Consider the following 72,089-nt stretch of genomic DNA (forward strand, 5'->3'; position numbering starts at 1 on the left):
ACAAAAAGACATTGGCATGGCATTCTTAGGAACGGAATATTCAACCCGTTCATGGCGGATCTGAAAGAGGACATGTTAACGTTGGACGCAAATGTATTTGCGTCTTCATAGCTGGCACAGGAGGGAAGTTACATGTACTTCAAGCTGGTACATGGAGACGGTGGGGTACACGTTAGGGAACATTTCTTGACCATAAAATTTATATTTCCTCATTCCCTCCTTGTTCCCTACGGACCCTTCATGATATATCGATACTCATGAATCGACCCGGTGAAATCTGTTCACGTAAAATCATTTGCTCTTCTTTCTTCTTTTCGCGTTTTGAATGGGAACTTGGATGTGGAATGCATGATGTGGCGCACAAGCCGCAAATCGCTGGCCCACATTGTAGACATAGGCAGCAACTGAATACTATGAGAAGGGCAATGCCTAGGAAGGATAGGATCTTCCATCCTCAAGCGGTCAACGTTGTCCAGAACCAACCGGACCAAGTGCCTGGATTCTGGTGTATCAAACTTGCAATTTTATGAAGACGTGTTATAGCTTTATATACTGTTGGCGCGTTTTCTGGAATGAAAACACAGCAACTTGACCCGATGACCTTACAAGCTCCACCCCTATCTGCTAGGATGACGTCAATGACAAGACGATTTTGAAGGACAACAACCCGCATGGCAGATTGCTCCTCTGTTAAGTTGCCTAGAGCGGAGGTAGTTTCATTCACTACTGCTTCGAGTGTTCTAGTTAACCTTCGTATCAGTTTACTATTTTGGACGGGACCAGTGGAAAAAAAAATCCTTTATTGAAATCTGTGTATTGCTCCCATGCCGTTTCAGTATAGTCGACAATCGGGAGATCCCTTCGAAGTCTATGGTTTACTAGATTGGTATTTCTGTGATAATCAGGAGGGGCTAGGAAAACAGGTGGTAAAAGGAATGCAATGTAACAAGTACCATCCAAATCTGGAGGTAAGCGTATGTATGCGGTATGGCCACAAACAAAGTAGGAATGACGTGTAGCTCTGAAGGTAGACTTGCCTTGATCACTGAATTCGACCACAGTAGTGCATTTACTATGACCTAAATGTACTGAACCATTCTTTCGGACACATAATTCACCTGTGACTGGTAATACTGACATAGCAGGTAGAACTGGTGCAGCTTCTGATTCAACGGTTAGAATCATGAGGTTAATTGTATAATTACCTAATCCATATACTTCATTTTCTAGATCAGTTCCTGTCCTAGTGGGAAGTCCCTTCTTGTCAGGGTAACAGGCTTTAAGCAGAACTAAGTTCAGGTTTCCCCAAACCCAATTTCCTTCATATACAGCAATATCAGAATCTAGGGAATTGATCAATCTAAACCATGCGCCACAGGAGCCATTGTGAGTGAATGGGTACGGAAAGAGGGGCAGAACTCCCTTGTATTTCTGGTAGGGAGGGAGTCGGCCACATATCCAACAATTTGTAGCGTTATTAGTCTGATGGGAGTGATGTAACATACTAATGAATGTGTTGTTGCGCAGCGCAAGTCTGTATGACAGTTCATGTGGAGGTAATTCACTGAAAGAATGTTCGGCAGTGACGTTATAAGCAGGTTGTGCACGCTTGAAAATGGGGTAGTAGATAGGCAATAAGATACTAGCAGCAATAATCAAAATACTTAGAAACAACATAATCAATAATGTCACTATACAGTGACTATGAAGTAATTTACAATATGCGCGTTTCTTGAGTTGTCTCTGTCTATCTCTCTCTCTATCTCGATCTAGGGGGTACATGTCAGAAACTAATTTAACCGATTCACCTAGGGGAGGACTTAAACAATTAAACTGTCTGACTTGCTAGATCGTAACTTTAGTCTGTATTCCTCGGAGGCGGTTTTCTCCACCAAAGGGAGTTTTGAATCAGTCTGTGTAGGAGGGCAGGGCTTAGAGTCCAAGTCCGAAGGGAGTCCGTGAAACTTCTTTACGTGGCTCGAATGTAGCCACCCCTTCCTGCCCTCAACCTTAATCGCGGTCCTCGTCGTCAGAAGGACCAATTTCGGGGTTTGCCAGCGGGGCTCCAGTGGACTTCTCCGGTCGAAGTTGCGAATGAAGACAAAATCCCCAGGGACCACTTCGTGAGGCTTCACCTCGGTGTTGTCGGGAAAGGCTGCAGCTACCTGTGAACGACAAGATTGTAGTGCAGACATCAAGGAGGCAAGGTAATCTGTCAGCATAATACAGTCAACATCTGTGATTTTGCGAGGTATAGGCGTCCCCCACATATTCGGTGGCCTACCAAAGACCACTTCATACGGGGATAGCCCGGTTCGAGAATGCGCCACCATCCTCATATAGAAAAGGGCAACTGGCAAAGCAACTATCCAGTCAACGACTTTATCTCTACAGATCTTTGAAAGTCGGATTTTTAGAGTCTGATTATGGCGCTCCACGAGACCTGCTGCCTCGGGATGCCGGACACAGTGGAATTTCCACTGATAACCTAACAGGAGTGTAATATGTTTCACAAGCTCGGATGAGAATGGCTGACCGTTATCTGAGTACACGATACGGGGCAAACCATACCGTGGGAAGAATTCACGAACCAGCTGCTTGGCAGTGGTCGGAGCAGTGTAATCTGGGACTGGATATGCTTCTGTCCATCGGGAAAGTGCACATACGACTACGAGGACATATTTGAAACCTCGACAACGTTCCATCTGGATATAATCCATCTGGAGGACTTCAAAAGGGTGATAGGGAGGCTGAAATCCACCTTGCTCTACGGGAATGCTTTTACCTGGATTAAACTGACAACAAATCATGCAAGTACGCACTTTTTGTTTGGCTGCTGCTCGTAAGTTTTTATTGAACCATATGTGTTGAATACTGTCTAGCATAGCTTTTTCTCATAGGTGCGCTGGACTATGTATCGTGTTAATGATGACCTGAACCATAGAGTCGGGGAGAAACCATGTAGATTTTCCCTTCGTCATCCATCCCTGGTCTGTCTGGATCCCTCCTAATTCAGTCCACTTCTTTATTTCGTCTGGTGTGGCATGTGTCTGAATATCAATTACATCATGTGCGGGATCCCTGACTGTCATGCAGTGTGTCGGTGTCGGTACTACTGTCTTTGTCAGGTCAGTTACATGAGTTCGATTTTGAGCAGTTTGCTTAGCTGTTCGGTCTGCCAGATCATTACCCTGGGAGATCGTATCAGTGACTTTTGTATGTGCCTTACATTTCATGATAGAGATTGCGGTAGGCAGATGTATTGCATCTAACAGAGCTTGAATGAGGGGACCGTGTTGAATGTTGGCACCATGAGAAGTTAAGTAACCTCTCTCTCGCCAGAGGACTCCAAAGTCGTGAACGACTCCGAATGCATAACGTGAATCAGTGTATATGTTAACTTTCTTATTCTTGGCTTGAATACACGCTTGTGTCAGAGCGATGAGCTCTGCTGCTTGGGCTGACAGGGTGTCAATACAATTGGTTTCAATAACTTCAGTGTCTGTCGTGACTGCGTAGGCTGCCACTAATTCTCCTGTACTTGTTCTCATACATGAACCGTCCACATAAAGTGTCAGGTCTGGATCTGATAATGGAACATCTGTCAAGTCTTGTCTGGGTTTTGTTGTAATAGTAATGACTTCAATACAATCATGTGCCAATGGATCTACTCCATTTAATGGCAAAAGTGTGGCAGGATTTAATGTGCTACAGCGTCTGATTTCTATGTGTGGTTGAAACAATGTCAATTCATAACCTGTCAGTCTTGCTATGGTCAGGTGTTGGGTCTGTGTTCGATTTAAAAGGACTTCCACGGAATGTGGAACTTGTACTGTCAATTGATGTCCTAACACTATGGAATCACTCTGTCTTATTGCTAAAGCTGTCGCTGCAACTGATTTCAAGCACGCAGGAAGGGCCTGGGCTACTGGGTCTAATGTGCTAGAAAAGTAAGCACACGGTTTGTGTGAACCTGCTTGTTCCTGAGTGAGTACTGACAAGGCAGTACCTTCACGTTCTGTGACAAAAAGTGTAAAAGGTTTACTGTAACATGGTGTCGCTAAAACAGGTGCTTGACATAAGGCTTTCTTTAAGTCTTCAAAAGCTTGTGTATGTTCCTGAGTCCAAGGGAGGACAGTCGATGTCGCTGCCTCCTGAGTTGTCAACTGAATGAGTGGTTTTGCTAGAAATGCATATTGGGGAATCCATTGTCTACAGTACGAAGTGAGGCCTATGAAAGCCCGCACCTCTTTTTGCGTCTTGGGTGGTGACATGTTTACAATTAGCTGGATGCGGTCAGGAGTGAGCTGTCTCCCCACTTTGGACAGCAAGTGACCCAGGTACACAACTTGCTGAACACAGAATTGCAGCTTCGAAGGGGATACCTTGTGCCCCTTGTCAGCCAGAAAATTCAAAACTGTAAGTGATGCTTTTTCACATTCGGGCTCACTTCGGGCGGTGATCAGCAGATCATCGACATATTGAAGTAGGGCAGTGTTAACTGGCATGTGGATACTGTCGAGTTGTCTTTTCAGTGCTTGGCTATAGATACTGGGGCTTTCTGTGAATCCTTGAGGTGCGCGTGCAAATTTGAAACTTCGTCCATTTAAACTGAATCCGAACAAGTATTGGCTTTCCGGATCGATTGGGACGCTAAAGAAGGCGTTCTTGAGGTCAATTACAGTAAAGAATGTCGCTTCTGAATCAATGGCTGTCAGTAATGAAGAGATATCTGGGACCACGGGATACTGTGGTACAATGCATTTGTTCAATTCGCGCAGATCAATAACTAATCGATAAACAGGTGGTGCATTTGGATCAGTACGTTTAAGAACTGGAATGATAGGAGAATTACATACATTGGAGTCGGTTTCCACAACCACTCCTTGTGCAATGAGCTCGTCAATGATTCTCAGTAAAGCCACTACAGCATCTGGGGGTAACTTGTATTGTCGAATTCGTGGTAATACCACTCCTGCTTTGAGTGTGACTCGATATGGTGTAATGTGCATACAACCTACATCAGTGGGGCCTTGTGCCCACAAGTATGCAGGTACATTCTGTAACTGGTGGTCCATGTCTCTTAATACATAGTGGCCTTTAAAATCTCGCAAGAATAATCGTACTCCTTCCGGAGAACAGCATATAATAGCTCCTAGAGCTTTCAATGTCTTTATACCTAACAAGTTTTCTGGGCATGATTTTGTAAGCAATAGATCGGTAGTCCGTGTCAAAGGACCGACTGCAAGAGGAAGGGGTTGTGATACTTCATTAACAATAGGTTTTCCTGAAAATCCAAGGGAAACATTCTGGGAGCCTGAGAGGGGTGCCCCTGGAACCTCATTGTGGCTTATCGTAGTTCTGCTTGCCCCTGTATCAATGAGAAACTTTCTGTCTTTCCCTAATACTTGACTGTGTACATAAGGACCCTCTTGATCTACAGGAACCTCAATAAGAGGCAAGCCAAACTCCCTCTCTAGGCTGTTTCATGTGTAACGTTGGTAATCGGGGTAATCATTTTGTGCATACTGGTACATCTGTTGTGTTGTGTTTTGTGTTGCGGTAATAGGCTGTTGCTGGGGTACTGCTACGGTCTGTGTTGAAGCTGGCATAGGCGCAATATGTTGTATATTCTGGGGTACTTGTTGTTGGGCCTGATCTTGTCTAGGTGGACGTGGTCTCTCCTTAGTTTTACCCGTGGAGATATTGTGTTTCAGGACTGCACAATCGTTTATATAATGACCTGGCTGTTTACAATAGTTACATACTCCTTTAACAGGAGCCGTCGAATTACTGGGCTGGGTCGCACCCTTTTTATGACCGTCAGCAGGAACTGACTGGGCAACTAGCATTTTCATTTTTGTGTCTTTCATACGTCTTTGTTCATGTTCTTGTTCTTCTCTAATTCTATTCTGGTGGTACTGTAGCATTTGTAACATTTGTGAAGGAGTATTAGCTTGCCAGGTACTTTCGACTTTCAGTACCCTGTTCTTAACCTGGGGCAGGGAATTCTAGACTAATTTCGTTACAAAAAGATGTGGATATGACTCGCTACTTGCTTTCAGGCCACTATTAATACCAAAACATTTCTCAAATCTGGTATAAAAATCACTAGTGTCTTCATCAGGTTTCTGTTTACAGGCTGAGATTGCACCCCAATCTTCCTTTTTCGTACTTAATAAACGTGGCAATACTTGTACTAACAATCCTGGTAACGCTTTAACTTTGTCTCCAAGTCCTAGACCTGGAACTCGAGTATTCTCTTCGTTTTCTAATGCAGCCCAATCAATCTTTGCATCTCCCACCTCCCATTCTTTTTCTTTGAGTTTCTCGTAAATACCAGGAGGCAACAATACTTTCAATATTTTCATAAGGTCTGGATAGGTGTAATCGCCCATTAGTAACATGTCTTTTATTTCACGGTGAAAACCCGCGGGATCTTTGTCATGGCTAGGTACTAATTTTTTCATTTCCAACAATTCCATTTTAGTTATGGGCGCGTACACAAACACGCGTCTAAGCGTATTGTCAGCATTCTGAACCGGGTGCACTTCTCGCAACGGATTCTGTCTGTCTATGTAATACATTTTCCTTTCCATGGCATGTGTTGAATCGTTCTGTGGACACAAGAAAGCACTATATCTGTGTCGATGTTCTAGAATCACTTTAATTAGATCGGTACCTAGACCTCCCCATTTATTCATAAGCAGTTCTGCTAATATATCAGGCAGGGGACCTGGATCGGAATGTTGGCTTCTATACAATAGGAGTAGGTGTTGTTTCATGTATGTACCAGCTAAACGCTGTTCACTCGGTGTCATGTTCAAAAACGTGTGTACTAACGCATCATCACTATATTTCTCAGAATTGTCAGCCCATTGTACTGCTGACCTCGCCAATTCTTGTTCGTCCATAGAATCGAGTACATGGTACCCCATTTGTTCTCGAAGCCTGTTGTCAGTGGCTTGGAATAAGTGCTCAGGAGTTCTCGGGTTGCACATAGCTTCCCGAAAAACTCTTTTACTTTCTGGACGTACTGGACGCATCAAATTGTTAAACGGTCTTCCTTTACCTACATAAGCCATCATTTCTCTAACTGGCAACTGTGTTTGTTCTGCTGTCTCTTCTGGTTCGTTCTCCTCCTCTGAGGATTCAAGTTTGTCTGAATCTATTTCCGGTGGTAGCTGTCTTTTTTCATGCATCTTTGTTATTGCATTTCTGATTCTTCGGTACATATTATCTATACAGGCCTGTTTATCATGATTCCCATCTGCTATATTCTGACCCCACCTATGGAGTGCTTTTACGTCGTCCGGGTTCATATCCGGCCTATCTACTTCTCTTATTAGACAGTTTATAAGAAACCTTAGTATCTTGCCTTGAGTATCCACTTTCTGGTAGGCCAATGCCTCCTTAATACTTTCAGGCCCTACCCCTGTTTGGACAAAATGATATATTTTATCTAGATGATCTACCATTCCAGGTAGTGTCAATAAAAAGTTTGTGACTCATCGCAATCGTACTGATGCAAGCAACATTCTTTCGTCATTCTTTTTACCAGGTACTGGATCATATCTACAGTCTGCAAGACGATCTCCATATATTGCAAAATCGGCTGTTCGAGGTGTACGTTGTTGTGCTAGGTCTCTATAAGTCCACCGCTGTGTGGGTGGCGGGGTTTGGAAACCTGTCGCCCCTCCGGACGCGCCTCCTGAGGCGCCGGCTCCGAAGGGATTCGTTGGGTGTAAAACAGGGGGAATAGGTCCAGGAAGAGGTGGAAGGACGGCTGGAAGACCAGGAGGAACGGGAGGAGGAGTAGCTTGTCGCGGAGGTGGGGGCTGACCATCTTGGGGTCCAGCGCCGCCAGGAGGAGGTGTGCGTGGAGGTGCGGTATTAACATATTCGGGGGCTACCTCGTCTAGATATGAAGAAAGGAAAACGTCCTTTGCTGTTTTCTGATGCATTTTAGTCGGGAGCAATGGGGGTGGCAGATCTTTCGGCATTTCCGGGGTGGCCTTAGGCAAACCCTCGGCCAGGAGACCCTACATTCATAAGGGTGTTTCGTTGTCTATCTACTTGTTCTAATCTACTTGTTCTAATTTTACTCGGATACCTTCCTCAACTAATACGTTTTCTTGGGCCTTTTCAGACTCCTCTTTACTTTTCTCTTCCTTTCTGTGTGCTTTTTCTGTACGCCTATGCGATTCCTTACGCCATAGTTCAATGGCATCCTTCTGTGACTGTCTGGCTTTCTTTTTCCATAAGGCTTCTTCTACTCTCATGATGCAATCTGCATCCCATGTCCCAGCAGCGGGCCATCTCTGATTCTCTGCTAGATCTTTGGTGTAGTCCACCCATAAATCGAGATATAAAACGGCATCTAGGCCGTGCTTGTGGTACATAAAGTACCCTGGAGTGTCCCTAGGTGGAATGGGAACAGCTTCTTCTAGTATCCCTTTTCTAGTTTTTATTTGTCTTAATTTGGAGAATAACGGCATCTTAAAATCTGGCTACTTGGTTCTTACTCAGATATGAACACAATGAATACAATAATCACAATAATGAAGATCGAACAATCACTCATACCACGACATTTAGATAACACATTAAAACATTTTTTAAAAACGAACAACAATAATTAGAATAAAACTTGCTAACTGCGTGATACTAGATGTACTGCTAAACAGTACAGATACACTGCTAAACAGTGCAGACCAGGTCTGTGTACCCAAACCCGTCTTGACCGGCACAAACTAATGCGCACGTCTGGATGCGTCCCCAGCAATGGTACTCACCGGGAAGCACGGAAACAGAAGGCCTCGGAAACCCTGGACTGGACTGGATTCGGACTGGATTCGGACTCGACTCGTGGATACTTCGGAACTTCGGAACCTGGTGGGCCTCCGTATACCTCGGATCTTGCTCTCTCAGCTAGGCTCTGGTCGGGATCCTCCGCACTCCTCACCGCCTCGTCTGGGTGTTGATCGCAGCCTCAGTCACCTCCGTTGGCCTGAGGGAGATACAGGAAATCCTGCGGGTACGCGTAGTTGTCCGTCCGGCTGTGGCAGGGGGCTAGGCCTGCAACACACCTCCGGCGCGTGAGATGGGGGAGGGGTCCCTGTTCGGGTGCCAATTATGTGGTAAATTCTAATTACCCATGCTTAATTTATGCGGTAAAGTTCAATAAGAATAACTCAGAAAAATAAGAGGCAAAATCCGTGATATTTGAGGTTTCTCAAAAAGGGTTTTATTCCTTAAAAGGGAATTGGGTATTTGGCTCGAGCCAAGGTGGCATACCGTTCCGTCACCACATGGGTTCGGGAAGGGACTGACAGACAATACTTTATTAACAATCATTCATATATATAGTCAATGCATTACATTAAGGCATATGCAGAAGGCGTAACAGCTGAGAGGAGAGATAAGAATGCTCATACGTAACAGAAAAAGGCGTTGCAATAGGCGTGTACTAGAAACGTCATTTAACATGATGTCACAAGTAGGTGGATCCATAAGAGAATCCTGCAGTGTCAGCAGAAATACATGGTAGAGATGCGCGCGCAGCAGTCTGACGTGTGATTGACGTGCAACTGGAGGGTGAAGGGGACTTGACATTTAGCCCTACAAGTGGAGACATAAGTCTGGGATGTCAGATCAACCTAATCCCAAATTGTATCTAATATCTTATGTTTAAGGAACTGTATTATCTGGAAGGAAGAGGTCTCTTGGACAGAGGTTATTCTATACTGGCTGTGAGTGCGTGTATAAGCGTCTACGTGTCTGTATAAGATGCGAGGGGGGCATGGCCTACCATGGCAACGGGAGCTATGAATTACTTGCACGGAGACAGTAAGGCCGGGCCCTTTGCTCTGCAGCTGGGAGGATGTTTACTCGAACTACGAGACAGGAATGTATTTTCGAGGAGCGGAGCAGATAATTCGAAGGTTGAATGCAGTCTTGGCAGGCAACAGGCTGATCCAAGCGCCGTGAGCCGCGCAAGGAGTAAGGCAGAGGTCATAGGTACAGAAGCAGCCCAGGCTGAGGCGTTCAGAGTCAGAAGGCAAGAAAAGGCTCGATGGCAGAATTCAGGGCCTACTTCGCCAGAGCTGGAAAAACGTGTAAAGTACACCACAAAAAGACATTGGCATGGCATTCTTAGACACGGAATATTCAACCCGTTCATGGCGGATCTGAAAGAGGACATGTTAACGTTGGACGCAAATGTATTTGCGTCTTCATAGCTGGCACAGGAGGGAAGTTACATGTACTTCAAGCTGGTACATGGAGACGGTGGGGTACACGTTAGGGAACATTTCTTGACCATAAAATTTATATTTCCTCACACATCTTGAAATTGCAACATTGTCTGCACATAGAATTGTGTTATCATATTTTTTCATTCTGTTAATGGTAAGGTACTGTGTCTTAGTTCTAGTGAGGAGAATCTCCACCGAGTGAGGTACATACACTCTCAACGGAAATCCCATCACTATACCTTCACTTTGTTTTAATACTCATGCTTGTAGCAGCTGCTGCCTTTAAACATCCCGGCAATGCCTTTGCAATGGGATCCAGAACAGCAGAAAAGTATGCAATTGGCTTTCTCAGTTTTCCATGTCTCTGTATTAAAACTGACAAAGCACATCCTTCCCTCTCAATGCAATATAGCTCAAACTCTTTTTCATAATCTAGCATTCCTAAAGCTGGTGCTTCACATAGACTTGTGTTTAGCTGCTCAAAAGCTTCCAGTTCTGTCTTATTCAGAGTTATTGGGTCTTTTACATCTGCTTTTGTCAATCTCTGCAACGGTTTAGCTATTACTGACAATCCACTAATCCATTGTCGACAATATCCGACCATTCCAAGAAACATTCTCACCTGTCTCTGTGTTTTTGGAGGTTTCATTCCTAGTATCATTTTGATCCTTTCTAAGGTGACCTGTCTGATTCCCTTAGCAATGTTGTGTCCCAAATATTGTACTTCCTTTTGAAAAAACTGTAATTTTGACGGTGACACTTTATGTCCTTCACCTGCCAGATGATTTATCAAGGTAACAATGTCTACGCCAATAACAAGTCATCAATGTACTGCACTAGAACTGATTCTCCAGGTAGACTCAGATCTTCTAATGATTTCTTTAACCATTGATTAAAGATTGAGGGACTTTCAGTATACCCCTGAGGAATTCAACACCATGCTAAAATACGTTTTTTGAATTGGAACGCAAATATTGGCTAGCTTTTAGGGTGTAATGGAACTGTGAAGAATGCATTACATAGATCAATGACTGTATACCATTCTGCATCATGTGGAATTTGGTATAAAATTACTGCTGGGTTTGGCACAATTGGACAACATGGAACAACTATCTTATTTACCGTTCTCAGATCCTGTACTATTCTAAACGTTCAATGTGGCTTTTTCAATCCCATTATCGGTGAATTAAAAGGACTGCTTTCTATTTCTCTCAAAATACCTTGCTCAATCATTTTTTCTATCAATGGTGTTATTCCTTCAATTGTTTCAACAGTCATCTTGTATTGAGGTATATACGGATAGCTTACTCCTTCTTTTACAGAAACTTTTACAGGATCTACATTTTTCTCAAACCAATATCTTCTCCTGTAAAATTCCAAACTTGCTCTTTGACTACCTCTTTCAGTTCTTTGGGTATTTTTTCTCGATCAAACACAGGAAACATTTTATTCTTTTCTGCTTCAATTAGTGTCATTGTCATTTTATACAGACTATCCTCATCTGGAGTTTGGAGCTCTATGCCATCTGGTGAGCAATAAATGGCACAGTTCATTTTACACAGTATGTCCCTTCCAAGGTGATTTAGAGGACTACAGTCACACACAACACATCAATGCATGCCTTTGAAATTTCCAATCTCTATTTCAATTGGTTTTGTTAAGGACGTTTTAATCTAATGATTTGCTACACCTACCACTTGAATGTGTTCACCCGAGAGAGGAAGATTTTGAATTCCCACTGATCTAACAGTAGAACGGGTAGCACCTGTGTCCACTAGGAAAGTCACATCTACATCATTCACCTTTCTATTCACATATGGACCAGACTGATCTACCTCTAGAGTAGCGCCCAGCACGCACTTTTCTCCCTCTCTCAGGCACCATCTGAAACTATCATCCGACTCCCTTCCGTCCTCTTTCAGCCAATATTGCGAACTCACATGCACTCTATTATTTCTCGTTCCCTGGTCTCCTTTGCAGAATCCTGTCTCTGTACTCTATCTCTGTAGGTTTACATTGTGAGGAAGTGGAGGTTGTGGCACCTGACACTAAGGATTACCTACCTGTTGCGGTGGCAATGGTTGCTGAATTATCTCCTTCTGCACATGTGGATTCAATTATGTATTTTCCGGATTAACTCTTGGTGGATACTTACACTCTTTCCTCCAATGTCCCATCCTACCGCAATTATGACATGGATATTTTTTCTTTAATTCTTCTATATTTCCTGTTAACTTTAGTTTGCTAGAATTTCCTTTCACTCTATTTTGGTTACCTTCTGCATTCTTATATTCTAACTGAGCTACTTGATGTTCTGCAAACTTCACTTGTGCCCACATTGCTTTCTCTTTGAGTTTTCACTGTTTTACCTTAATGTCATCACTACAATAGTTTGCATGTCTCAGGACTTCATCCACGGAACATGACTGCCATCCCATCAAATTATGCTTAATCATATCCCCTATTTCTGTTCTCAATCCAAACACAAAGCGATATACAAAATGACTTATATCTTTTTCATTCAATTCCTCATATCCACTGTACTGTTTAAATACCAACAGTCTTTCATAAAATGTATGAACTGACTCTTTGCCCTTCTGTATTGTCCTGTCTATTTTTACCCAATCTGTTTCTTTTGGTAGAATTTTATTTTTCAAAAACTCTATAACTTGCTCATATTTTCGCATCACTTCAGTTCCTGGAGCACCTGTCACTTTAGCTCGTGTATATTCCTCTTTTGGCCAATCCAACGTAATCTTACATTCTGACCATAAATCTGCTGGTACTACTATGTTCAACAACCCATCTGAATCTTCCCATAAAACCTTTGAGACCTTCACAAATCGATCTACTTGTCTGTACCACTCTACTGGTTTCTCTCTCAATTGGTCAAAATCATTTGTGAATGATAACATATCTTGTCTGCTCCAAGGTACATGTACATATCCTCCTCCAGGTATTTCTCTCATAGGAAATTCTTTTACCACCTCTTCCTTTTCTCTTACCAGGAATACTAATGTGGATTTGTTACTGCGTTCCTCTCTTTCCTTTGTCCAAATCATTTTCCACTTATCCATATCTCCCCATTTTCTCAATAACACAATTAATTATTTTATTTGAGTAATCCTTCCTGCTGTATTCATGTTTTCTATATCTTTGTCAGTAAAATCCACTATATACGGTTTTTGCAAAATTTTGTATTTTGTAAAATCCACATTCATTTCACTTGCTAGGCTTTCAAATCTTTCATGCATGCTTTTTGTTTTCCACGTAATACTTTTACACATAAACGTGATCTCATCATCCTAATAATTTTTCAATCTATCTGTACCAATTGTTCCAATTATTAGTTCTTGCATATCAACTTTTAACCTGGCTACATCTAGCACTTTTGATTCTGTCTCTTTCAGTTTTAAGGTTTTGATCCAATCACTTAATTCTTGCTTTGTTGGCCCTACTGGAGATTGTGTTAAATCGATTTTCTCGACACTTTTCTCAGGAGTTACAGAATCCGACTCTGCTCCTGTTGGGAATTTATACGGAAGACTCTGATTAAAAGTCAAATCTGGCAGTGTCATTTGGTTAGTACGTTTAATTTCTGACAAATCTGGATAAACCTTTTCTTTTACTTTTTGTAAAATTTGATTTAAAGAAATAGTTAAAGATGGCTCTTTTATTTTCTGGTTTTCAAACACTGGAATTACAGAACCTATTGTTACCGAAACTGTTACAGCTTCTATATTTTTAGTAAGCTCCTGTATCTTTTCAGCTAATTCATTTGTTGAACGTATATATTCAGCAGTACTCTGTTGTGCTTCAACTTGTTGCTCTACTCTATTTCCCGTACTCTCCATTCCATTTCCATGTTTAGGTGTCCCTGTATATCTTGTTCCAATAAATGGTACATCCAGTTCGTATCTCATTTCTACTCTTCCTGGGAGATCTCTAAAATTTGAGAATCGTTTTGGAGTTTCTGCTTGTGTATCCTCTAACTGCGGAGCACTTGGGGTTGTACCCATAGAATTTTCTTGGTATGGCGGTGGTCTCCTATTTAGGATCTCTTTCAATACTGCATCCTCTGACCCACAATCCTCATAACTCCTTTTTCCTGTTTCTATATTATTCCTCTTTTCTGTACATTTCTGCAAATTTTTCCTCATCTACCAATCTAACCGGATACATTCCAACACATGTTAGCATCTCTCCATCTTCGCATTCTAGTCTTGTGCGTTTCTCTCCAAAATCTACGACTCTATTCCTTGGTCCTAGGTAGTCTCCGAACCTTTCTTACTCAAAATCATGCATTTCATCTTCCCACTCAGCCAAAGCTTGAAATCGCTTTAAAAATCATGGCGGAAAGTGGCGTTCTGCACGAACCTTGAAGAGGGATGGGACACGCTGGAAGATAGATATACGGAGGCACCGTTACAAGTGCGGACTAAGACTTATCAAGGTCTTAAGATCTCTCCAGCACCGTAAACATATGAATCACCCCTCACATGAGGCTTAAAGATGAATACCTTTGGAATTGAGTAAAAGAATCTACAATTTATGAGGTTTCTTTACTCCAGATCCTGTCATGTGTGTAATACAAACTGAAAATTTGTTTATGGAGCAAAGAGAAGCCATACAACTCCACCACGTCAGAATTATCAGGAATTCGTTTGAACTATTTGTATCACACCTTATGCCTTGACAAAGTCTATGGTAGACGAAACCCGTGTTGGCTGTGTTGTCAAAATTGGAAGTTCTTGTCTGGATTGAATACCATAAAGAGGAAAAAAAGAATAATAAAAGAAAAACATTATTTGAAGATATCAACTTATGTGGACTCTGCTTTTGTGTTTAAATATAGGGATTACATGCTAAAGGAATTGGTACTGAGAATATAATTAGTACATGGAAAATTTGATTTGGGTCTACGGTCTTTACATTGACGGTGTATATACTGATAAGGGTGTGCTGCATATCTCCTCGTAGTTTTTTAAAAGCTTCAAACTGTGTTGGTCTGGGTCTTGGTTCAAGCTTCATCATTTTGTCTCTCAAGTTTCTTAATACTGCAAGACTAAAAGATCTTTCTTCTGGGAAAGCTAACGCACCATCATTTCTGGTATATCTTTCCCAATTCTCTAACCTTATACATGTATGGTAGCCATATTTTGTCATCATGTATGATGCTGGCGTTTTCGGCGGAGGAATTCTTTTTCCCTCTCTAGTTTCAATTACTTTGACTTTTTTAATACATTTTTCAGTTTTTGAAACCATGAAGGTTTCTCTTTCTCCATTCCGTAATAGAATTCCATTTTGTTATTATTCCCCTGTCCTTTCAAAAGATTGCTCTCTCTTCCGTAAACTGCTTCGTAACACCAGCCTATCGCAGCACGGTTCACACTGTCGCACCAATTAGAACAAGATACGTTTCATTAGTGCTCAATCAATTATTTCGCTGCTTTTGCTAATGCAAAAATCAGCCCTTACTCTGTCTTGGTCACACGGACCAATCCAAGCGCAACACTTTTGACATCAGCCCTGCTCCGGCTTCTGCAGCTTCGACTGACCCCTCCTTTACAAAATTTATCGGCACACTGTATTTACACTTTTTATACAGCAAAAATCAGTTAGAAACTACATAAAACAACTCCATTGATCTGTTTCGCAAAAACCAACAGGATAGATTCCTCAATCATACAAGAATTCTGTATTTCCAGGGAACAGCGCTTACCTCTTCTCTACCACAGAATTTTTACTTTCGCCAATAAAGTAGCACTTCCCTTTACCTTACCCTTCTCTAAAGCTTAGGTTAAACTCTATTACTTTCTTGGGTAGAATTTTAAGACAGAATATACGCAATGATCCCTGTATTCAAACCCAAGATTTCACAGCTTGCCCTCGCTATACATTCAAGATTTTTACACGTAAAGGTCACCAAACTTGTAACATACGACGATGTCACCACTTTGAAACAGACTATGCGATGTGTGACTTCACTTGCCACACTTCCTCTGCCTGCAGACAGAGTGACCAGCTTCTCACACTATCAGGAAGCCTTTTCCAGACTACATACAACGCAATACAAACTCAACAGATGTTAGTCCAAAAATTCTGTACATCACGATTCTATATATTCTATTCTATACATCATATATCCTAGTTAACCTTTGAAAAAAGAACAACGGTGGAGGATTCCCATCAAAGAAAGCACCTGGTCAAATATTCTCACAAAATTAATTTAGACCCACATTATAGTGCATGGGACAATATGTGTGCACACTTCAGTAACACCCACCGTTACAATGTTGGTTCAAAACATGAACTATGAATTACTTTAAACAAGGTCAAGGTGCACCACTTTGGAGTTTGCATGAACTGACAACTTTGATGAGGTTAGCAGCAATGATCACATTAGTTGTTACTTGTGTCCTTTAAGAGTTCTTTTATTAAGTTCAGTTGTAAGTAACAAATCACACACAGGAGCTACAGCCGACGCGTTTCGTCCTCTTGGGACTTCTTCAGGGCTGTTTACAGAAAAATGACATACAACATACAATTAAAATTTACATTAAAAACACTTGTGCTTCTGTAGACAATGCCAGGCTTAAAAAACAGTACATTACAGGATTAAAGGTTAGTGCCAGGATTATATGAAAATTGCCAACAATAATCAGAATTGAAGATTTTGAAAACTTAATTTAAAAACAACATTTTGGAAATTTTTCAAAAACGGTCAGCATGTTCTAGGTTGTTGTATATTGTTCACCATAAGGGTCTATCCCTCTTAAGTCTGCAACCCACCTTAGAGAGGTAACATGGGGGGGTAATCAAAAACTTATCAGCAGAGGTAAATAACGCTGAAGTGAAGAACATACCGAAGTGAGCAAAAATAGATAGACTAGTATCCTTGTGTCTTCTCCCGTGATTATCAGGGTACGTGGAGATCTCTGTAGCGAGTTGTTATACTTGATAGAGCATCTAGAATTTATCAATGGGGAAACATTAGTGAGTTGTCAGGTGTCAGAAGTCTTTAGATCCACAGACCCTAAAGAAAGTTCTAAAACTTCCCATAACTCGATAATTGCGAAAGAAGACTATGACCTACCCTGTTGAACAAAAAGTTCTCTGTGGAGGGATCTCGTATGTCCGAGTCGTTCTTATTATTGAATGGTGTATATCTATTTGTGGTCTGTACTGCCAAAATTCTCTTGAAAGGGTGTTTCAATATTGTACATATAAATATCCTAAAGAGCAAACAGAGAGTTTTAGATACTTTTCTCAAAGACGACTCCACAACAAAAATTATATATGTTTTCCATTGAAAAAAGAGAAACACTAATTTAATGTTGTACATTTATTTATCCTATAGGGCAAACCGAGTGGTTTTAGAAGTTCTCCTCAAGGCAGCTCCTCAACATTGGATCATTTGTAATTAGTAAGGAGGATAAGCTAAAACGATAAGACAAGGAAAATGGACAAAAGAACACTAACATGGTGCTGTTCTCATAATGGTATTTGCAACCAAAGGGTAGCCTGGTATTTACATAAGCAAAATGAACGGACGGCAACTCACTTACATCAAGAATATAGATGATGATCCAAAAAGAGCTGGAACCAGGGTAATAGTAAATGTAGGTATTAATCTGGCTATCTACAACAAGATAAGGAGGGAGGATGGGGATAAAAATTATTATTTGAACCTAGGCGTGCAATGAAAAAGGAAGGAAAACCTTCCCCTGGCTATTACTATCTATAGAGTCATTGTTAAGCAAAGCATTGTAAATATACTTAGTTATTTAATTAGATCTTTGTCTATTTACATGACTGCTCATTGTTAACTAAAGAGGCAATGTAGGAACAACCTATAGCGGCCACTGAGCATCCAGATGTGTGCTTGTAAATATATCTTACCTATTGTAGTTAGCTTGTTATGAGGAAAGGGGTATTGAGCCTTCTGCTTAGACACTCTGAGTAGAATATGCAAGAAAAGGAGAGGGGAAAAAATATGTATAACAGAAAATCAGTATAAAAGAGTAACCCCAATGAAGGAATTGAATACTACAAATCCTATCCCTCTGTCTGTGGACACCTGTTTATGTGTCTTTTTAGTTTAAATAGGCAAAAAGTAGATCTAGTCAAAGAGCCCCATTTATTATAGTCAAAGAACTAACATGATAATTTCCCTAGAGTGATCTCTCTAAAAGACCCAAGGTTCTAATAAACCCCTGTTTGGTCTGTTAAAAAAGCCCTCTTACCTTATTAAAGTGAGCTAAGGCATCCCCTGGTTCCTATATCCACCTGCAGTACAACGTCCTCCTCCGTCAAGTAGCAGCAGACTACTGAAACATTTTGGCTCAGTTTATATATGGGCTTTAAGTAGTCCTAATTAAAAACACCTGGTTCAGTTTGGCAAGTGGCACGGCGGCCATATTATGTAAGTGCCCTATTGTCTTTCTGCAATGCAGTGTGAAGTTATAGCAGACGCCATCTTATGTTTGTACCGAATGGCATCTTAAACCAGTACAGTGCTGTAAAGCTAGAGATCGAGTGAGCAAAGAAGTTCATAAGCTTGTGCCCAAATAAGATCTCTTACATCCGGGTTAGCAGCGCTTACTTTGTCCAAAAACGTCTGTTTGTATCTGCAATTTGGAACGGCGGCCATGTTGTGTAAGTGCCCGATTTCTGTTTAAGGCCGTGTAGTGAAGCCTAAACGGGCGCCATGTTGGTTCGGGGCATCTAAGTCCCTGGGTGATTGATTCTCTGTGTCTGCATTCGGCACTATTGTCGATAAATAATGAGATCTCATGGGTCATGGTGCTCTCGAAAAAAATGTAGAGAGCAAAAAAATGTGTTAGAAACAACATTTAGGACAATATTACGTGGCGTTCTAAATTACCCAGGGGACCCAAGCGAACTATTATTAAGTATTTTGTTGATTGATAATAATCGAATGCTGTCCAGAATGCAGAAAAAAGTAGCTAGAGACTTTCTAGATAAGTCTCGAAGATCGAACCGAAATACGGCGGCCATTTTATTTTTGTCCGTGTTTTGAAGCCTAAACTGGCGCCATATTGGTACCTGTTGTTGGTTTAGGAGCGTCTCTGTCGAAGCAGAGATCTTGGTCTATATTGACCTAGGTATTCTACACTTTTGTTGCTAAAAAATAAACAACGGAAATGTGAAAAACAATGTGATTTCAGAAAAATTACATAACACAAAAAAGAGATTCAAATACCCTTTGCAGGCTAAAATCGCGTTGGTATTGTGGATAGCCCGGGGGGCCCAAATAAGCTGTTTACTAAAGAGTTGAATAATGTAAGAGTAGGGATTGCATCCCCAAGTAAGGGAAAAAATAGTCAAAGCCTATTTAGAAAAATTACAGGGGTCGATCCGAAATACGGCGGCCATGTTGGTTTGGGCATGGATGCAGGAGAATTTAAGAGAGCAGCATCTGTATAGTGCAACATAAGGGATATCAAAAAAATATATATTTATATATCCTTAAGCTTTTTTGGAAGGAAACCCTATTGTTTAAATATCAATGTATACAGATGCTATGTTGAGTTTACTTTTGTAAGTGATTGCTGAGGTGTGCTGAGCAGTACCAATATCGACTTTAAGGTGGCATGGTATAGCTACCAAGAGATAATGTTTAGTGAAGAGCTGTTGGTATTTTGTTTCCCAAATTACAAACTACATAGAAAGGGAGAGTGTTTTAATATGGAATTAGCAAAAAGTTATCAAAAAACCTTGTGTGTTTTAAAAAGAATCTCATTCCCAGCCCTATTATCTCTGACCTATATGGGAACAATACACTGTGTGCGAGATTTAACTTGTTATTCATATAAAGACTATTTAGAGTTATAAACACAGTACACATCATTAACATAAGTTGTTATTCATTACTGAAAACATATTATATTCCATTTCATAAACATTTACCAGAAGCATTTTGTGCATACTAGATCTTGATGTTGATCGATAAAGGGAAGAACACTGGGCACGTCATTAACTTAGTTTATCATTCATTAATGGAAACATTTTGTATTCTATTTCATAGGCATTTATCAGAAGCATTCTACGCACACTCGATCTTGATGTTGGTCAATAAAGGGAAGACCACTGGGCATGATGATATTAAGCTCATAGGTTTACGGAGAGACTAGCATAGCGACCTATGGACATCAAGTGTGACCTATGGACATCAAGTGTGACCATCTTAACAGGTTACTCATATGTGACTGCATGCAGTTTATGAGATGAGATAATGCATTTCATCATCATAATTGTGTCCCAATTCCACGCTCCGTAGTCTACAAATCCATTCTGCTTCACATTTTCTTAAGGCTAGCGTACGGTCCCCTCCTCGTGGGTTCACAGGGACATGATCAATTCCCATAAACCATATTGTGTCATCTGGTTTATGTTTGTCCTGCATATGGAATGTCATCGCGTATTTATGATCATTATTGCGATAAGCCCGTACATGTTCCTGAATCCTTTGTTTCAAAGGTCGTTTCGTGCTGCCCACATAGATTATGTCACATGGGCAGCCTATGATGTATACTACAAAGGTAGTATTGCAGTTTATGAAATGTTTGATTTTGTGTGTTTTGTTTGTGTTAAAACAGAAATTTTTGGTCTTATCCTTTCCTAAATTACACACGTTGCAATTTCTACATGTGAAAAAACCATTGGTTTTGGGCGGCAGCCAACAATGTTTCTGTTCCACCGTAGTCACCAAGCTAGGACAAAGCATGTTCCTCAAGTTAAACCCACGTCTATAGACAATTTTGGGTTTGGCAGGATGATCATTTTTGATGCTAGGGATCTCTGTCAAGAGATGCCAATGTTTTCTTAAAATGTTGAAAATTCTACTGTTCTCATTAGAAAATCTCGTAGAGAAAGCAAGAGGAAATTCATTGTTGTTTTTTGGAGCCTTATTTTCCAATGTGCTTTCCCTAGTTATTTTGGAAACTCTCTCCTTTGCTTTGTTAAGTACCTTTCGAGGGTAACCTCTTTGGAGGAAACGTTCCTCGGTTTCTCTAATGTTAGTTTGAAAGCTCTCATCAGTGCTGCAATTTCTTCGCATTCGTAACATTTCCCCAAATGGTATGTTATTAACCACATGGCGAGGATGCGCGCTTTTGAAATGCAACGTGCTGTTGCATGCAGTGCTTTTTCTGTGTGTCTTGCTTTGAATCATATTGTTCTCAATAAAAAAGGTTACATCCAAGAAATCAATTTGCTTTTCACTGTATTCCATGGTGAACTTCACATTATACGGGTTGTCATTCAAGAATTCAAAATATGACAGTAAGTCCGGGGCAGGCCCATTCCATAACATAATCACGTCATCAATGTACCTGCCCCAGAAAATAATGTGATCCGACCACCTAGCTGAGTGACGGCCCCAGGCATGCTCCCGCTCAAACCAGCCCATAAATAGGCCAGCGTAAGCGGGAGCAAACCTCGAACCCATCGCCGTGCCCTGTACCTGCTGAAACCACACTGAGTTGTGCAGGAAAAAGTTCTTCGACAGTATGATCTCAGTCATTTCCATTAGTACTTCGTTGTGCAACCTATGGTTTGCAGTCCGTTGTCCCAGGAAGAAGGCCAAAGCTCTCATTCCAAATTCTTTTTTAATGCAAGTGTATAGGCTTGACACATCCATAGTCACAAAAAGCATGTTTTTGGACCATGTTAGATTTAGGAATTTCGATAAAATGTCTTTGGAGTCCCTAATGTAGGCTGGTAAATTCTGGACAAAGGGTTGGATGTAAGTGTCCACATATTCCGACAGTCTCTCCGTGGGTGAGTTGATGCCTGCAATAATAGGGCGGCCCGGTGGAAAGGGACCGCCTTTGTGAATTTTAGGAAGAATATATAAGATGGGCGAGGTCGGTGAGGTTACAGCCAAATACCTATATTCTTCTTCACTAATTAGCCCCGTTTCTCGCCAATCTGACAGTCTCAGGTTAACGTGGGTGATAAGATCACCCACTGGATTGGTGGTCAATTTTTTGTAGCAATTCGTATCTGATAATTGACGTTCAATTTCATTCATATAGTCAGCTTTTCTCATCAGGACAATATTGCCCCCTTTGTCCGCCTCGCGGATGACTATAGAATTATCAGCTTTAAGGTTTTTTAACGCAGTAAATTCCTGGGGGGTAAGATTTTGATTCTTATCATTGCGATTGGTCGGAGAGTCTATAAGTTTGTAAAGTCCTGATGTTACTCTTTTTTTGAATAAGTCTATGTTGGGATGGGTTCCCACTGGTACAAAGGTAGATCTTGGTTTTAAACCACTTGTTTTAGATATACTCTCACACACATCCAACTCATTACAAATATCCTCTGTGTCAATAGAAGTCTCAAGTTCAATAGTTATCATTGATTGTAATAAATTTATTTCATTCATGGTATACTGAGTCACAGTGTTTCCATCATTACATACATCTTTTGCTTTAACAGGATTTCTAGCAAAATGGTCCTTCAATTTAAGTGTGCGCACAAATTTACATAAATCCACCATTATTTCAGTGTCATCCCCCGTTTGATTTGGACAGAAACCCAATCCCATTTCAAGTACAGACTTTTCATCCTGAGAGAGACATTTATCCGAGAGGTTCACAATAATCGATTCATTCATACTTTCTTTCCCTCCCCCATTTTCAATGTTGGCATCAATTAATTCTTGTTGGACCTTGTTCCCTTTGCCACCGTTTCTGCATTTGAGTTCTTGCCTCTGTTTGGATCTCTTCCAGCTGCGCCCCCCCCTCCTTGTTTTGGGTCTTTGGGTCTTGTTCCTAGCCTCACCCTCTCCATTTCCACTAAAAAAGGATTCTGGCCTGGTCTTGTCTCTCCTGTCACTGTGGGTGCCGGCACCTCACTCAAAAGTGAGCTAGCAGTGGATGAGAGGGAAGTCAGACTACTTGCTGATGTTAACTCAGGGGTGTCCTCTCTCTGTCTCTTACCATCCCCAGGTACTCTGATGTTATCAAATTTGTGTGAGAAGGTGTATATTCGACCCTCCTTGTAGTCCTTATCATCTCTTTTAATTTTCTTCATTTTTTTATCACGAAGGTATAACTGATGGTTCTCAAGGATACCATCTAATATGTCGTAGTTTTTCTTGATGGTATCTTTTAAAGGGGATGTTTCTATTTCCTTTTCTAAATCTTCTATCTCTTTTTTGAGTTTTTCACCCTTGATTTCTGAGTTTCTTATCAGTATCTTCATCATGTTGAAGGAGGGATTCTTTAGGTTGCTTTCCCAGTCCTCTAGCTGTTCAGGGCTGAGGTCCTCAAACGTGGGAAATATTAAGATTCTTAGACCCCTAGGGATTCTCTCATTTTCTATATATTTGCCTAGGGTTGTCCCATCCCACCAGCAGGACATTTCACTCTTTTTAAGTTTTTCTAGTTTCTGAAATTTTATTTTTAGTCCCTCAGTAGAGGGGGTGGTTCTGTTGTTCACATTAGGATTGTTGGCAAATAGATCTTGGGCTAATTCCTGTCTCCTATCTTTAAAGCCTGGCATAGTGATCCGCTATTTGATAAATAGGCTGAATCTTTCGGTAATCTTATGGCAATAAGTCAAATGCAGAGTTGGCCAGTGCTACTGGGAATTGTGACAATAAGTTTTGAAAAAAGAACAACGGTGGAGGATTCCCATCAAAGAAAGCACCTGGTCAAATATTCTCACAAAATTAATTTAGACCCACATTATAGTGCATGGGACAATATGTGTGCACACTTCAGTAACACCCACCGTTACAATGTTGGTTCAAAACATGAACTATGAATTACTTTAAACAAGGTCAAGGTGCACCACTTTGGAGTTTGCATGAACTGACAACTTTGATGAGGTTAGCAGCAATGATCACATTAGTTGTTACTTGTGTCCTTTAAGAGTTCTTTTATTAAGTTCAGTTGTAAGTAACAAATCACACACAGGAGCTACAGCTGACGCGTTTCGTCCTCTTGGGACTTCTTCAGGGCTGTTTACAGAAAAATGACATACAACATACAATTAAAATTTACATTAAAAACACTTGTGCCTCTGTAGACAATGCCAGGCTTAAAAAACAGTACATTACAGGATTAAAGGTTAGTGCCAGGATTATATGAAAATTGCCAACAATAATCAGAATTGAAGATTTTGAAAACTTAATTTAAAAACAACATTTTGGAAATTTTTCAAAAACGGTCAGCATGTTCTAGGTTGTTGTATATTGTTCACCATAAGGGTCTATCCCTCTTAAGTCTGCAACCCACCTTAGAGAGGTAACATGGGGGGGTAATCAAAAACTTATCAGCAGAGGTAAATAACGCTGAAGTGAAGAACATACCGAAGTGAGCAAAAATAGATAGACTAGTATCCTTGTGTCTTCTCCCGTGATTATCAGGGTACGTGGAGATCTCTGTAGCGAGTTGTTATACTTGATAGAGCATCTAGAATTTATCAATGGGGAAACATTAGTGAGTTATCAGGTGTCAGAAGTCTTTAGATCCACAGACCCTAAAGAAAGTTCTAAAACTTCCCATAACTCGATAATTGCGAAAGAAGACTATGACCTACCCTGTTGAACAAAAAGTTCTCTGTGGAGGGATCTCGTATGTCCGAGTCGTTCTTATTATTGAATGGTGTATATCTATTTGTGGTCTGTACTGCCAAAATTCTCTTGAAAGGGTGTTTCAATATTGTACATATAAATATCCTAAAGAGCAAACAGAGAGTTTTAGATACTTTTCTCAAAGACGACTCCACAACAAAAATTATATATGTTTTCCATTGAAAAAAGAGAAACACTAATTTAATGTTGTACATTTATTTATCCTATAGGGCAAACCGAGTGGTTTTAGAAGTTCTCCTCAAGGCAGCTCCTCAACATTGGATCATTTGTAATTAGTAAGGAGGATAAGCTAAAACGATAAGACAAGGACAATGGACAAAAGAACACTAACATGGTGCTGTTCTCATAATGGTATTTGCAACCAAAGGGTAGCCTGGTATTTACATAAGCAAAATGAACGGACGGCAACTCACTTACATCAAGAATATAGATGATGATCCAAAAAGAGCTGGAACCAGGGTAATAGTAAATGTAGGTATTAATCTGGCTATCTACAACAAGATAAGGAGGGAGGATGGGGATAAAAATTATTATTTGAACCTAGGCGTGCAATGAAAAAGGAAGGAAAACCTTCCCCTGGCTATTACTATCTATAGAGTCATTGTTAAGCAAAGCATTGTAAATATACTTAGTTATTTAATTAGATCTTTGTCTATTTACATGACTGCTCATTGTTAACTAAAGAGGCAATGTAGGAACAACCTATAGCGGCCACTGAGCATCCAGATGTGTGCTTGTAAATATATCTTACCTATTGTAGTTAGCTTGTTATGAGGAAAGGGGTATTGAGCCTTCTGCTTAGACACTCTGAGTAGAATATGCAAGAAAAGGAGAGGGGAAAAAATATGTATAACAGAAAATCAGTATAAAAGAGTAACCCCAATGAAGGAATTGAATACTACAAATCCTATCCCTCTGTCTGTGGACACCTGTTTATGTGTCTTTTTAGTTTAAATAGGCAAAAAGTAGATCTAGTCAAAGAGCCCCATTTATTATAGTCAAAGAACTAACATGATAATTTCCCTAGAGTGATCTCTCTAAAAGACCCAAGGTTCTAATAAACCCCTGTTTGGTCTGTTAAAAAAGCCCTCTTACCTTATTAAAGTGAGCTAAGGCATCCCCTGGTTCCTATATCCACCTGCAGTACAACGTCCTCCTCCGTCAAGTAGCAGCAGACTACTGAAACATTTTGGCTCAGTTTATATATGGGCTTTAAGTAGTCCTAATTAAAAACACCTGGTTCAGTTTGGCAAGTGGCACGGCGGCCATATTATGTAAGTGCCCTATTGTCTTTCTGCAATGCAGTGTGAAGTTATAGCGGAGGCCATCTTATGTTTGTACCGAATGGCATCTTAAACCAGTACAGTGCTGTAAAGCTAGAGATCGAGTGAGCAAAGAAGTTCATAAGCCTGTGCCCAAATAAGATCTCTTACATCCGGGTTAGCAGCGCTTACTTTGTCCAAAAACGTCTGTTTGTATCTGCAATTTGGAACGGCGGCCATGTTGTGTAAGTGCCCGATTTCTGTTTAAGGCCGTGTAGTGAAGCCTAAACGGGCGCCATGTTGGTTCGGTGCATCTAAGTCCCTGGGTGATTGATTCTCTGTGTCTGCATTCGGCACTATTGTCGATAAATAATGAGATCTCATGGGTCATGGTGCTCTCGAAAAAAATGTAGAGAGCAAAAAAATGTGTTAGAAACAACATTTAGGACAATATTACGTGGCGTTCTAAATTACCCAGGGGACCCAAGCGAACTATTATTAAGTATTTTGTTGATTGATAATAATCGAATGCTGTCCAGAATGCAGAAAAAAGTAGCTAGAGACTTTCTAGATAAGTCTCGAAGATCGAACCGAAATACGGCGGCCATTTTATTTTTGTCCGTGTTTTGAAGCCTAAACTGGCGCCATATTGGTACCTGTTGTTGGTTTAGTAGCGTCTATGTCGAAGCAGAGATCTTGGTCTATATTGACCTAGGTATTCTACACTTTTGTTGCTAAAAAATAAACAACGGAAATGTGAAAAACAATGTGATTTCAGAAAAATTACATAACACAAAAAAGAGATTCAAATACCCTTTGCAGGCTAAAATCGCGTTGGTATTGTGGATAGCCCGGGGGGGCCAAATAAGCTGTTTACTAAAGAGTTGAATAATGTAAGAGTAGGGATTGCATCCCCAAGTAAGGGAAACAATAGTCAAAGCCTATTTAGAAAAATTACAGGGGTCGATCCGAAATACGGCGGCCATGTTGGTTTGGGCATGGATGCAGGAGAATTTAAGAGAGCAGCATCTGTATAGTGCAACATAAGGGATATCAAAAAAATATATATTTATATATCCTTAAGCTTTTTTGGAAGGAAACCCTATTGTTTAAATATCAATGTATACAGATGCTATGTTGAGTTTACTTTTGTAAGTAATTGCTGAGGTGTGCTGAGCAGTACCAATATCGACTTTAAGGTGGCATGGTATAGCTACCAAGAGATAATGTTTAGTGAAGAGCTGTTGGTATTTTGTTTCCCAAATTACAAACTACATAGAAAGGGAGAGTGTTTTAATATGGAATTAGCAAAAAGTTATCAAAAAACCTTGTGTGTTTTAAAAAGAATCTCATTCCCAGCCCTATTATCTCTGACCTATATGGGAACAATACACTGTGTGCGAGATTTAACTTGTTATTCATATAAAGACTATTTAGAGTTATAAACACAGTACACATCATTAACATAAGTTGTTATTCATTACTGAAAACATATTATATTCCATTTCATAAACATTTACCAGAAGCATTTTGTGCATACTAGATCTTGATGTTGATCGATAAAGGGAAGAACACTGGGCACGTCATTAACTTAGTTTATCATTCATTAATGGAAACATTTTGTATTCTATTTCATAGGCATTTATCAGAAGCATTCTACGCACACTCGATCTTGATGTTGGTCAATAAAGGGAAGACCACTGGGCATGATGATATTAAGCTCATAGGTTTACGGAGAGACTAGCATAGCGACCTATGGACATCAAGTGTGACCTATGGACATCAAGTGTGACCATCTTAACAGGTTACTCATATGTGACTGCATGCAGTTTATGAGATGAGATAATGCATTTCATCATCATAATTGTGTCCCAATTCCACGCTCCGTAGTCTACAAATCCATTCTGCTTCACATTTTCTTAAGGCTAGCGTACGGTCCCCTCCTCGTGGGTTCACAGGGACATGATCAATTCCCATAAACCATATTGTGTCATCTGGTTTATGTTTGTCCTGCATATGGAATGGCATCGCGTATTTATGATCATTATTGCGATAAGCCCGTACATGTTCCTGAATCCTTTGTTTCAAAGGTCGTTTCGTGCTGCCCACATAGATTATGTCACATGGGCAGCCTATGATGTATACTACAAAGGTAGTATTGCAGTTTATGAAATGTTTGATTTTGTGTGTTTTGTTTGTGTTAAAACAGAAATTTTTGGTCTTATCCTTTCCTAAATTACACACGTTGCAATTTCTACATGTGAAAAAACCATTGGTTTTGGGCGGCAGCCAACAATGTTTCTGTTCCACCGTAGTCACCAAGCTAGGACAAAGCATGTTCCTCAAGTTAAACCCACGTCTATAGACAATTTTGGGTTTGGCAGGAAGATCATTTTTGATGCTAGGGATCTCTGTCAAGAGATGCCAATGTTTTCTTAAAATGTTGAAAATTCTACTGTTCTCATTAGAAAATCTCGTAGAGAAAGCAAGAGGAAATTCATTGTTGTTTTTTGGAGCCTTATTTTCCAATGTGCTTTCCCTAGTTATTTTGGAAACTCTCTCCTTTGCTTTGTTAAGTACCTTTCGAGGGTAACCTCTTTGGAGGAAACGTTCCTCGGTTTCTCTAATGTTAGTTTGAAAGCTCTCATCAGTGCTGCAATTTCTTCGCATTCGTAACATTTCCCCAAATGGTATGTTATTAACCACATGGCGAGGATGCGCGCTTTTGAAATGCAACGTGCTGTTGCATGCAGTGCTTTTTCTGTGTGTCTTGCTTTGAATCATATTGTTCTCAATAAAAAAGGTTACATCCAAGAAATCAATTTGCTTTTCACTGTATTCCATGGTGAACTTCACATTATACGGGTTGTCATTCAAGAATTCAAAATATGACAGTAAGTCCGGGGCAGGCCCATTCCATAACATAATCACGTCATCAATGTACCTGCCCCAGAAAATAATGTGATCCGACCACCTAGCTGAGTGACGGCCCCAGGCATGCTCCCGCTCAAACCAGCCCATAAATAGGCCAGCGTAAGCGGGAGCAAACCTCGAACCCATCGCCGTGCCCTGTACCTGCTGAAACCACACTGAGTTGTGCAGGAAAAAGTTCTTCGACAGTATGATCTCAGTCATTTCCATTAGTACTTCGTTGTGCAACCTATGGTTTGCAGTCCGTTGTCCCAGGAAGAAGGCCAAAGCTCTCATTCCAAATTCTTTTTTAATGCAAGTGTATAGGCTTGACACATCCATAGTCACAAAAAGCATGTTTTTGGACCATGTTAGATTTTGGAATTTCGATAAAATGTCTTTGGAGTCCCTAATGTAGGCTGGTAAATTCTGGACAAAGGGTTGGATGTAAGTGTCCACATATTCCGACAGTCTCTCCGTGGGTGAGTTGATGCCTGCAATAATAGGGCGGCCCGGTGGAAAGGGACCGCCTTTGTGAATTTAAGGAAGAATATATAAGATGGGCGAGGTCGGTGAGGTTACAGCCAAATACCTATATTCTTCTTCACTAATTAGCCCCGTTTCTCGCCAATCTGACAGTCTCAGGTTAACGTGGGTGATAAGATCACCCACTGGATTGGTGGTCAATTTTTTGTAGCAATTCGTATCTGATAATTGACGTTCAATTTCATTCATATAGTCAGCTTTTCTCATCAGGACAATATTGCCCCCTTTGTCCGCCTCGCGGATGACTATAGAATTATCAGCTTTAAGGTTTTTTAACGCAGTAAATTCCTGGGGGGTAAGATTTTGATTCTTATCATTGCGATTGGTCGGAGAGTCTATAAGTTTGTAAAGTCCTGATGTTACTCTTTTTTTGAATAAGTCTATGTTGGGATGGGTTCCCACTGGTACAAAGGTAGATCTTGGTTTTAAACCACTTGTTTTAGATATACTCTCACACACATCCAACTCATTACAAATATCCTCTGTGTCAATAGAAGTCTCAAGTTCAATAGTTATCATTGATTGTAATAAATTTATTTCATTCATGGTATACTGAGTCACAGTGTTTCCATCATTACATACATCTTTTGCTTTAACAGGATTTCTAGCAAAATGGTCCTTCAATTTAAGTGTGCGCACAAATTTACATAAATCCACCATTATTTCAGTGTCATCCCCCGTTTGATTTGGACAGAAACCCAATCCCATTTCAAGTACAGACTTTTCATCCTGAGAGAGACATTTATCCGAGAGGTTCACAATAATCGATTCATTCATACTTTCTTTCCCTCCCCCATTTTCAATGTTGGCATCAATTAATTCTTGTTGGACCTTGTTCTCTTTGCCACCGTTTCTGCATTTGAGTTCTTGCCTCTGTTTGGATCTCTTCCAGCTGCGCCCCCCCCTCCTTGTTTTGGGTCTTTGGGTCTTGTTCCTAGCCTCACCCTCTCCATTTCCACTAAAAAAGGATTCTGGCCTGGTCTTGTCTCTCCTGTCACTGTGGGTGCCGGCACCTCACTCAAAAGTGAGCTAGCAGTGGATGAGAGGGAAGTCAGACTACTTGCTGATGTTAACTCAGGGGTGTCCTCTCTCTGTCTCTTACCATCCCCAGGTACTCTGATGTTATCAAATTTGTGTGAGAAGGTGTATATTCGACCCTCCTTGTAGTCCTTATCATCTCTTTTAATTTTCTTCATTTTTTTATCACGAAGGTATAACTGATGGTTCTCAAGGATACCATCTAATATGTCGTAGTTTTTCTTGATGGTATCTTTTAAAGGGGATGTTTCTATTTCCTTTTCTAAATCTTCTATCTCTTTTTTGAGTTTTTCACCCTTGATTTCTGAGTTTCTTATCAGTATCTTCATCATGTTGAAGGAGGCATTCTTTAGGTTGCTTTCCCAGTCCTCTAGCTGTTCAGGGCTGAGGTCCTCAAACGTGGGAAGTATTAAGATTCTTAGACCCCTAGGGATTCTCTCATTTTCTATATATTTGCCTAGGGTTGTCCCATCCCACCAGCGGGACATTTCACTCTTTTTAAGTTTTTCTAGTTTCTGAAATTTTATTTTTAGTCCCTCAGTAGAGGGGGTGGTTCTGTTGTTCACATTAGGATTGTTGGCAAATAGATCTTGGGCTAATTCCTGTCTCCTATCTTTAAAGCCTGGCATAGGGTCTGTGGATCTAAAGACTTCTGACACCTGACAACTCACTAATGTTTCCCCATTGATAAATTCTAGATGCTCTATCAAGTATAACAACTCGCTACAGAGATCTCCACGTACCCTGATAATCACGGGAGAAGACACAAGGATACTAGTCTATCTATTTTTGCTCACTTCGGTATGTTCTTCACTTCAGCGTTATTTACCTCTGCTGATAAGTTTTTGATTACCCCCCCATGTTACCTCTCTAAGGTGGGTTGCAGACTTAAGAGGGATAGACCCTTATGGTGAACAATATACAACAACCTAGAACATGCTGACCGTTTTTGAAAAATTTCCAAAATGTTGTTTTTAAATTAAGTTTTCAAAATCTTCAATTCTGATTATTGTTGGCAATTTTCATATAATCCTGGCACTAACCTTTAATCCTGTAATGTACTGTTTTTTAAGCCTGGCATTGTCTACAGAAGCACAAGTGTTTTTAATGTAAATTTTAATTGTATGTTGTATGTCATTTTTCTGTAAACAGCCCTGAAGAAGTCCCAAGAGGACGAAACGCGTCGGCTGTAGCTCCTGTGTGTGATTTGTTACTTACAACTGAACTTAATAAAAGAACTCTTAAAGGACACAAGTAACAACTAATGTGATCATTGCTGCTAACCTCATCAAAGTTGTCAGTTCATGCAAACTCCAAAGTGGTGCACCTTGACCTTGTTTAAAGTAATCCTAGTTAACCTATAGCAACCAATGCCCTGCTACCAAGAATTACTGGTGCAGCGCGGCTCCCAAAATTCTTAATAAACCATCACCTTAACCCAAGGAGCTACTCAATATTTTTTCACAACTGGGCCCATTATTCTAACCTTACATTCATACACACATTTAATCTGCTCCGAGGATTCAGCAAGGATTAAAAAGAGGAGTTGTTGTTGTTAGTTTTATTTCTAATACCATGGTTATTAAAAAAATATTTTTTAGAAACAACCCACAATTCATTTATTTTATTTGATCTGCTAGTAAAAGTTAACTAATGGACAACAAGACCTGCTTAATTCTCCATTTATTAAATTTTATTTAGAGGTATAATCTTCTAGCATGATCTCTACGTTTTATTAAAATGAAAAATAATTCAGTTATGCAATAAATCCTGAAAGAAAAGTAAAATTTCAATAACATTCATTTATTAGCATGACAGCTTAAAAGAAATAAGTTAGAGGCATATTACCTGGATATAGAAGCGAAGACATCAGCATAGAATGTAATAGTTCCAAACGCAAAAACCTCTGTGTTTTCTCTCTCTCTCTCTCTCTCTCTCAGGATTTCGCACCCGTTCAAAAATAAAGTTGAGAAAAATGTCAAAGTACCTGCCCAGTATCTCGGGGTGCAAAGATCAAGTCAAAAAGCAAGCGACTTTCAATGTCCCGAATGTCCTCTTTTATACCCTTTTTCACTAACTTATCTATCTAAATTCGTAACTCTTAAGTTCTAGAATGTCTGTGATTGGTTAATTTGGAGTCGAATGAGCATCACCTCATTGTTTTACATTTTAATTTCATGCAGAGTCATCCTCACGTTGCGGCAAACTGGGGTGTCATTGTCCAAAGATTTACTTCCTTCGAAGTGTCCTTTAAATTGTTATTTGCTGAACATTCATTTATTAGCATGGCAGCTTAAAAGAAATAAGTTAGAGGCATATTACCTGGATCCCACGACCCAATATGCTGACTTCACCATCTTTTGGCTTAGGCCCCACAAAATGGCCATGCTGTCCTTGAACCATACTGCTCAGACACAAGCAGCTCGCATATCCGATCTGGTGCCTGCGCACTTCAACCGCCATCTCGGAATTTCAATCAGCATCCATCTTTATTGGCTTGCATAGGCCTCAATTTAGGAACTATTAAAAAACAAACACAAACAAATGTTAATTTACGAAATAAAGCACTTTCTGTTTACCTCCCCCTTTCTAATGATATCCCTGTTAGTATTTACCTAGCTTTAAGCAACCTATATACGTGGTTTGACTTACCAATCTTCATGATTAATGCCACAAGTAAACGGACAAAAGCCCATCCATGCATTTCTCAATTAGATTATAACAAATGCGTACTCTTTATGACACAATATACAACAAATTAGTAAATTATTCTTTGCAAAACCATGCAAATTAGTATCCCACGTGTATTTGCGTGTGTGCATTCTATTCTATGTTGGTTAATTTCAAAACCACACATTTAGTACTTATTAATGTTAGGGAAAGTTAATCTCACAAGGGGTATGCAAACATTTTTGTTTCCACCTTGCTCCATCAGTAAATAGTAGAGTACACACTGTGTTGTTCAGAGGGGAGAAAATCTTTAGGCGAGGCCTGTCCTTTTGCCTTTAACTGGTTACTCCTTCAGTTTTGCTGATGACAGCTATGTGCAGAAACCTCATACCTCCCTCTGCCTCTTTTATGGGTGCTCCAAGATGGAGACTATTGTGCTGTGAGGAAAAGCACTCTACAGAAAGGCTGTGTCTGGAGAGCAGCCTAGAAAGCACAATTGAAAAGAGATCCACCCTAAACCTGTTCTACAGCTGCAGGCAGTGGCTATACATCTCCTTTCTGAGTTTGGAGTAGAAATGTGGGTCTCCTGTGTTGTTCTAGTCCCACGTTCTCTCTGATCAGGGAGGGGAGTGGTCTAAAGAGTATTAGGAGAACTGCTGTGCAACCAGGGCATGTGTTTGCCCGATAGCCAGCTTCCCAGATATAAGGCTCATCAGTTAGGTTTGAATCTCTTCCTGGAGGAGCTGCGCGCCTGTCATAAAGTGACATGCAAAAGCCTATCTGTCTACTGAGAGAGAGAGGGAGGGAGACTGCAACCCCACAGGAGGGGTGCCTTTCCAGGAGGAGCGAGGTGTAGTGTGCGCGAGGTGTCTGTGGGACAAATAGAAGAAAGAGTCTTGAGCGATCTGAACACTTAGTGTCTATTGGCCTGAAGTCTCTCTGTGCTGGTTCCAAGCAGTAACCACAATAATGTGTAACCGTAATTGCCGAGGCTGGGTCGAAGGCTGTGTGGTTGTGTGCCGGATTGATTCACCTATGTGAGGCAGCAACGGCCTAGAGGGATCAGCTTGTGTGTGGCCACAATTGTGCTGAGTTATTGGCCTTTCCATGTCTGCCACTGTGCAGAGTCATTGACCTAAGTGTGGCTGTATCTGCCAGCCCAGCAGAGCTGCATCTGCCTATGTTGTGACCAGAGGCCATTGCCCAAGACCCCAACTGCTACAATGCTTACCAATGGTCCTATTGAGACTGCATGATGGGATCTTAGGGGCACATTTGGGCAGTAACATATGTTTCATGGTCAAGAGCTCCCTTATCTACTTTGAGTGCATGGAAACGTGTGACGGAGTAGGAAGAGCAAGAATTTCAAGATCTTCTTTAAAGGGTTTCAAAGGCATTGCCACAAATGTTCTCGGGAAGATGATATGGCTTTATTCCACTTTGAGTAGGAATTGAGTCTTAATTCAAATTATATTTACATTATATACTGGTAAACACATCCTTGCACCTCCATATCTGAGGCCATCCTACATCGCATAGCATCCACCTCCAAAAGGCAGGCATTATGCCTCAGCCCCATTGCCACGTGGCTACCAGAGAAGCAGGTCAAACCATTTCAAATATAGGGTGCATAGGTCTCCTCACAATATGTCCAATGGCTCAGGCCTCAGGGATACATTTGCTGTCTGCATGAGGAAGAAGATTGACCTAATTAATGGATTGTTCTGAAATAAATCCTTGGTAGGCTCACAAAGCTAATAGTAATTATTCAATGGAGCAGGCCGAAAACTGCGGCTTTACTAGTAGAACACTAGAGTGTCACTAAGCAATGCACACATCAGTGTTAAATGCTAGAGAACCTGGCAATAAATATTGACTCTCCGTCATTATGCTTAGGTCTTAGGTATGGGCAGATCACTTAATGCTGCAGCGTGGCTAGAGCTATACAAAGCCTAATAACATAGCATGGCACATCCCCTCACCTTCTTCGTATGTCTGCTCCAAAGAGAGGTTTCACGGTGTCTGGTGTTGCCCAGCTTTATGGAAAAGGTGCATTCCAAGCTTACCTTTCGTGCAGAAAGAAACGCAGTTTTGAGGAGTGCAGGTGTTTTAGTTTTTTTCATAATCTTTCAGCAACTCTTCTTCCTGGCTGGCACATCCTGGCGTACACGGGGCAGAGGTGTGCGCAGCAAGAAATTAAATACGCAGACCTCTGGGACGCCGGTTATTATAGGCCGATATTACAAAACTACATTTTTGAGCTGGGATGTGTGGCCCTGCAGTTCACAGACCCTTGTGTCCCCTCCAGACACCCATAGCGCCACCGCAAGCACTCTGATTAACAACCTCTGGCTGCGTATTTTTGTAGGTGCTCTTGTTACGCCCTCCCCACCTCCTTTGCTGAGATGGTACCCGGAGACACCAGAAGACATGCGGGCCAGGGAGGTGACTCCGCCCTGCTGGACAGACCCCCCCCCATCCCTCCTCCTTCCGACTTCTTTTCAATGTTTAGACTGGAGAGGCCAAGGGGTGTTGCCTCCTACTACACCATCAAAGACTCTGTAAATGGAGGTATTGCGATGAGCCCTTTAGCTAGGTGCTTAATTTGAGCCGGTGATGTTTCTGGGGCTTGGGACCGGTACTTAAATGTCAGCACCGGTGCTTGTGGCAGTCTACCACAAGGTGGCGCTGTCTATATACATTCAAAATGACTATTACCTGCCGCCCAAGCCATTATCAGAGCTTTGGGACCTGAAGTAGTCTGAATTGTCACATTTGTAGATGTGTGATGTTGGTAGATGGGTTGTTACTATCCTCAGCAGCCTTGCAAGGGCAATGTGTGGTGCAAGCTGCAGTGGCCTCCTTACGAGAACACTGGCACTGTCTTTAGCCCATCTATATCCCCCAATGAGGTAATTCAAAATGCAGAATGCTCGTACCGTGCAAGCTGCGCCAAGGAAGTGTCTCCGGCACAGCAATGCCCTCGACTTTTGTTGGTGTGAAGCCCTGAAGTGGCGACGGCGGTCCCAGGCCTTCTGTTCGGCCGAGACGTGTCATTGGCTTCCCTGATGTGTTCGGCCGCTCCTTAAGTCGGTGTCTTTAGGTCGGGGGAAGCCAGTGATATCATCAAAAATACAGTGCGCTGCCTTCACTTAAAGTTGTGCTTTTATGCAGTGATGCTTTTATTGTCAGCCTCATTTAACAGGCAGTGTATTAATTTATTTAAGAGCGCGCTGTTTTAGCTCCTCAAACAACTCACACAAAGCAGTAACCTTTAAAGTACAAGCGCGCACCGCCTTTGATAGCAGCAGGGGGGAGGGTAGAGAGGAGGGGGCCGGTGCGAATACCTCGTGGGAGCGAGGGGCTGGAGCCCCGATAATTGATAACATTTGGCGCCTGAATAGTCTGAATAGTCAGCCGTGCACGCGTTGCCATTGGAAGCAATGCAACGCATGCATGTTTTTGCCGGGAAAGCTGCATCGATCTCAAGAGGTCTCTTTCCTCTGCGGCGCATGCGTGCTGCAGAGACGAGACCTCAAAATTAATAAACTAAAGCACACTTTGAACCCACTTTGTCACTGAAGAGAAAGAAACTATTTTTAGGCAGACACGGAACAATATGAGCAGGATGTGTGCAGTTGCTCAAGGGGAAGGGAGCCAAGGGTTTAAGGGCCCGATGTAGGTAGCCCTTTACCGATCGGAATCGGCCAAAAATACCAATTTTCGGCCGTTTCCGATCGGTAAAGGGCTATCGAGATGTAGGGGCACATTTTCGGTAATTTTACCGAATCGTTATCATTACCGAATCGGTAAATTTACCGAATCGGTAATATTTACCGATTCGGTAATGATAACGAATCTGTAAAATTACCGAAAATGCAATGTAGGTAGCCAATGTTCCATCAGCACATGGCTTACAGAATCGGTATTTTACCATGGAATACAAATCCATGGTAAAATACCGATTCCTGTGTACATGCACATCTGTGCATGTACACATGTGCCATGTGACAGACAGATTTGCCCTTAGGGCATGTCTGTGTGCCACATTGCACACATGCCCGTTTTGGGGGTGCTAGAGGGTGTCAAAGTGACACCCCTTGCACCCTTGCCAAATTCGGTATTTACCGAATCGGTAAATACCGATTCGGTATTTGACTTTAATCCTATGGGCTTCAAAGGCCCATAGGATTCAATAGCAAATACCGATTCGGTATTTACCGAATCGGTAAATACCGAATTTGTAAGGAATCGGTAACGATTCCAGATGTTGGGACCTACATCCCATTTACCGATTTTGAAATACCGAATCGGTAAAATTCGGTATTTCAAAATCGGTAAATGGGATTTACCTACATCGGGCCCAAAGTGTGCTGACACATTGCCTCATGCAGTATGCTGCTAGGAGGCGGTAGCAGAATGTAAATGAGAGTTTAATAACAGTTTACCAGACCAAAGGATGAAGCACTCTGAATAAAAGCCCCTCTCCGTAAGTATAATTCCTATGATTTTTTGGGAAAAACAATAGTCTGCCAAAAACAGCTAAATCTGCCTCAAAGTCAAAACCTAAAAAACCTGCTGAGTGACAGGGCTGGACTGGCCATAGAGGGCATCGGGTGTTTCCCGGGAAGATGGAAGGGTGGGGGATGGTTTTGCAGTGGTGGGGCGGGTTTTGGTACTGGGGGTCGGTTTTGCAGCAGTGCTGCAATGTCAGACCCCAGTAACAAAAGCAGCAGTGCTTCACACTTGCACCCCCCACTTGTCCTCCCGGGGTGGCTGGTCAGACAAAGTTGCCAGGGCTGCTTTGGGTTTCCAGTCCGACCCTGCTGAGTGAGACAGGAAGTGTGGGGGTGGAAAAAGAGGAACGAGGCTCAATCAAAAGTAAGCTGACTTAGTACACAGCGGGCTCCTAAGAAAAACATTTTTTAACTTAAACACTGGCTGCTCTTTAGAAAAGGACCTGAGCATAATGAGAGTAGTGTGCCGAGGCTTCTCCTGATGCTGTGGTGCATGTAACATTGGCTCTATGGTCTGGAGAATCTTTTTGCTTCTTCTGACTTGTCCAATCATATGCTTTTCCTCCAGTGATTTCAATATTCTGTGAGTCCAGTGAAGGGACTCAATGTTGTTATCTTGTCAGTTTCAGATATCAGTTTTTTATTAAAGAAAATGGTCGCTCAATTCCATTTTTTTAAATCTAAGCGACATAAGGGATATAAACTCTTGGGCATATTTATCAAATATTAAAGTAATACAGTTGGTCACCTTGCTGTGGTGCGCTGCATGAAAGAGAGAGGGCAGGAATGCCCCATATTTAACATTATATGGCACATTACTGCTCTCTGACTGGTGCAACAAACTGTTGCCTAGGGCCAATGCAGGCACCCATGCACCATGGTGCAAGCATGGCTGCGCAGTACGCAGGATTGTTTTTGTGCAGAAAGAGATACCTTCCTGCATAAAAACAATCCTCTGAGCCTGTTTTCTCTTTCTACTTGTGCTGCAAAATGCAGCACACGTAGAAAGAGAAAGAATTGAGGAGAAACAAGCATACTTCTTTTTTTTTTAGATTTTCAAAAAACCTTTATTGAAAAAAGGAAATCATGACACGTTACAGGTTGCCAATTTCAGCAGTTAATACAGTAGAACTTGCCTTACAATTACATTCCACGTTGCAAGGTGATGGAGGACGAAAGGAACACATCACGTAGCCCATCGACTGTGACTGGTGATTGAGGCACATTGGACGAAGCACAAATAATCTGGCCTGGGAGGGGGGTAATACCAGCGGTAGTAACTCGGGCATTCTGTGTGACGGTAATGGGGGAGTCCATTATTACATTGTCAGAAGCGGTTAATCGTTGGAGGTAGGAGATGAAAGGAACCCATATGTTTGGGGGCCTGCTGGCCGCCAGCATCAGATCCCAAAATTCACACAGAAGTGTCTGGCAGTGGGCAGCATCGTCGAACCAATTCTTGACTGAGGGCGCTGGTTTACGCCCCCAGTGGATAGCCATCCTGCGCTTAGCAAGCACTAGAAGCATCGCAAATAGTTTGCAGATGGCATCTGACACGTATTTGGTGTAACCCAGGAGGCATATCAGGGGATCGGGAGTGATACGTTCAAGTGCGATGTCACTGATAGCTGTGCATACCCCATTCCAGAACGATGAAATTCTGGGGCACAACCAGGCCAGGTGGGCAAAGTCCGCACTGGGAGCAGAGCAGCGCGTGCATCTGTCATTGTCAAGGAGGCCAATCTTGTGTAATGATGCAGGGGTGCGGTAGAGTCTATCCAGATACTCAAAGTCAATGAGCCTCAGGTAATATTTGGGGGAGAGGCGCCTGATCTGGTTGCAGCAGTAAATCCAGTGCTCAGGAGAAAAGTCTCTTTCTAAGTCTACACTCCATGCATTATGGGCACCATCAGTGTTAGTGGAGGAGGCGGCCAGTGTAAGAGCATATAGTCTTGTGACCAGCTTCCGCAGGGAGATGGAGGAAAGGACCAATTCAAGGGCGGCTTTGGCCTGGGGGGCATGTGGGAACGCGAGGTTATCTTCTCTGCATGTCGCTCTAATCTGATAATAAAGTAGCTTGTCAAGTGGAGCAGTGTGTTCATGAAGGGTAAAAAAAACCTTGTTGTCGGGGTAGATGTCCGCTATGGTGTTAAAACCTAGGTGCGCTGCACGGCGGGCCACGCCTGCTGTCCGCAATGGGGGGAATGCTGGTGCTGGGTTGCTAGCAACTCTCATGGAAGGTGCATACAGTGTGCTGGCGCTAGTGTATTTAAGCAGCCTGTTCAACCATTTCAATCTCACCGCGGGGGGGTTTGGGTGGGAGAAATAGTGCGGTCTGAAGTGGCCATGGGGCAGCAAGGTCCGTCTCGACGGCCATGTGGGGTTGTAAAGGCGTGGGATGGAGTCAAAAGTGGGGAAAGCTGGCTTGGGCACACAGCACATAGAGCTTAAAATCTGGGGCGCCCATACCAACCCGGACCGGAGTAGTGTGAGAATATCATAAGCAAATCTAGGTTGGCGTCCAGCCCAGATCGGAGTGATAATATTGGAGCGTAGTTTGCTGAAACAATTTGACATGGGAGGGATGGGAATGTTTAAAAAGCGGTACGGAATTTTGGGAGTACCACCATTTTAGCAGTAGCAATGGGCCCAGCTAATGATAAAGGGAGTTTTTGCCACACGTGGATCTTGGACTCCAGCCAGTCCATCGCCGGTCCAAAATTGGACTTCAAAAGTTCAGCCATGTCTCTACTCAGCCAGATGTCGAGGTATCTAGTGGGACCCTACACCCAAACAAAGGGGTAGTCAGGGGTGAAGGGGCTTGTAGCATCCGTGAGGGAAAAAGGACCCACTTGCTCCAATTGACTTAGACTCCAGATAGGCAATCAAATCGCACCACCTCCCTCATCATGGGTGCAAGATTTTCCTGAGGGTCTCGGACGTACATCATGACATCATCCGCGTACATGGAAGTGACAAGGACGCAAGCCGTGATGCTGATGCCCCGGTGGGTGTGATGTTGTCGTGTCGCCAAGGGTTCCATGGTGATGGCAAAAAGCATGGGGGAGAGGGTACACCTCTGCCTGGGGCCTCTCGAGATAGCAATGGGGTCAGTGACCTGCCTATTTATTCTGATGTGGGCTGTGGGAAGCATGTACGGTAATTGTATCTTACATACGAAATTTAGGCTAAAACCGAAGCGAGGGAGAAGGTAGAAGAGGGAGAGCCACTCCAGGCTGTCGAAGGCTTTAGTAGCGTCCAATTAATCAATCAATCAATCATTTGAAGAGCGCACTACTCACCTGTGAGGGTCTCAAGGCGCTAAGTGGAGGGGGGAGCAGCTACTGGTCGAACAGCCAGGTCTTGAGACATCTCCTGAAGGTCAGCACGTCCTGGGTGTGACGCAGGTGGGCGGGGAGGGTGTTCCATGTCTTTGCGGCGAGGTGGGAGAATGATCTACCGCAGGTGGTTGTTCGACAGATGCATCGGAAGGTGGCGAGGGTGAGGTCGGTGGAGCGAAGTTGGCAGTTCGTGGTGTAGAAGGACAGTCGTTCGTTGAGGTATGCTGGTCCGGCGTTGTGGAGTGCTTTGTGAGTGTGGGTGTGGAGTTTGAAGGTGATCCTCCTGTTGACCTGGAGCCAGTGCAGATCTCTAAGGTGGGTGGTGATGTGGCTGTGGCGCAGGAGTCCAAGAATGAGGCGTGCGGAAGCGTTCTGTATGCGTTGGAGTCTTTCCTGGAGTGTAGTTGTGGTTCCTGCGTAGAGAGGGCGTTGCCGTAGTCCAGCCTGCTGCTGATGAGTGCTTGGGTGACCGTTCTCCTGGTTTCGGTGGGGATTCATCTGTAGATCTTCCGGAGCATTCGGAGGGTGTTGAAGCAGAAGGATGACAAGGTGTTGACTTGCTGGGTCACAGAGAGCTTTGAATCCAGAATGAACCCCAGATTGCGTGCGTGGTTTGTGGGTGTCGGGGCAGCTCCCAGCGAGGTCGGCCACCAGGAGTCGTCCCATGCGGAAGGGTGGTGCCGAGGATGAGAACCTCCGTCTTGTCTGAGTCTAATCTCCGCAACGGCCTTCATTCCCTCGTGGAGGTTGGATTTGGCGATAGCCGGGTCTTTGTTGAGGGAGAGGATCAGCTGTGTGTCGTCGGCGTACAAGACGATGTTGAGGTGGTGTGCTCGGACGATGTTGGCTAGCAGTGCCATGTAGATGGTGAACAGGGTCGGGCTGAGGGATGATCCTTGTGGTACGCCGCAGGTGATTGTGGTGGCTTCGGATCGGAACGGGGGAGGCAGACTCTCTTGGTTCTGCCGGTGAGGAAGAAGGTAATCCAGTCCAAGGATTTGCCTTGGATCCCAGCATCGTAGAGGCGTGTGTTTGCAGGGTGTGGTGGCAGATGGTATCAAAGGCGGCCGAGAGGTCCAGGAGGATAAAGCCCGCGGTTTCACCCTTGTCCAGTATGGTCCTGATGTCATCAGTGGCAGCGATGAGGGTGGTCTCGGTGCTGTGGTTGCAGCAGAAGCTGGATTGGGAGGAGTCCAGGAGGTTGTTCTCCTCCAGGAAGGGGGTCAGTTGTCTGTTGGTGGTCTTCTCAATGACTTTTGCCGGAAACGGGATCAGGGAGATGGGTCGGAAGTTCTTGAGGTCCCTTTTTTTCGCCTTGGGTTTCTTGAAGAGGGATTGATCTCAGCGTGTTTACAGCTCTCTGGGATGGTGGCGGTCTTGAAGGAGCTATTGATGATCTTTCGAAGTTGGGGTGCGATGATGGAGCTTGCCTTGTTGAAGATGTGGTGGAGGCAGGGGTCCAATAGGGCAGCCACAGCCGGTAGTGCAGGAATGATCTGGTGGATGACTGAGAAGATGGTTCGTAGGTTGTGAGAGGTGGCGTGCCCCGGCATATAACCAGATTGATCTGGGCGAGCCATTAATGACATAAGTGGGAGGAGGCGGTTGACCAGCAGTTTGGCATACATTTTATTGTCAGTGTTTATGAGGGACAGTGGGCGATACGAATCACAGCACTCGGGAGGTTTTTCCGGTTTCAAGAGAAGGGTGAGCAAAGCCTTGTGAAGTGATGAAGGGACCTACCCTGTTTGAGAGAATCATTGAACGTTGCAGCTAAGTGTGGGACAAGAAGAGGTGTGTATTGTTTATAGAATGTAGGGGTGAGACCATCTGACCCAGGGGGCTTGCCACCCGGGAGTACTGCAATGACAGTGGAGATCTCCTCCTGAGTAAATGGTTCAAACAGACAGCCCCGGTTATTGTTACTAAGCCATAGAAGTTCGATGGTAGCAAAATATTGATCCATAACCTCACGAGGGGCTGCCTCTCTGGCAGTGTACAACTGGGAGTAGAAGGCGGAGATTCTGGTGATAATTTCCATAGGAGAAGTTGTTCTGCTAGCGGTCTCATCCTGCAGTGCCACAATATAGGACAAGGCATGCAGTTGCCTGAGGAGATTTGCGAGAGTTTTGCTGGGGCGATCTCACTCTCCATAATGACAAGCACGTGCCTCTACCCAGAAATGCGATTTCCCTATCAGCCTCCTCATGGAATTCAGTAAGTTTGGCTCTGATCAACGTTAGTGTGTCAGGGGAGGGATCTCGGGATTGTTGGAGGTCTGAAATTTTAACATCATTCTCCAGATGCTCATGGGTGCCCCGGATGGACCTCAACACCCCAGACTGCTTCGCAGTACACTCCACCGGAATTACAGCCTTAAAGCCGTCCCAGAGGGTTGAAGGCGACTCCACCAAGCCGATATTGTGTTCAAAGTAGGCGGTTATTGCGCCGCAAATTTCTTTGCGTAATGCAGCATCTCGGAGAGCACTGGGGGTCAATCGCCAAGCAAACATACGGCGCAGTGTGAGCGGAAGTCGCAAGCCCAGGCGTACAGGGGCGTGATCAGATAGGGTGTGGGGCATGTTATCCACTGATGTGGTCCAGGAGGAGACGTCATGGGTAGTGATCCAAAGATCAAGGTGAGACCATGAGGCCTGTGAACCCATGATGCTGATCCCCTCATGCCTGTCAGTATACGCATGTAGCCATGCATCCATTAACCTCCTCAATGCTCATGATGGCTCCCAGCCGTCATGAGTCACGGTGGGCATGTGCAGATGACAGCCGGGTGCCGTCATGACCACGTCCGCGATTGGAATGTTCAGCACTGCTGCGGAATTCACGCCGCAGTGATGAGGTTAAGGAGTTGTCCGACATAATGGAGTGGAGAAGGAAAGTTGGCCTGAGGGCGTTGGGTGCGATCTCCAGAGTAGTCCAGCATCTGCGTGGGAGCTATGTTAAAGTTGCCTCCCCAGATCAGGGAAAGAGGTCCCAGGGAAGAAATGAGCTGCCAAAAGTGTGTTAAAAAGTCTGGGTCATCTGAGTTGGGGCCGTACAGTGCTGCAAATATCAGTGGCTGATTGTAAAGGGTGCCATCAAGGACCACATACTTGCCCTCTGAGTCAATGAAAAAGTGGGTATTGTTCCAGGGGAGACCTTTCTGGAAGAGAATGGAGACACTGCAGGAGTAGTTAGAATAAAAGGAGGTGTACGATTCTCCACAATGTCGAGATAGTAGATTAGATGCAGTAGCAGGAAGGAGGTACATCTCCTAAAGGAACCAGACATCCACCTAGTGTCTAATAAGCTGCGCGTGCATAAGGTGTGCCTTGCGATGGTCGTTTAGGCCTCTAATGTTCCAGGTCCAAAATGTAGTGTCCGACATGTGGTAACGCGGAGTGGTTTGGTAGCAGATTGCCCGTGATTTGGAGAAGGAGTGACCGCAGTAAGTGCCATGGTAAACAGCACATTATAGAGTGCATAACGCAACAAACATGCCAAAAACAAAAGAGAACAATAAAAGGAACAAGCCTCTTATGGTAGGCCCCAACTCCGTAGGAGAATCCCCATCCCGCCCACCACCCACTCCATCCCCCCAATTAGGTTGAGTATCCAAACACCCCCAGCCCAGGGACCCCGAACTTGGAGAAATAGCAACATAGATGGGAAAGGGAATTCTCCCAAGGGGGCATGGTTCCACTGGCATACACCCCTGACAAATAGACAGGGTGGCCAAGCCACACTAGTGTCGGATATTTATGAAGCAAATCATAACTAAGCATGGAAGTGTCCCGCCCCGAAAGAGATTCTACTGTAAGCCCAAAACATCATCACATTGGCAGCTCTGTTACCCAGGCGGCATCACAGTATAAACCCAATGAACAGAACCCCCCAACTTAGTTAGTCATTGTCACTTAATTGTTCTTTTTCTGCATTCTCAAGGCTCTTAGATGCATTATGCTTCTGTGCTTCTAACTTTTTGGCAAATGACAGCACAGCCTTAGGTTCACTGTAGATCTGTGTTTGAGCACCCCTCTAGATCTTGAGCTTGGCAAGCTAGATCAGAGCGTATTGCACCCCATATTTTTGGAGGAGTTTTTTAGCAGGGAGAAACTCTCTGCGGGCGGTCTGCACTGCCAAGGTGAAGTCGGGCTAATCAATAGAAGATTTCCATGGTGACGAACTTTACCCATCTCCCGCACCGCCCGCAGCACAGCATCACAGTAATTTAACAGCTTGGCTATGATCGGGCGAGCTGGCTCTCCCGGCGGGCGCACAGTCCCAGAGATCTATGTGCCCGCTCCACAATAAATACTGAAGAGAGCACATTGCCAAAGAGGTCCTGCAGCAGAGTTTCCACATAGTCTTCCATCCTTGCGATGTTGGTAGACTCGGGCAGGGCCGTGATGGAAATGTTCCCCCTCCTGGAGCACCACTCCAAATCCTCGTTCTTTGCCCTAATCAGTTACAACACCTTGTCCATCTTAAGCAATTGTTGCTTGTCCGCCGCTGCAGTGTCTTTGACCTCTGACACTCGCGACTCCAGCTGCATTATCTGTGCATTGTGCATGTCCACTCTCGCCTTCACCTGGTCGAGACGAGCAGTCAGGTGGTCAAATTTGGAGTCTATCGTGCTGAGGCAGGATTTAACTTCCAGCAGGAGTGCCTTCAAGTCATCATCTCGCGTGCAGTAGCATCTGTCTGGGTGGAATGTTCTTCCACTTCTTGTGTGGGCTCTTCCTGTCTGGTTTGGCATCTGTTATCAAACAAAAGCTTGGTTTGCTTTGCATCCACCTTGACCATATTGCTTGACCCAGTAGAGGAGGCTGGAGAGTAGAAGAAAAATTACGCCCAATATCTCAGGGCCGGTGCTGCCCCGTACACTCTTGTGCAAGGCTGAGCACAAGCACCCATTGGCCACTACATGAATGCCGGTTGTAGAGTCTTGTGGGGTCCTAGGCCCCCATGCTGATAGAGACTGTGACACGGACACACTGGAGGTATGGTGCAACTGGCCCAGAGCACGTGGGCTCGGCCTCTTTTATTCAAGCTATGTCACCTGACCAGTGACATCAGTGGTTGGTGGGTGTTCAGTGTAGTTACATGCTCAGCACTAGAATGCTGACTTATGCTGGACATTACATCCCTCCCCAAATTGGTTAAAGATTAAACCAAACATAAAAAGTCCACAAACCTGTGGGGGAAAGAAAACACAGAAAATAACATTGGACTTGCGCTTTCAAAACGAGTCTCTTTGGCTGCTTGCAAACTGCAGGCAGTATAGTTCTTGCGTTTTGGATTAACAGTTCTTGGTGGCACGGTTCACAGTTGTTCGGCGGGTTCATTCTTTGTCTGTCCGCTGTTCTCAGCCCTGCCTTTGATTCGCTCTGTTGGTGATGAGAGATAGATGGATGACACAGGTGTCAACAGTCTTCTGGTTCTGTTCTCTCTTCTGGCTTCATGATGTTTCCGGGCAGGATTTAGGGCTGACTCTTGGCAGGTGAATAGAGTAGGTGCAAACATCCCTCTCACTAGGATGCCCCTCTCGCCGGTTTTCTTCTGCCACTAGATGTCCGGGAGGACCTCTTAGCCAGGTTTCCACTGGACTGGTGTTTTCGGTCATGTTGCTCTACCATAGCCTTCGGGCGTGAGCAGGGCGCTCCACGAGCCTCACCGTTGTGTCCTAGTTCTACCTGAAGGTTGAGTTGTCGACTCTCTTCATTGCTCGCGGGACTTTCATCCCCTTGGGTCCTGGAGACGTGCTTCTGTAGATCTGTCTCCCGTGCGGGAAATTGCTGCCACCAGAGTCGCTTGAGGCCTCTGCTTCTTGGGTTGCCACGGGTCGGTGTGGAGTGGTCAGTTCATCAGCCGGATGTGTGAGCACTCTCGCCATCCAATCTTCCTCTCAACCCCAGAGGTAGATGTCGCCAACAGTCTATCTTGCTCTCTTCTGCGATCGCCATGTGGATGGATGGCTCGTAGGTGGTTGTCTTTGGTCTGCGCTGCCGGTGCTCTTGCCAGGCTTGTCTTCCATTGCACTCAGGTTTTCCAGTGCCTGTCACCTTCCTTCTTTCCGCAGGGGTGACTTCTTCTTGCAGTGGCAGCGTGCCATTCCGACTTCTCCTTTCTTCTTTTCTTAGTGGCGGTGGCCACTCTGTTCTTTCTTCCTTCTCCTTGAAGTGGATGTTGTGTCATTCTGATTACTTCTTCTTGAAGTGGCAGTCGTGCCACTCTGATTGCTTCTTCCTTCTTTTCTTCTTAGTGGCGGTGGCCACTTAGATCTTTCTTCCATCTCCTTCTTCTCGCGACGTACCTTGGCCTAATCTTCTTCATCTTCTCTGGCCAGGCTTCCCCAAGCAGCGCGTGCACTCTGCATGTGTCTTCCTGGTCTTGTCCTAGTTCTAGGACACTGTCTTCTTGTCACTCACTTCCAGGGTTAGCGTCGCGACCTTCACATCTTCTTTCTGTCGCTTCCGTTAATTTGTGTGGTTGAAGTTCGTGGGTCCAGGTCCTCGGAACAGCCTTGTCTGAACTTCTTGGACCTCGTGCTGGTCCCTTCTGCTGATGTCCGGCAGGTAGGCTTCGTGGTGCGACCATCTGGCTGGTCGGATTCGTGCTTTGTGACCAGGCTGAGTGGTCATATTGCTTCTGTGTTGAATCTTCAATGCTGCGGGTTGACTGCGCAGCCATTTTCTTTGCGTCGCAGTTCGACTTGCATTGCTGCGCATCTGGGTGTGCTCTCCGGGTGTTCCTTGTGACTTGCTGCTTTGGGCTAGTGCTGTCTGCACTGCTGCGCATTCGTGTCATGCGGCTTTGCACTTCCTGATGCTGGGATCCAGAACCATCGTCGGTTCGTGAGGGGGTTGCTCCTACATTCGCCATACTGCTGCAGCGATGACCTGTGGCCACTAGGTATCGCTGCGTTCTCTTCTGGCGTGGTGTAGATGCTTTTTGGGTGTTTGCTTCTGGAGGGTTGTGTCACCACTCCATGGATCTTCTTCTGGTCGTGCTTCTTCTTTGCGGTGGTGGTTGCGGTCCTTTGTAGTGTCCTGCGTGGAGTTGCTGCACTCTTGACGCGCTTCTGGGGTTTCATGCGCGTTTCTTCGGTTCTTTCGCGTTCTTGTGCCTCCGGCGCGCTCCTGCGCCGTCGCCTTTTATCTTCTCAGGCTGTGTGGTAGCTTGGTGGCGTTCCGGTGTAGCAGTGTTCTTGCACTTGGTCAGTTTCTCCTGGTGTGTTCTTTGCGCTTCTGGCGCGTTCCTGCGCCGTCTCCGCACAGTGCCTTAAGTGTAGGCCTTGTATCTAGTTTTGTTGACTGTCTCTTGCGTGCCCTTCAGTTCCTTTCTGCTTGGGAGTAGCCACCTGCCAGCAGGTGATCCTCTATCAGTCTCTGGTCGTCACTCGTGGGGGTTCTTGTGCTGGCTGGGCTATGGGCTTTCTTTACTTGTAATAGGCTGTTGCTTTCTTATACCCTGCAAAACTGGACAACAGCCGCTAGATGGCGCTACTGCCTCGCTCCAGATCGTTTCACTATCCTCGGCTGTTGTCCTCCATGGTGCTCGTTTTCCTGGCTTCAGTGGGTCTCTATATGCTGCAGTGTTCGGTTTTTTTCCAGGCTCCGCTCTCGCTGGGGTCGTTAGAGTAGGGGACCCGGAGTGCGGCCTGAAGCAGTCACCGTTGGATGGCTCACCGGAAGGCTCCCCTTCAGTAAGGTGAGTTTCTCTGTTTGTTTCCAGGCGCTTTATGCTCTTCACTGCGGGTATTGCGCTCTACTGACTGCGGAGGGGGGGCGGCATGGACGGAGTCCGCTCTTTGCTTCTCTTGCCTTTCACTGAGGCCCTCTCGCTGTGCAGCCGCACCGCTTCTGTCTCTGGGCTGCTGGGGGGGGGGGGGTCCGCGCTGATCTCTGGGCTGTGTTCCTCACCTTCAGCGCTCCAATTAGCCTCGTCCGCCTTGCCGACGCTGTGGGTCTTCCTGCTCCTATGTCCTCTTTCTACTATTGCAGCAGAGTCTAGTCTTGCCCGAGTTTGACAATAGGAGCGCTTCAGTGCCCGTTGGTCGCCCTGTAATCACACAGCGCTGCGGGGCTATTCACACTCTCTTCTTCGCCCTCCCCCGCCGCAACAGCCACACACTGTTCATTGAGCTGCCTGTGGGGGAAGGGGGTCGCTAGTGGCAAACCGCGGGTGGGCTCCGCTTGCTTCTCTCAGGGTCCGGCAGCTTTCCTTACGCTGCGGGGGATTTACGGTGGAGTTTTTTCACCCCGCCGCCGCGTGCAGGCGGGGGACGCTGCAGGCAGGCCGCGGGTGGGCTCCGCGAGCCTTGCTTCATTAACGGGGCAATAGCGGCCGACACCGCGTCGCTGCAGGCAGGCCGCGGGTGGGCTTCGCGAGCCTCGCTTCATTAACGGGGCAATAGCGGCCGACGCCGCGTCGCTGCAGGCAGGCTGCGGGTGGGCTCCGCGAGCCTCGCTTGATTAAGTGCACATAGCTGGCGCCGCTCTGACTTAAGGGGGCACAGTCAGTGTGTATGTATTATAGCGTGTGGGCTCCGCATTTTGGTGCTTTACAGTCCGGGCTCACCTTCGGCCGACGGGCCTGTTCTCACGCGGGTGGGCACCGCGATGGCTCCTGCACAGGTGGGCACAGTCGCAGCCGACGCGGGTGGGCTCTGGTCGGTCCGCTGTTTCTCAGCAGTGTCCTTTTGTTGCGGATGAGGCGGGTGGGCACCGCTCGTCTCGCTCTTCACCCCGCAGGAGGCACTTCACGCTTCAGGCAGGCCCGGGGCTTAGCTCACGCCTCATGGGCCTCTCGGCGGCTGGCACGCTTCAAAGGGGGTGTGCTGTCGATGCAGACAGCTCTCCTCTTCCCTTTTCCTCGATGTTTTTTTCTTGGCTGGCATGCTTAGGCATAGCGTTACACCGTAGTCGCCATTGTAGAGTCTTGTGGGGCCCTAGGCCCTCATGCTGATAGAGACTGCGACACAGACACACTGGAGGTATGGTGCAACTGGCCCAGAGCACGTGGGCTCGGCCTCTTTTATTCAAGCTGTGTCACCTGACCAGTGACATCAGTGGTGGGTGGGTGTCCAGTGTAGTTACAGGTTCAGCACTAGAATGCTGACTTATGCTGGGCATTACACCGGTGACGAGGAGGGCGCACCTTCCCAGTGTCTTGTGGGTGTCGTTGGCTGCAAGGATCACTCTCTGTGCACAGTGTGCAAAAATTCATTACTGTTCAACACATATCCAAGTGTGCGCTTTGTCACTAGCGCCCAGAAGATAGTGGCCAGTGTCTTTCCAGCGTGGGCTATGTCAGCTTGTCACTCCGGAAAGCTCTACCGGGATCTGCCCAGGGTCGTCCAACAGGGCAAGGATCATGTCGGTGCATGGGCCACAATTAGTGAGTCAATGGCAAGTTGCAGGCATGCCTTTCAACCACCCAGGCCGTCGCATCAGGAGGCACGTCGTAGGCAAATCCTTGCAGTAGGCGCACGTCGCCTCTCGCGTAGTTCACTGCATACAGGCCTCACAGGGCCGAAGACCAATCAGGTATGGAGATAAGGCCCACGTAGCATTCAGCAATTAGATGTAGGATGTTGACTGGTACTTGGGCACATGTTCGTTGTGCCTGCAATGACCCCCAGGCTTGTGCACGGGCCGCATTGGCCCTACAGGCTCTCTGTATGATGCAGCACCTGCACCGGGTGCACTCTAAGTGGGGAAGCCAGGGCGGCGCGGTGCTCCCGGCGCCGGGCCCGCTCAGACACACCAGCAGCTGGGAGGAGAGATCCCTCCCCCCACTGGTCCTCATCTGCTCGGCATCCACGGTACAGCACCTGTGCCCCTACTCCGCCCACAGTACCCCCTTGCCGCAAGCCGCACCACTTACTTGGGCCGCCCTCACAGTGTGCTTCGGAGCCCCGCGCTGTCCCGCACCACACATGCGTCTCAGCCTTCAGATGTTCCCTGCAGTAACGGTGTCAGCTTAAACCGCTGGATCGCCTCCCAGCAGTGTGGTCGACAGTGCAGCAGCGCATTACTCCTGTGCCGCAAGGGCCGCGTATCCCGCTACCTCCAGCTTAAATGCGGGGGCCGCCATGTTGGGTCTCCGTTTCCGCAGCACTTTTGTACCCTCTGTAGTGCGATGTTTGAGGAAATGTCGCCGCCGCTGCACTCCCCAAGGGTGAGGCACCTCGCAGCTTAGGCATAGGGGGTCCAGGGAGCCCCCAGTCCGCAGGATGTTAACAGAGGATCGGCTTGGCCGGCAGAGCCCACTCAAGGTGCGGCCATCTATCAGCCGGCTAAGCCACGCCACCCGAGGCGTAGCAATTTCATACATTCCCAGGTCTACCAATACAGGTAAATCTTGAGATGCACCAAAATCCATTGGTGGATGCGTGGAAACACCCATGCTCCACCCATGGAATGCCTCCCTGGGGCTGAGTAAAGCAGCGTTCCACTGTGAGCAGCTCGAGTGACCAACGCCTCGGAGAATTGTTCTCCACCATCGCGGACCAGTTAATCGCCTGGCCGCACTTCCTGATTCAGCGCTAATTCGAGACGCTGTAGGACGGCGATCCAGCCCACGAACTAACAGGTTCCATAAAGAAACAACCAAACCACGCTGCATTCTCTTTTCTCTGAAACAGACTTCTGCAAATCCTATGCAGATACCAAAAACTATGTAAAATACTGCCATAGGACCAGATGTTCCAAGTTATTAATCACAAGACCAGTTATTCTGCTGTTACCTCACCGTGAAACCCCTAAAGATTGGGCTTCACTAATTCGAGCTCCCCTACAGACTGTATAACCACACTCCATGGAACATTTTACCCATTAAGAATAAACGTGGTTGCCCCCCTCGAACTCTCTCATCTGAAGCCATTCCCATCTCAAGTCAACCGCTGGGTGTGTTATATAACTGTGTTCAGGCAACAATATTACACTTGTCCTGATGATGATCCCATGATATTTGAGCTGGGGATCGAAACGTCGACCTTAGAGTAGTTCATACATGTACTTCCCTGATACTATTGGTTGTATGAATGACTCCAGGATACACTGCTAAATGTATAACTTAAACCAGTGACCTGCAAGCTCACACTGTTTGCCTGATAAATTTTCTCCACTTACCTTTACTTTCCCACCTTTTCCTCCCTTTAAGGCACAGGACTGTGCCCCAATGTAACCCTTATTTCTTGGGTTATTTGTTTGTATCTTTGATATTACAAATCAATTGAACCAATAAATATTCCTTGTCCGGCTGGTCAAGGAATTTTGAACTATATAGAGCTCCATTGTGATCTATATATATCCATTGTTCTCCCTATCTCTCGTATGCTCAGGACCACTTGTTGTTTTGAAAAATACTTGTTACCCATGGTCCGGAGCGATCTAATGGGTTCCCATTGTCCCTTCCTGATCGATTGAGTAAAGCAAGGCACAGACTTGCGCTTCTTAGCATTACTCGGCATTTACCAAGCCCCGCAGGGCCACGCAAGGTAGTCTTGTGTGGCTTGGTAAATGCCATTCTATGTTTTGCATCCCCCTTGCGTATCGCAAGTACTACACAAAACCATGATAAATACACCCCTCTGCTTCTAAATGTCTGTACATTCTACGTGCATCATTTATCTTTTGAGTTTTATGCCTAAGACACGCATTGCCCAGTTTAAATGGATTCACAGACACATACAGACTTAAATGTCTGGATAAGGGAGTCTCCGGATTGAGATTGCCACTCTGCTGAAGGGCCTGTGGTGGAGTTCAGGGAGGTACAAGGCTCTTCATTAACAAGGAACCCAAATTATTTCATCTGTCCTTTTTTTTAATCATTTCTTTTTTTCTGTCGTGGATTTTGTTTAGACAGAGAAAACAATATCTACATGTTGGCACAGATCATTTGACATTACAAATTGACATAGAAAGTCACATGTATACGCCAACAATGCAGCCTAATAGCCACAAATTTGCGTGAGCGAGGAAGCATAGCGAGTTCTGGAGCAGAAAGGGGAGTTTGAGGAGGTGGGGGCAACGGGGTTAACCCGAGAGTTATTATTTTAAGTGGGGTAAAATGGTTCATTTTCCAGCACCATTTCTTTAACAAATCAACCAAAAAGCAATATATTTTGCTGACATTTCTAAAACGATAGCAAGGATAGGCAGAGAGGATTATCATGCACAGATATGTGATAAAGTTTCTGACTGGAAAAGCCATGTCAGAGGCCTGTTGGGTTGAGGCCGAGCCAGCAGAAGTCAAGACTAATAGCCAATGGCACTGCCCTTTTCCGTGTTTTTTTATCAATCATTAGGAACAGTAGAGGTAATGTAATTGGAATATATGCACGCAAGCCCAGGTATAAGAAGTCTGGGATAGGTAAAATGGAGCTACATAAATTGTCCACAACCCTCACCTAGTGCCTTGATAGCCAGAGATTTGGTATTACAGGAGGGGGTCTTAAAGCTTAAATACCAACCTAGGGGTGGAGCAGCTTAATTGCATACAGCAGAGCCCAATACCGAGAAGGGACTTTGTTCTTGGACCAGTGCTACTTGTTAATAACATTGGATTACAGCCTCAAACCCAGGCTAAAAGGCACATCTTTTAAACGGCAGCCTTAAATTAAAATTACACGCTGTCCATGATTCTTTGAGTGGGGGAGACAATGGTTTAGAATGGATCAAACCAGCCTGTGAAAAAGAGCTTGGACTCGGAATCTCTTTCCCTGGCACTAGTCAGTGGTGTCAGGTAGAGGCAGAGGGCCTTAATAGGCCACTTATCTGTGAGTGCGCTTGCTACACTTAGAGGCCGGCACTCAGCAACTGTAACCAGGAAAATATGTGTTTTGGATTGGAGTGGATGTATGTGGAGTGGAGTGGAATTATCTGGGTTGGATTGGAACTGTTAGTTTTTGAATTGTGTGTGGTGTGGAGTGGATTTGTGCCGTGAAATGATGTGACTTGGTGTGCAGTAGAAATATGTGGATAGTAATTATGTGGTATTGAGCATACTTGAATTAAGTGGAGTGGGATTGTGTATTATAGGGTGCAATTATGTGAAATGACATTGGGTGTTGTGGATGTATGTATCTGCAAAACAAGAAAAGTACTAACGTAAGTGCCAGTGTATTAACCGGGTAACAGACGTGAGGCAAAGCGAGCCAGATTTATGTTATAATCTTCTATTTCTATTATGGAGCATGGAACTCTGGGGCATATTATCAAGGGGGTTTATCTCCGCTTTTTTGGCTTTAAAAGCCAAGAAAGCGGAGATAAAATTATCTCCCTATTACCTAGCTGTCTCTAACACCAGTTAGCGACAGCTAGTAGGTGATAGCGACCATCTTGGGCCCCACTTGATATTTATCACTAATGACATGCAAAGTGGGCGTGCCAAGATGTTAGCGACTGAAAACAGTCGCTAACATCGCTATCTCCTATTACCAACTTTTGGAGATATTTGCGTTAAGCACGAATATCTCCAAAAGCTATCACCTGCCCTGAGCAGTTCTTAGCCATGTTATCCAATGGGAGGTGGATAACGTGGCTAAGAGCATTAGCTCGGTAATGCATGAATATCGCGGACTTTTCAGCGATATTCATGCATTTGCGGCGATTTTTATCGCATTTGCGATAAACCTTGGTAATACCAAGGTTTATTTGCGGTAAAAATCGCCGCAGCTCAGCGGTAATTTTTTGTCTCTAACCAAGCAATAGCGATAATTATCGCTATTGCTTGGTAATATGCCCCTCTGTGCTGTAATGTTCTATGTTCTAGATATGTGTGGATGTTCTCTACCCTGGCAGTTGCTGTCTGACTGGCCAGGGGAGAGCCACGCTTTTCTTTTTCAGGAATTTAATTAAGAATAAACCTTCTTGCAACTCTTATGATACTTGATCTGCCTCCAATTTATATCACAACATTTTTGGCGACGTTTTGGCCAGCTTTTTCATCGTCCTGAGTAAGAGTGGCGAGACCTACACGAGATCAACATTTATTGAAGTACAATCTTCTATTTTTGCGCTTACCAGTACTTTCCTTGATGAAAACGGACTAGTCGTGAGTAATTTCTGCCTTTAACTATTTGTATTCTGTCAAGTGTGGAGTTTCGCCGTTGCCTTAGTGCAGCTCGTGCGTGTTTCCTAAAATGCAGTCTCGAGCAATGTAGAACCTGTGTTCCCACGTCACAGTCTTCACATCCAGTGTGCTCGATTGACTTCAAAAACAATACGCGCACCGCGCTGCTATAACAAGGCCAACTTGCTTTAGAAACGAACGTCAGAAAATGTGGCAGCCATTTTCTTTCTTTAACATTTTATCGGAACTCCGTCTTTTTCTTCACTTTTACGAAGTATCAACAGAATCGACAAACAGGTATTAATCGAAGGATTTTACAAATTTTTAAGGGCAATTTACTTATTTTGCTCCAGCATTTGATAATAAGGAACGAATAGTTTTATTCTTTGTTTGGAAATCGAACTTTGGATTGCCTTTTGCAATTCATCTTCTTTAAGTTCTCATTTAATACAGTGACTACATTTTACTTTTCATTACTTACCTGCCTATTTGGTACATTATGGACAGTCAGAGTTCTACAGTTGATCCTGTTCAATATGTTATGGAGAGTCAAAGTTCAATAATAACTCCTCCAATTTTTCTACCTTCACCTGGACCTTTATCAATAGAATGGGAAGATTGGCTACCTATGTTTGAGAATTACTTAGATGCCTTAGATGGTTCAACATTTAGTGCTGCTAGAAAGAAAGCTTTACTTTTAAATAACATGGGCAAAGAAGGCCAACACATCTTTAAGTATTTACCAGTAGCTACTTTACCAACTGGCAATGCAATTGGGAAGAGGGTTAGGGTTTGATGAATGGTTGGAAAGGGGGGTTTGGGGAAAGGTTTGACAAAGAAAAAAACAATACACTTGAACAAACAACAAAGGAAACACATTCTTTGTAGAATACCATATCCATAAATCAGTTAAGGGTGAAAAAGGAAATGCATGCATGATAATGATTGATAACTTGATGGTTAATGATAAGTAAAACTACCAATAGACAATTAGACAGTACAGGGCATCAGTATATCAATAATATGCAATGTTCTGTTGTACCGGGCTTACATTTAAAGATATCAAAGAAATTTAAAAATAGCTCTAGGGATGAATTATAACTAAGCAAAGAGCAAACATAATTAATAATAACAATAATACACAGTCGTAACGATTGAAGACAAAAAATGAATCAAATGATTTAAAAGATTATGAAAGTTGATACTGTTACTGTGTTATACTGGTCAAAATGGGGAGTTGCATCTCGGCTTTCCTCTTGGTCCTCAGTCCCTTCCATGGATGCTCCGTCCATAATTCTTGGCTGATGCCACTGCCTGCCTAGCAGATGTAGATTCATTGGTAAGGTAAGTGTGCATTGTTTTTCCAAGTAAAGCACAGGGTAAAAGCCTGTAAGTGTAAATGGAAAAAAGAAATGGGATATTGAAAAATCAATCAATAAAAAAATGCATCAATTACGGCTGGGTGCAACAAGAGAAGAGAACACTTTCAAGACTGTGGCGGCATGGATAGGATACATCATGTCTCTGTTTACAGCATTTTAAGTTACAACAACTGGTCAGAGCAGGCCCACGACACCGGGCGGTGAGTGACCAAACCTCTACTTAGCTTAAATTTTGACAGAGCCAGACAAAGCACATATACAGCAATCTATAATTTTCTAAATGAAGTGACTAAATCAATGCACCACTGTCAGTCATACCACTCCATTCGACTCCACCACTACACAAACATGTAGGTCTGGTGTGGCTCTTGTTGACTTATGTTTACCTTTTATGTCACTTCATGAAATGCAGTTCTTCCATCAACCATCTCCGATCCTACTGACTGACTGCGAAGATAGTATGGTCATCATCATGGTGTTGTACGTGTGTTTTAGTCCAAGTCCAACTCAGTCTGTAGTGTACCGAGTAGAACGCTAAGTCCACATTCCATATTAAAAAATGCAACGTATATTGGCCTGCAGTAGTAGGAATACAATTTGGTTATTAAGAAGGAAAGGAAACTTAACAATGACTGTCACTTGAGTCACTTTGAGTTGGTAGATTAATTAAGAGTACAGTTCAACTTCATTCATGCACAATGTGTCATCAACACAAAAAACAGCAATCACTCTGAGTCTGCATACAACGCATGCCATCATTACCTGTCTTGCTCTTCGCTTTGGCCGTCAGATGCCTGCATAGTTCTTCTGACAGGTGTGTGTTTTTTTAGTGAGGCAGTGGCCTCATTATTACTCCACATACATTTTGAGTGTTATTTGTTGTTTCGGTTTTCATATTCATCTGTGTCACTTTGTCGCTGTTGAAGTTGGTTCACATGGTCAGTGCTGTGAGATGGGCTGCGGCCTGGGTAGCGGTCATTGGTCAATTGAGTTTGCAGAAATGAAACATGTCAGGCGTCAGCAAGTTTCTTTGAAGAGTCCTGTCTTTCTCTGCCAAGTACCGTCTGTTCTGACATTGATGAGCTTTTGAATGCCTGCCGACTCCGAGGCGGTGGCCTAGTTCTGACAGTGATGTTTTCGGCTCGGAATCAAAAGGCGGATATCTATAGTCACGTTCCAATTGTTCTGGAGGGACTGTTAGAGGTAACATTTCTAGTACTGTTCTTCATCCAATGTCTGGCTTGAGGGTAAAAATTCATTTAAGGCGAGTCAGGAAGATGGAGCAGGACTCTGAGGAGTAGACAGTGAAATGCACAGAGGTGCAACTCCAATGTGGAAATCAAATAACAAGAGAAGACGGTGGTGATGAGTTTGTTTTGGTTCGAACCAGAAAGACAGAGACACACACAAATAAAGTAAGGAAGAAAGTAACAATTTGAAAGCCTAGTTGTCAGGAAAGAGGAGCTTGTCCTCAAACTCTGGTGGTTCAACCAGAAATAGCAGGCCATCTAACAGTAACAAATTACTTCCGTCACTTAAGTCGCTCTCCTCTTCATGCTGTGATTCAGCTATTTTGTACTCCGGTGGTATAAAGTGCTGATTTATTTTGATCATGGTTAACCTCTCCATGCTTTTAGGAGAGAGACTGGTCCTTATCACAGTTACAATGGCGCCAGCAGCACTGAAAAAATGCTCAGAAGACACACTTGCATCAGGGTAAGCCAGATACTTTAGCGCCAGCCTGCTGAGCACTGGCCATTGGCTTCTTTTCCCATACCAATACACCATTGGGCTTTGATCCATGAAGACCTCAGTTGTGTCATTCAGATAGGCCTGGACCATCCGCTCAATGTTCAGGGGTGCTCTGATTTGCTTGGCCTCTTTTGCCTTTGCATCAGCAATGGACTTACCATAACCTTTCCATAGACACCAATCAGTTGACGATTTTGATGTGGCTGATGATCCTGTTGTTGCTGTTGTTGATGTTATTGGTAGTCTTTGTGACTGCTGGGAGCCAAACGCACTGCTCTCAGGCTCTGAAGTAGAACTTGATTATGGATGCCCTATAGTACTTGTTCCGGCCTGGGGTGGCGGGCAACTAATTAAGAGCCGTTCGTTTTTTAAGTCAGTGGCTTCCTCAGCTATCAAAATTTTGTACTTGGCAACATCCACTTCTGAAAAAGGAATTACTGCATTACTGTTCAGCAATACTTTGTACCGTGGATCCAAAATTGTGGCAGTACGTTTCAGACACCTCCTTCAACTGTTGCTCTAGCATGTGCAACAATGGGATAGCTTTGCCCATAGTACAGTCCTCCCTGCTGACTTCACGTGTGAAGACCTCAAAAGGAAGTAGCATCTCTGTCAGGCATTTAACAAGGTCCCATTGGCCCATCTCAATGGTCATGCCTCTCACAGTAGGATCCCCTAATCTTTTCATTACATAAGCATAGAGTGGTGTGTACTGCTCAAACAGACGATCAAGCATGTAATAAGTTGAGTTCAACGTGTTGGCACCTCCTGGGTGAATGCTTTAACTGGCATTTTATGCTCACGTTGATGGACCCTAAGCTGCTTCCGGGCTTTAAAAGAATGGTTGAAATGTGTGCATATTCTTCTACAGGTGGTCAGTAAGTTGCTGACTTTGCATTAATTTTTCAGAAAGTCTTGAACAACAATGTTAATGCAGTGTGCCAAACACGGGACCCTGAAATAGCCACCATCTTTCATGGCCCTAACTACATTACTGCCCTGGGGCCCATCCCAGTCCGGCTTCCGCAGCAACCGCAGCACCAAGACCGCCCTCATCGCCACCACCGACGACATCAGGATCCTTATGGACAAAGGAGAAACAACCGCCCTAATCCTTCTGAACCTATCAGCAGCCTTCGACAGGGTCTACCACAGCACCTTAACAGCACGCCTCCATGACGCCGGAATCCAAAAGAAGGCCCTGGCCTGGACCACGTCCTTCCTCTCCGGCAGAACCCAGAGCGTCCGCCTCCCTCCCTTCCACTCCAAGACCACCAAAATCATCTGCGGCATTCCACAGGGATCATCCCTCAGCCCGACGCTGTTCAATATCTACATGGCACCTTTCGCCCACGCTGCACGACAACATAACCTCAACATCATCTCCTACACCGACGACACCCAGCTGATCATATCCCTCACCGAAGACCCCCACACCGCCAAAGCCAACCTCCACAGAGAAATAAAGGCCATCGCCGAATGGATGAAGGACAGCAGGCTGAAGCTGAACTCAGACAAGACGGAGGTCCTCATCCTCGGCCCCACCCCCTCAGCCTGGGACGACTCCTGGTGGCCAACAGCACTAGGAATGGCCCCAGAACCAAGCGACCACGCACGCAACCTGGGGGTCATCCTCGACTCCACCCTCTCCATGACCAGGAAGGTCAACGCCATCTCCGCCACCTGCTTCAACACCCTCCGAATGCTCCACAGGATCTTCAAATGGATCCCCCTGATACAAGAAGTGCCGTCACCCAGGCCCTGGTCATCATCAGACTGGACTACGGGAACACCCTCTACGCAGGAACAACAAATAAGCTCCTGAGACGGCTGCAACGCTTTCAGAACGCCTCGGCACAACTGATCCTCGATGGCCCCCGACGCAGCCACATCACACCCCACCTGAGAGGCCTGCATTGGCTCACTGTCAACAACAGGATCACCTTCAAACTCCTTATCCAGGCACACAAAGCCCTACACAACCACGGACCATCATACCTCAACAACCGACTCAGCTTCCACACACCCACCCGCAGCCTCCGCTCTGCCAACCTGGCCCTCACCACTGTTCCACGCATCCGGAAAGCCACCGCCGGGGGCAGATTCTTCTCCTACCTCACCGCCAAGACCTGGAACACCCTCCCTACCAACCTACGTCAGACCCAGGACCTGCTGGCCTTCAGAAGACTTCTCAAGACCTGGCTTTTTGATCAGTAGCTACCCCCCACAGCGCCTTGAGACCCTCATGGGTATGTAGCGCGCTTTACAAATGGTAATGATTGATTGATTGATTAACTGTCATAATCCGTGGCAACAAAAGCAATATTATGCCCTCTTGGGTGCAGCCACTCAAAGACCTTGCTGTTAAACTCATCCAAAATGTTTGCAGCAGTACGAGATTTCTCCTTAGCAAACATGGCTACAGTTGCATTTTTGCGAGTGTCATTAAAAATCTCAGCAGTGTCAACACCTGCAGATATCTTTTCTCTAACACCCGAAAAAGAGATCCAGTGTGCAGTGATGCACATGTAATCAGTGGCTTGCCAACTGGTCCACATGTCTGTTGTCAGGTGGATACTCTGAACAACACTCTGTTTTAAGGCTTTTCCAAGCAATTCCTGCACGTCATGATGTAGTGCTGGATCAGCAACTCTGGCGAAATAGTAGCAGCTGGGAACCTTCCATTTTGGGCAAATGGTTGCCACAAATTCCAGAGAACCCACCCCTTCAACAAAAGAAAAAGGGAGAAGGTCCAGTGCTAGCCAGCTTCGCAATGTACAAACATGCTATTGGGTGTTTGCATTCGTACTGCCCCTCTGGCCTAGTAAACATGCTAATAATGGTAGGCTGCGTGGTATTCCTTTCTGTTAGGCTTAACGCCGCACTTTTTTTCATTGCAGTACTCCTTGGTGTCTCAGGCTGACTCTTACTCTTGTACCACTGAGATATTGCTGAGGCTGTGGGCGGTACCACTGCAGTGCTGGGGATAGGGCTACTTTGTTTTCCACTACCAGAAAGAATGTCTCCCTCTTCTTCCTGTTCCACCATGATCGGACCTTCTACTTGTTTATCCCCACCAACAGCAATGGTTCCAGTTTTTATGTGCCGAAGGTGGTCCTCCCAGTTGATCGAGTGGTGTTTTTTCAGATGGGTCATTTGGCCTCCGGTATCATAGTTTGTACCAACCTTACCCCGACTGACAGAGGTATTACAAATGGAGCATATAGCAATGTTCTCCTCCTTTTCGCTAACCGTAAAGAAGTCCCACACTGGAGAGCTTAACTTTTGTCTCCTGCTGGAGGTGCCACTTCCAATACCGGATGAACTGGGGGGTCCAGTGCTAACATTTCAGCCAGTTTCGCAATGTACAAACGTGCTATTGGGTGGTTGCTTTCGTACTGCCCCTCCAGCCTAGTAAACATGCTAATAATGGTAGGTTGCGTGATGTTCCTTTCTGTTAGGCTTAACGCCGCACTTTTTTTCATTGCAATACTCCTTGGTGTCTCAGGCTGACCCTTACTCTTGTCGCACTGAGATATTGCTGAGGATGTGGGCGGTACCCCTGCAGTACTGGGGACAGGGCTACTTTGTGTACCACTACCAGAGAGAATGTCTCCCACTTCTTCCTGTTCCGCCATGATCGGACCTTCTAATTGTTTATCATCACCAACAGCAATGGTTCCAGTTTTTATGTGCCGAAGGTGGTCCTCCCAGTGGTGTTTTTTCAGATGGGTCATTTGGCCTCTGGAACCATAGTTTGTACCAAGCTTACCCCGACTGACAGAGGTATTACAAATGGAGCATATAGCATTGTTCTCCTTTTCATTAACCGTAAAAAAGTCCCACACTGGGGAGCTTAACTTTTGTCTCCTGCTGGAGGTGCCACTTCCAATGCTGGATGAACTCGAGGGTGTGCGTTGAATTTGACTCTGTGCAGTACCACTACCTGCATCTACTGAGGTGGAGCTTGTTCTGGATGTAGGAAACTGCCGGGCCTTTGCTAATGTAAATATGGAAGCTGGGGGTCGTGTTGGTGTTACCTGTGTTGGAGGTATGCGTGCTACATCCCTCGCAGCCATTTTGGATAGGGTAATAATGTTGGTCTCCATCTCTTCAGGCCGGGAGTGATGTTTGTGAGGACTGGCTCATCATCATTATCCTGCTGTTCTACATCGACCTCCATAAGTGTAAGGATTTCTGGAACTTTCCTTTTCTCTTGCCTGGTCTTGGGATTTGTCTCCCTCTCATGCTCAGGTTGCTGTGGCTCCAAAGTGACATCTAGATCATCAGAAGGGATGCTTGGTGAAGAACTAAATGGATTAACCCTCCTTTTCCTTGCTGGGGATTTGGAAGACAAGGGATCTCCTGAATGAGTGGCTTCCTCTTCTTCGCTCTGCATGAGGCTCAATTTCCTGAACTGCCCCTACTTCAGGAGGAACAACAACTACTATTGCGGGCGGTAATAGCTGCTGTTGTTGTTGTTGACCACTTATCTGCTGTGTTTCCTCCTGCGTTGATTGTGTACTACTTTGAGATAGCGATAAGTTTAGGTCAGGCTCAGCATCACTGGTTTCCACCATTAGGCTGGCTACCTCTTCCACACTCATCTGCTTGGGCCTGGGTTGGTGGGTTGGGCCCACTAATGCAGAGGTGCTGCCCCCAGCTTGGCCCCCAGACACCGCCGCTGGAGGCGTCATTTTTGGTTTCCCAAAAAAGCTTTTGGGCGGCACACCGGACTTAAGTGACACTTCCTTCTTCTGTTCCTTCTTCTCAATAGCAATTTTCTTGGTACTGGAGGACCTGGTACCTGCTTTCTTTGAGGTCATCTTCTTCAGATGTCAGTAGCACTCAGTTGCACAAGTTGCAGAGAAGTCTCGTCAGGTCACTCACACATCACGTCATGTACAACAGCAGAACGTCTGTCTGGCACCACAAAGGGTGATGATGACAGACCTCCTCCTCAGTCTTTTGTGCACCTAAAAGCAAAAAAGCCAGAAGAACATCATTCAAACGATAGTACAATCAAATTAATATAATATATAACTTCTTAGTGTGTGGTGGTCACAATTATTAAATTTTAGTAACTCAGTGAACAACAACAGTGTAGCCATTTATGAGACTTTGACAACAAGGCTAGGGCTTTCCTGGTGTACTCTACTGTGTACACTCAGGAAGAATAAGAATAGCAAATAACAAAAACATAAATGTAGTGGAGCCTGTTTGCCCTAAATTTGTGCATCACAGTGGGATAGATGCAGCATCAGGGAGCAACAACAACACATACACATGCAAAAAATGTATTTATTTAACACACCCAAAAATTTAAATGTACCCTAGAAAAACCCGCCACATTTTGCAATTCAATCCAATGCCATCCGTTCCATACATTATGTTAAAATTCAACAGACAACACAAAAACCGTTGTTTAACTTTCATGCACCCATGATGATTGATGAGTACCTCTGGGACTACTGGCAGACTAGGCCACAAGCTTGGAGGCCTGTGGGAAAAGCACAGTGGTTGGTCCAACAAAATGGCCACCACCACTTGGCAAGGCCACCAACAAAAACAAGAAAAGGAAAACAAGGCAGACAATGCAGGCCTATGGCAAAAGCACAATGCCTGGCTTCTCAAAATGGCTGCCACCGGAACAGGAAGTTGGAGTCTCTGGGGAACTTCCTTCCTCTTTTAAAAAATTGTAAAAAATAGAAAAATGACTCCATGCTCGAAAAACTACAGCCAAATGACAACCTGAGGAGTGTTTTTAGCAAAATGAACGAAATCATTTTCGAGAAGGTTTTATGCTGCTCTAGAGATATTCTTCACCAGATTGCAAATTCTGCATGTTCGGCATCACGATCTGTACAAAAAGTCATTATCGTGTGCGCGAACACGCCTATTGACTGCACGAAGAAGACAAAAACGGTAAGTCAGAGTTGCTGCGCTGTGCAGAGGTGCCAAAACTATGCAAGCGGAATGCCTAGGGTTACCTACTGGTTGAAAAGCCCTATTTATTCAACATACACCAAAAAACTGAAATTCCACCCCCAAAAACCACATTTTGCAATTCATTCAAATGCCATACGTGATGTTAAAATTCAACAGACAACACAGAAACAGTTGTTATGCACCCATGATGATGACTACTTCTGGGCCTACCAGCAGACTAGGCCACAAGCTTGAAACTGAAGCCTATGGAAAAAGCAAGCACATTGCCTGGATGGCTCCACAAAATGGCCACTAGCCACCCACAACAAAAGTAATGGAAGACAGACAATGCAAACCTATGCCAAAAGCACACTGCCTACCTTCAATCAATGAATCAATCAATCAATCACGGCATTTATAAAGCACGCTACTCACCCGGGAGGGTCTCAAGCGCTGGGGGGAGGTGGTATGTTACTGCTCGAACAGCCAGGTCTTGAGCTGTTTCCTAAAGGAGAGATGGTCCTGGGTTCGCCGAAGGTGGGTGGGGAGGGAGTTCCAGGTCGAGGCTGCCAGGTAGGAGAAGGATCTTCTTCCGGCGGTGGCTCTGCAGATGCGTGGTATGGTGGCGGGGGCGTGGCTGGTTGATCATAGCTGGCGGGTGGGCATGTAGAAGGTCATGCGGTCGTTGAGGTACTTGGGGCCCAGGTCGTGGAGAGCCTTGTATGCATGGGTCAGGAGTCTGAGCGTGATTCTCTTGCTGACGGGGAGCCAGTGCAGGTCTCTCAGGTGTCCGGTGATGTGGCTTTGTCGGGGGATGTCCTGGATAAGTCGTGCGGAGGCGTTCTGGATGCGCTGGAGTCTTTTTTGAAGTTTGGCTGTGGTTCTGGCGTAGAAGGTGTTCCCGTAGTCCAGTCGGCTAGTGACGAGTGCCTGGGTGATGGTCTTCCTGGTTTCGGTGGGGATCCATCTGAAGATCTTGCGGAGGATGCGCAGGGTGTTGAAGCACGAAGATGAGACGGCGTTGACTTGTCTGGTCATCGACAGGGAGGAGTCCAGGATGAAGCCCAGGTTGCGTGCGTGGTCCGTTGGCTGGGAGCAGTGCCCAGGGCCGGGGGCCACCAGGAGTCGTACCAGGCAGAGGGTGATGATCCCAGGATGAGGACTTCCGTCTTGTCTGAGTTCAGTTTAAGGCGGCTGCTCCTCCTCCAGTTGGCGACGTCTTTCATCCCTTAGTGTAGGTTGGCTCTGGCGGTGGTGGGAACATTGGTGAGGGAGAGGATCAGCTGGGTGTCGTCGGCGTAGGAGATGATGTTAAGGTCATGTTGGCGTGCGATGGCTGCGAGGGGGGCTCATGTAGACGTTGAAGAGGGTTGGACTGAGTGAAGATCCTTGTGGTACGCCACAGATGACTTCGGTGGCCTCGGATCTGAACGGGGGAGGCGGACTCTCTGGGTTCTTCCGGCGAGGAACGAGATGATCCACTCCAGTGCTTTCTCTCGGATTCCGATGTTGCTGAGGCGCTTCACTAGGGTGCGGTGGCAGACTGTGTCAAACGCGGCAGAGAGGTCCAAGAGGATGAGGGCCGCTGTTTCCCCGTTGTCGATCAGGGTTCTGATGTTGTCGGTGGCTGCGATTAGGGCGGTCTCGGTGCTGTGGTTGACCTGAAACCCGGACTGCGAGGGGTCGAGAGATCCATTCATCTCGAGGAAGGCGGCCAGCTGTCTGTTGAAGGTCTTCTCGGTGAGTTTAGCCGGAAAGGGAAGGAGCGAAATGGGACGGTAGTTCTTGAGGTCGGTGGGGTCCGCCGTTGGTTTCTTCAGGAGGGCGGTAAGCTTGGCGTGCTTCCAGCTCTCCGGGAAGGTGGCGGTGTGGAAGGAGGAGTTGATGATGTGATGGGGTGCGATGATGGCGTCAGCTTTGTTGAAGACGTGGTGTGGGCAGGGGTCGGTTGGTGATCCGGAGTGGATGGAGTTCATCGTGCGGGTGGTGTCTTCGGTGTTGATCGGGGTCCAGTTGCAGAGGGTGGTGGTGGCGGGCGTTGGTTCGGCGGTGATGTAGGTTGTATATGTATGTAATAACTTTTTTTCAATCTTGCTAGTGAAAAAGAATGAATAGGAGGAGGTGTATATGGCATCTAAAAATGTGTAATATTTTTTCGAGGCGAACTATCGACCACCACCAGTGCCAGGACCAGCGGCGATGCGGCCACTCCAGAGGGAGCAGGAGATGAGGCAGCAGAACCTGCAGGAGCTACTACTACAGGGGGTGAGCCAGCAGCAGTGGCGGGCGGTGGTCAGTTATGTTCCTTACTTATTGACATTATACTAGCGGGAAGGGTGTACTGTACACTCACTGTACTGTTGAGACTTAGTAAGTATGAAGTTGCAGTGAACATTAGACAACAGTTGAAGACACCCTTTAATTAGCAATGGCATTAGCAACAATTGCATTAGCAGCGTCATTTGAGTAACCAATGGCCTCTTCTATCTGACTCCAACTCAGCTGTGAGTTTTATGGAGAAGACTAAAAGTCAGATCAGATCTGATGACCTTGATGGATGTGTTAAACAAAAAGGGAAATAAGGGTCGAAGGAGGAAGGACAGACAAGATGTAATATGACTGGCAGAGAAGGATACGTTGGCAGCATGCATAGGTGGCTGATAGGAATCAGATGCATGGGTTGTTGAAGGACGGGTTGAAGGTCAAAGAAAAGATGCCTGCATGGGTGCCCACACCATATGGGTAGATAGGATAGCAAGAATCAACAGCGGTGTGTGGGTCAAACTCAAAACCATGGCAAGCAAGGAAGGACACATGGGTGGTTGTTGGGGAAACAAACTAAGGGTTGTTGAGAGATTAGTAAGAATGTTAGACGTGTACTTTGAATGGATGGATGCCTGGATGTATAGATAGCATAGGTGGTGCTGTCACTGGATGCAGACCAGAGTCTATGAAGAGATTGTAAATGAAACCGCGCCACAGAAGCAAAGCTGAGGGGAATATATAAGTTGTATTTTCAGAATACTCCCTTGACTCACAGTAGTTTGCAAGCCCATCATATATATATTGTGTATGTTTGTACTTATCAGCGCCTTCCTCCGACTTAGTGGACCACTCCCTACCTATATTAATTTTACTGTCAGCCAGCCTGCTATGGGAGAGACCTATCTGTTGGGTACACAAGCAATCAAAATAAAGTACCTCATGTGTCGGCCCATATATAAGCAGTGCTCATTGGATCAGATATATAATCTGCCGTTTTAGGTTTCGCCTACAAAGTGCGCATGTACTGCTTAGGAGAGAGACCTGTAGCCATCAGCATAGCTTTCCCTGCAAAGACGTGCATGCGTTGCATTGCTTGCCATATGGTCGCACGCTCCCGCAAGAAAATCTCGCAGGCCCCCTCCCCTGCTGCCGCACGAGGCTCGCGCTTGTTCCTCAATTTAACCTCTCCTCGCCCTCGTCCACTCACTCCCCGGCTTCCCTTGATCACTCATCGGTTTAATGGTTTTGCACATTCACAAACATCAGTCAAGGGGTGGTGCGCACTAGGAAATGAGTCACAACATTTAAGGAAGCAGATAAAACCGCCAGAGGATGAGAAAAATACATTGGACCTCATTTATGAGGCTGTGCGTCACTTTTACGCTGCTGGTGCGTCACTTTTTGTGACGCACCAGTGGCGTAAAAAATGCGCCTTGTTGCGCCATATTTCCAAAATGACGCATCTAGGTAGATGCGTCACTTTGAAAACCCCTGCGCCACATTATACCTGCGCCAGGTATAATGTATGCAAGGGGGGCGTTTTGACGCAGAAAGGGTCATGGAAGTGATGCAGTGAAATCTATAAGATTTCACTGCGCCATTTCTTAGCCGTTAATGCGTCAAAATCTTACGCCTGCTTCATGGCAGGCGTAAGACTGATGCAGCCACTAACAACATGGGACTTGCCCATGTGAAAGTGCACATTGCTGGAGTTGCGTTGCTTTTGTGACACACTCCAGCAATGCATCACTTTTGCGCCTATAGATACGTCAGAAATACTGATGTATCTGTAACTCCTTGCGACATGATGCGTCATATTATAAATATGACGCATCAATCCTGACGCAAGGAGTGTGCACTGAGAAGTGACGCATCGCTGCTTTCACGCAGCGATGCGTCATTTCTCATAAATGAGGCCCCCTGTGTTTGTGCTTCTTTCTTTGTATCATTTTAAACATTACACTCTTTACTTGAGAATGTGGAAACGGGCATTGGGCGCAGACTGTTTTCAATAAAAAGCTACTTTCTCCTTCTTTGAACTGAAACCTTGTACCCGTGTGAACACACAAAAAGCGCAGACTGTGAAGCTTCCAAGAAATGTCCAACCCCCACGCGGCTGACCGCGGACTGCTGGGAGCAGACAGCGCGTACCTCGAGATTAGGGTAGGGTTTACCACCTGAACATGTCAGTTTGCAGTGAGTCTTTCGATATGTACCTAAACACGTCACGTGCTATTAACATCGTGGTAAAGATATCACGATGAGTTAATGCTCTTTCGGCAGAAACGCATGCCCAGTTTAAAAATGACTATGATTAAGGCAAACAAGTTGTTACTTGTTTTAAACATATAACAATATGGAAGTTAGCAGGCTCAAGATAAAAAAACAATACTACAAAATTACATCATGCACCCGACTTTTTGTTGCAACTGACGCTATCAGCGACCACAATGTGAATATAAGGGAATTTTATTTATTTGTACATTTGTTTTTTTTTTCCCTAAAGCACGAACGTGGTCCCAACTGTGTGCCAGAGGCGCCACAACTTATAGAACATCATTATACAATGTACATGGGTGGCTTATACATTGCATGGTGGTAGTTAAGAAAGCATTAGGTACCTAAATAGGTCACATGTTGTATTTAAGACTTCTGCCGACGATGATGGTGGTGCTTTGTGCCATTTTAAACTTGACTAGAAGCCGTGAGGGGTCAGTAAGGATTGAAAACAGTAATGTGCACCTGGGAGAAGAAAGGAAGGGTGACTGAAGAACGCAATTTTCATGCATTGATATTCCTCAAGGCGCAAGTATCTCACCGGATGGAGCAAGAATGCTTTGTGGCCATCTGAACGTAGGCGCCTGCCAGCAGATAGTGAGGCCATAAATAGAAATGGGAAGCAGAGAAGGAAAGAAAACGAGTAGTCAAGGGAAGCAGGGACTAAATAGTGGCCTAAATAGTGGGAAATTTAATTTGCACCCGCCATGCCAATAACATTCATCCAAGTACAATGGTTTAAATTCTTCATCCCTGAAACCCTGAAAATATTTTCTGTCTGGAGTTAAAACTAATATGGAAGAGGTGCAGTTAGAGACTTCAAGCAGTTCAAAAAGTTACTTAACAAGCATTGGCATAGCCAATAGGTCTTGCTTTTGGGACCTTAAGTGTTTTGTTACGCAGCACAATATCCTTAGTGCAACAACACCAACTATTGAATGGCTAAACACTTGTAAGGTCCCAAAGGCGAGACCTATGGGCTATGCCAATGCTTGTTGTAGTAGTCAGGGCAGGGTGAAAGTGAAATTGAGCATTTGCCCTTAATGTAACAGAGAGACTATGTCCACAGTAACAGAAAATGACGAGCTTCCCCACTGCAGACAGTAGTAAATATAACTAACGTGAGTCTGCTTCATGAGTCAGACTCAAGTATGTTTGTCTTGGGCCCAAGCTGAGGGAGCTGGCATGCCGGATCCAACAAGGTTATGTAATTTCGCTTAACTAAGAGAAAAAGAAGACTGGTTTACTGTGCCATAGTGCTAGTATAATGCCTGCAACTCCCACAAATGTTAGAGGCTGAGGAAGTGGGAGAACAGATATATACCACAAATGATATGTACTATGCTTGCTAGTGCTACAGCTACTATGCCACTATGTGTTGATTTAATTTTGTGTTACTGTTTTGCTAAGAGTATTGGTAAAATATATATTTTTTTCTTTCTTGATATAGCTCCTCCAAAATCAATGAGGAAGGAGTTGGCAGTCATGGCCCGGCGCCGGAGGCTGGAGACCATCTGCCCGAGTACCGATGGCTGGTGGCTCTGCCGGAGGAGGAGGCTGCAGCAGCTGCAGCCTCTTCCAATGCCCGCCATCAACAACATCCAGCACTACTGTTGCCCCCCCCTGTGGATGCAACTACAGGGCATATGCGCGTTGCATGCTCCTCCGAAATGCGCAACTGGAGGAGGAGCTAGAGGAGGTCAAGAAGAGGCTTAAGGTCATGGAGAGCGACATCAGAAGATTAAGAGCCCGCGGCTCAAGACCCTGTTCAATTGCACCTTTTTTATAGGTTTTTTTGGTGGGTGGGAATCAGGCGTTGGGTTTTTTTTTTGGACATTTTATTTTTCAATTTTTTCGTTTTGGACATTGGTTGGGGTTAGGGAGAGGGGTGGGTCAGGTGTTGGTGTGGGATTTTTTTTACGTAGTTTATTTTTGTTAGGGGATTAAATTATATATATTTATACTTTACATGCAATGTGGTTAATTAATTAATTGGCTTACTTTTGTAAGACACAAACAGATAGATTTGGTACCCCTCACTGAGTGACTTATCCTACTAGTACGGTCAGTCTCTCCTCCTCCTAGTCCATTATTATACCTTCCCCAAACATCTTTTCTTTTCTTACCTGTGATTGATGTTTAAGTTAGGTACTTCGATGGCTGCATGACGATGCAAGTTGGGTTTCGGAAGAGAATGCAGAATCAGATGCCATGGTTGTGGTGGTAGTAGTAGTAGACACTGGCAGTAGCATTTACGAAAAAAGGAAAATGAGACAGTCAGTCGCCTGGGAGAGACTCTGGGAAGAGTAGTAGAGCAAAGTAAATAAACCATAATGGTGGAGGGGATAGCCTAGAACAAGTTACAAACTGAAGTTGTTTTCAAGTCACTCAACTAGGCCTACACTAGACACAAGTGTAACCTGTAGCCTGTGTGTAATAGTAAGGATGACAATCGATGCTGCCAATTAATGATGATGGATTAGGTTCCTTTGTTAAAATAGTTAACTCACAAATGTACTTATCATCATGGGTGGGCAAGCAGAAGAAGATCCTCCCCCTGCCTTGAAATTGAATTAGTGTTGCTTTTGCCACGTCAGCCCTAGCAAGCGTGCGATTAATTATCGGTGTACATTTAATTTAGTCACAACTCAATAAATAAAACAGCCCGCGGGAAGAGGGTTAGGGTTTGATGAATGGTTGGAAAGGGGGGTTTGGGGAAAGGTTTGACAAAGAAAAAAACAATACACTTGAACAAACAACAAAGGAAACACATTCTTTGTAGAATACCATATCCATAAATCAGTTAAGGGTGAAAAAGGAAATGCATGCATGATAATGATTGATAACTTGATGGTTAATGATAAGTAAAACTACCAATAGACAATTAGACAGTACAGGGCATCAGTATATCAATATTATGCAATGTTCTGTTGTACCGGGCTTACATTTAAAGATATCAAAGAAATTTAAAAATAGCTCTAGGGATGAATTATAACTAAGCAAAGAGCAAACATAATTAATAATAACAATAATACACAGTCGTAACGATTGAAGACAAAAAATGAATCAAATGATTTAAAAGATTATGAAAGTTGATACTGTTACTGTGTTATACTGGTCAAAATGGGGAGTTGCATCTCGGCTTTCCTCTTGGTCCTCAGTCCCTTCCATGGATGCTCCGTCCATAATTCTTGGCTGATGCCACTGCCTGCCTAGCAGATGTAGATTCATTGG

The sequence above is a fragment of the Lissotriton vulgaris genome, chromosome 5 (assembly GCF_964263255.1).
Source record: "Lissotriton vulgaris chromosome 5, aLisVul1.2, whole genome shotgun sequence".
NCBI lineage: Eukaryota > Metazoa > Chordata > Amphibia > Caudata > Salamandridae > Lissotriton > Lissotriton vulgaris.